This window comes from Zea mays, chromosome 10 (assembly GCF_902167145.1).
Source record: "Zea mays cultivar B73 chromosome 10, Zm-B73-REFERENCE-NAM-5.0, whole genome shotgun sequence".
NCBI classification, from domain to species: domain Eukaryota; kingdom Viridiplantae; phylum Streptophyta; class Magnoliopsida; order Poales; family Poaceae; genus Zea; species Zea mays.
In genome coordinates this window covers 15627373-15699047 of record NC_050105.1, presented here as the reverse complement: position 1 = coordinate 15699047, position 71675 = coordinate 15627373, and the positions used below count along the sequence as shown (strand labels likewise).

At 44.4% G+C, this 71675-nt stretch overlaps 3 protein-coding genes across 3 annotated transcripts; 1 reads left to right on the top strand and 2 right to left on the bottom strand.

Moving 5' to 3' along the window:
• Positions 1 to 45453: 45453 nt before the first annotated feature.
• Positions 45454 to 46498, bottom strand: LOC109943087 (DNA-directed RNA polymerase 3B, chloroplastic). The gene is made up of 3 exons (XM_020545909.1): positions 46373 to 46498; positions 45852 to 46268; positions 45454 to 45594 (listed from the first exon to the last, which is right to left on the bottom strand). Exons 1-3 carry the CDS (start codon positions 46460 to 46462, stop codon positions 45469 to 45471), a joined length of 633 nt encoding a protein of 210 aa, XP_020401498.1. The 5' UTR covers positions 46463 to 46498; the 3' UTR covers positions 45454 to 45468.
• A 4626-nt stretch (positions 46499 to 51124) lies between these two features.
• Positions 51125 to 54614, top strand: LOC100276170 (uncharacterized). Its single transcript, NM_001150020.2, has 8 exons — positions 51125 to 51311; positions 51960 to 52035; positions 52200 to 52273; positions 52396 to 52598; positions 53504 to 53714; positions 53823 to 53921; positions 54002 to 54155; positions 54255 to 54614. The coding sequence occupies exons 1-8, from the start codon at positions 51219 to 51221 to the stop codon at positions 54407 to 54409; spliced, it is 1065 nt and encodes a 354-aa protein (NP_001143492.1). The 5' UTR covers positions 51125 to 51218; the 3' UTR covers positions 54410 to 54614.
• A 699-nt stretch (positions 54615 to 55313) lies between these two features.
• On the bottom strand, positions 55314 to 58580 carry LOC100191513 (uncharacterized). Its single transcript, NM_001136945.1, has 9 exons — positions 58148 to 58580; positions 57147 to 57284; positions 56861 to 57043; positions 56571 to 56728; positions 56390 to 56489; positions 56195 to 56306; positions 55968 to 56107; positions 55689 to 55874; positions 55314 to 55601 (listed from the first exon to the last, which is right to left on the bottom strand). The coding sequence occupies exons 1-9, from the start codon at positions 58427 to 58429 to the stop codon at positions 55434 to 55436; spliced, it is 1467 nt and encodes a 488-aa protein (NP_001130417.1). The 5' UTR covers positions 58430 to 58580; the 3' UTR covers positions 55314 to 55433.
• Between the last annotated feature and the right edge of the window lie 13095 nt (positions 58581 to 71675).

Below are 71675 nucleotides of genomic sequence, written 5' to 3'. Positions count from 1 at the left end.
TTATTGTGACATTTATCTCTATACACTCTGTTATTATATATGTTGTCTTCTTTGGCGCATGTATGAGATGCACCCGGCTTTGTTCCTTAAAACCGGGTGTGACAGAAGTGGTATCAGAGGAAATGTTGACTGTAGGACGAAACCTAGATAGAAATGGACAAACCCTTACCTACTTATCTTACTCTGATTCTTTCTATACTGATCTTGTCTTGATCCTGTCTCACCTTTTGCTATCATACTCTGATTACTCTTATCTTTTCTGCTCTAAGACAAGATGGATTTCACACCTTGGAATCCTACATTTATGAACTTTTTTTTTGAGATAGGAAACTCAAGACAAAATTAAAACTATTTTCTCTATTAAAAAAATGTTGGTTGATTGTTCTGATGATCAATGCCTGATTTGCTTCTTTGATTGATTGAAATAGTATAGACGGGCATCTTAGCATGTACCATCATAAGGTAATGTATTAGCGTTAGTATGTGACACACTAATCTACTTAGCTAATAAATATCCCAAAGTAACATGCCTCGTAATTACATGCCTTGTCTATAATTCTTCCTTTCTTACCCTGTGTTTCTAACCCAAATGGGCTACCCCTATAGTGTTAGAAGAGAACACTATAGACGTGATCCTTGGTATGTCATGGTTAAGAAAGGTAAAGGTAGTATATACACTGTGCTAAGGGAACCGTAGAACTCACCAGTTCCAAAGAAGAAAGATTTGAAGTTGAAATTGCAATAACTACCACCACCACAATAGCAGCATTCTTAGTAGATGGGAAGTTTGTTGGCGACAGCATCCATGTGGTTAAAGATTTTTCCGGATGTCTTTCCACAAGAGTTACCAGGGATGCCACCAGATAAGGAAGTTCAGTTTGTCATTGATCTCTTACCTGGGACTGCTCCTATTTCTAAACGGCCATACATGATGTACGTAGAAGAACTAAAGGAACTTAAGAAGCAATTAACAGAATTACAAGAGGCTGAGTACATTCGTCCAAGTTCTTCACCTTGGGGGAGCGCCAATTCTATCTATACAGAAGAAAGATGGATCGCAAGGGATGTGCGTGGATTATAAGTCCCTTAACGATGTCACTGTGGAGAACAAGTATCTGTTACCCCGCATTGAGGATTTATTTGATCAGATGAGAGGTGTCAGGGTGTTCTCTAAGATTTTCTCTAAGATCGACCTCCAATCGGGTTACCATCAAATGAAGATTAGGCCATCGGATATTCCCAAGACGGATTTCTCGACCCGATATGGTTTATATGAGTTCACTGTTATGTCATTTGGACTAACTTATGCACCAGCCTATTTCATGGATCTGAAGAATAAGGTGTTCATGGTCAGGACAGATTCGTCGTGGTTCTCATCGACGATATTTTTATTCCAAGAGTGATAGTGATCATGAGAAACATCTAAGATTGGTGCTATAGAAGTGAAAGTCGCCTAGAGGGGGGGTGAATAGGGCGAAACTGAAATTCACAAAATTAATCACAACTACAAGTCGGGTTAGCATTAGAAATAGAAACGAGTCCGAGAGAGAGGGTGCAAAAGAAATCACAAGCGAATGAAGAGTGTGACACGCGGATTTGTTTTACCGAGGTTCGGTTCTTGCAAACCTACTCCCCGTTGAGGTGGTCACAAAGACCGGGTCTCTTTCAACCCTTTCCCTCTCTCAAACGGTCCCTCGGACCGAGTGAGCTTTTCTTCTCAATCACTTGGAACACGAAGTTCCCACAAGGATCACCACACGATTGGTGTCTCTTGCCTCAATTACAAGTGAGTTTGATCTCAAGAAAGAATGAGAAAGAAAGCAATCCAAGCGCAAGAGCTCAAAAGAACACAACAAATCACTCTCACTTAACACTAATGCTTTTGTGGAATTGGGAGAGGATTTGATCACTTGGGTGTGTCTTGTATTGAATGCCTAGCTCTTGTAAGTGGTTGGAAGTTGGAAAACTTGGATGACTTGAATGTGGGGTGGTTGGGGGTATTTATAACCCCAACCACCAAACTAGCCGTTTGGTGGAGGCTGCTGTCGCATGGCGCACCGGACAGTCCGGTGCGCCACCGAACACTGTCCGGTGCGCCAGCCACGTCACCAGGCCGTTGGGTTCTGACCGTTGGAGATCTGACTTGTGGGCCCGCCTGGCTGTCCGGTGGTGCACCGGACAAGTCCTGTAAACTGTCCGGTGTGCCACCCGCGCGTGCTCTGCTCCTCTGCGCGCGCTGGCGCGCATTTAATGCGTTGCAGTCGACCGTTGGCGCGAAGTAGTCGTTGCTCCGCTGGCTCACCGGACAGTCCGGTGTGCACCGGACATGTCCGGTGAATTATAGCGGAGCGGAAATCCGAAGCTGGCGAGTTCAGAGTCGCTCTCCTCTGGAGCACCGGACACTGTCCGGTGTGCACCAGACATGTCCGGTGAATTATAGCGAAGCGCCTCCAAAAATTCCCGAAGGTGCAAAGTTTGGCTTGAAGTCCCCTGGTGCACCGGACACTGTCCGGTGGTGCATCGGACACTGTCCGGTGGCACACCGGACAGTCCGGTGCGCCAGACCAGGGCTGCCTTCGGTTATCCCTTGCTCTCTTTGTTGAACCCATTTCTTGGTCTTTTTATTGGCCAAGTGTGAGCATTTGGCACCTGTATAACTTATACACTAGAGCAAACTAGTTAGTCCAATTATTTGTGTTGAACAATTCAACCACCAAAATCATTTAGGAAATAGGTGTAAGCCTAATTCCCTTTCAATCTCCCCCTTTTTGGTGATTGATGCCAACACAAACCAAAGCAAATGTGGAAGAGCATAATTGAACTAATTTGCATAATGTAAGTGCAAAGGTTACTTAGAATTGAGCCAATATAAATACTTATAAGATTTGCATGGATTGTTTCTTTGATTTTTGTCATTTTGGACCACGCTTGCACCACCTGTTTTGTTTTTGCAAATTCTTTTGTAAATCCTTTTCAAAGTCTTTTTGCAAATAGCCAAAGGTAAATGAATAATACTTTGCGAAGCATTTTCAAGATTTGAAAATTTTCTCCCCCTGTTTCAAATGCTTTTCCATTGACTAAACAAAACTTCCCCTCAATAAATTCCTCCTCTTAGTGTTCAAGAGGGTTTTGATGTTTAATTTTGAAGAGGGTATACTAGTTTGAAATTATATCACAAATAAGATACCAATTTGAAAATCCTTCTTTAAAAACAATTGAAAGACTAAAATTTTTGAAATTGGTGGTGGTGCGGTCCTTTTTCTTTGGGCTCATGCTCTCTCCCCCTTTGGCATAAATCGCCAAAAACGGAATCATTAGAGCCCTTGTTACTACTTTCTCCCCTTTGGCAAATAAAATACGAGTGAAGATTATACCAACGTTGGAGAAATGGCTTGGAGCGACGGCGAAGGATGAGTTATGGAGCGGAGTGGAAGCCTTTGTCTTCGCCGAAGACTCCAATTCCCTTTCAATACACCGATGACTTGTTTTGAAATTCACTTGAAAACACATTAGTCATAGTACATGAAAGAGATATGATCAAAGGTATAGTTATGAGCTATGTATGCAAAACATCAAAAGAAATTCCTAGAATCAAGAATATTTAGCTCATGCCTAAGTTTGTTAAAAATTTGTTCATCAAGTGGCTTGGTAAAGATATCGGCTAATTGATCTTTAGTGTTAATATAAGCAATCTCGATATCTCCCTTTTGTTGGTGATCCCTTAGAAAGTGATACCGAATGACTATGTGTTTAGTGCGGCTATGCTCAACGGGATTGTCCGCCATGCGGATTGCACTCTCATTATCACATAGAAGAGGAACTTTGGTTAATTTGTAACTGTAGTCCCTAAGGGTTTGCCTCATCCAAAGTAGTTGCGCGCAACAATGGCCTACAGCAATATACTCGGCTTCGGCGGTAGAAAGAGCTACGGAATTTTGCTTCTTTGAAGCCCAAGACACCAAGGATCTTCCCAAGAACTGGCAAGTCCCCGATGTGCTCTTTCTATTAATTTTACACCCCGCCCAATCGGCATCCGAATAACCAATAAAATCAAAAGTAGATCCCCTAGGATACCAAAGCCCAAACTTAGGAGTATAAACTAAATATCTCAAGATTCGTTTTATGGCCGTAAGGTGAGCTTCTTAGGGTCGGCTTGGAATCTTGCACACATGCATACGGAAAGCATAATATCCGGTCGAGATGCACATAAATAGAGTAAAGACCCAATCATCGACCGGTATACCTTTTGATCCACGGACTTACCTTCCGTGTCGAGGTCGAGATGCCCATTGGTTCCCATGGGTGTCTTGATGGGTTTGGCATCCTTCATCCCAAACTTGCTTAGAATGTCTTGAGTATACTTTGTTTGGCTTAGGAAGGTGCCCTCTTGGAGTTGCTTCACTTGAAATCCTAAGAAATACTTCAACTCCCCCATCATAGACATCTCGAATTTTTGTGTCATGATCCTACTAAATTCTTCACATGTAGACTCGTTAGTAGACCCAAATATAATATCATCAACATAAATTTGGCATACAAACAAGTCATTTCAAGAGTTTTAGTGAATAAAGTAGGATCAGCCTTTCCGACTTTGAAGCCATTATCTATAAGGAAATCTCTAAGGCATTCATACCATGCTCTTGGGGCTTGCTTGAGCCCATAAAGCACCTTAGAGAGTTTATAAACATGGTTAGGGTACTCACTATCTTCAAAGCCGGGAGGTTGCTCAACATAGACCTCTTCCTTGATCGGTCCATTGAGGAAGGCGCTCTTCACGTCCATTTGATAAAGCTTGAAGCCATGGTAAGTAGCATAGGCTAATAATATACGAATTGACTCAATCCTAGCTACGGGTGCATAGGTTTCACCAAAATCCAAACCTTCGACTTGGGAGTATCCTTTGGCCACAAGTTGGGCTTTGTTCCTTGTCACCACACCATGCTCGTCTTGCTTGTTGCGGAAGACCCATTTGGTTCCTACAACATTTTGATTAGGACGTGGAACTAAATGCCATACCTCATTCCTAGTGAAGTTGTTGAGCTCCTCTTGCATCGCCACCACCCAATCCGAATCTTGAAGTGCTTCCTCTACCCTGTGTGGCTCAATAAAGGAAACAAAAGAGTAATGCTCACAAAAATGTGCAACACGAGATCTAGTGGTTACCCCCTTATGAATGTCGCCGAGGATGGTGTCGACGGGGTGATCTCGTTGGATTGCTTGCTGGACTCTTGGGTGTCGCGGCCTTGGTTCTTCATCCTCCTTGTCTTGATCATTTGCATCTCCCCCTTGATCATTGCCGTCATCTTGAGGTGGCTCATTTGCTTGATCTTCTCCTTCATCAACTTGAGCCTCATCCTCATTTTGAGTTGGTGGAGATACTTGCATGGAGGAGGATGGTTGATCTTGTGCACTTGGAGGCTCTTCGGATTCCTTAGGACACACATCCCCAATGGACATGTTCCTTAGCGCGATGCACGGACCCTCTTCATCACCTATCTCATCAAGATCAACTTGCTCCACTTGAGAGCCGTTAGTCTCATCAAACACAACGTCACAAGAAACTTCAACTTGTCCAGAGGACTTCTTAAAGACTCTATATGCCCTTGTGTTTGAATCATATCCTAGTAAAAAGCCTTCTACAGTCTTAGGAGCAAATTTAGATTTTCTACCTCTTTTAACAAGTATAAAGCATTTGCTACCAAAGACTCTAAAATATGAAATATTGGGCTTTTTACCGGTTAGGAGTTTGTATGATGTCTTCTTGAGGATTCGGTGTAGATATAACCGGTTGATGGCGTAGCAGGCGGTGTTGACCGCCTCGGCCCAAAACCGATCCGAAGTCTTGTACTCATCAAGCATGGTTCTTGCCATGTCCAATAGAGTTCTATTCTTCCTCTCCACTACACCATTTTGTTGTGGGTGTAGGGAGAAGAGAACTCATGCTTGATGCCCTCCTCCTCAAGGAAGCCTTCAATTTGAGAGTTCTTGAACTCCGTCCCGTTGTTGCTTCTTATTTTCTTGATCCTTAAGCCGAACTCGTTTTGAGCCCATCTCAAGAATCCCTTTAAGGTTTCTTGGGTATGAGATTTTTCCTGCAAAAAGAATACCCAAGTGAAGCGAGAATAATCATCCACAATAACTAGACAGTACTTACTCTCGCTGATGCTTATATAAGCTATCGGGCCGAATAGATCCATGTGTAGGAGCTCCAGTGGCCTGTCAGTCGTCATGATGTTCTTATGTGGATGATGGGCACCAACTTGCTTTCCTGCTTGACATGCGCTACAAATCCTGTCTTTCTCAAAATGAACATTTGTTAGTCCTAAAATGTGCTCTCCCTTTATAAGCTTATGAAGATTCTTCATCCCAACATGTGCTAGTCGGCGATGCCAGAGCCAGCCCATGTTAGTCTTAGCAATTAAGCAAGTGTCGAGTTCAGCTCTATCAAAATTTACTAAGTATAGCTGACCCTCTAACGCTCCCTTAAATGCTATTGAATCATCACTTCTTCTAAAGACAATGACACCTACATCAGTAAATAGACAGTTGTAGCCCATTTTGCATAATTGAGAAACGGAAAGCAAATTGTAATCTAATGAATCTACAAGAAAAACATTGGAAATAAAATGGTCAGGTGATATAGCAATTTTACCCAATCCTTTGACCAAACCTTGATTTCCATCCCCGAATGTGATAGCTCGTTGGGGATCTTGGTTTTTCTCGTAGGAGGAGAACATCTTTTTCTCCCCTGTCATGTGGTTTGTGCACCCGCTGTCGATTACCCAACTTGAGCCCCCGGATGCATAAACCTACAAAACAAGTTTAGTTCTTCACTTTAGGTACCCAAATGGTTTTGGGTCCTTTGGCATTAGAAACAAGAACTTTGGGTACCCAAACACAAGTCTTTGATCCCTTGTGTTTGCCCCCAACATACTTGGCAACAACTTTGCCGGATTTGTTAGTTAACACATAAGAAGCATCAAAAGTTTTAAATGAAATGCTATGGTCATTTGATGCACTAGGAGTTTTCTTCTTAGGCAACTTAGCACGGGTTGGTTGCCTAGAGCTAGATGTCTCACCCTTATACATAAATGCATGGTTAGGGCCAGAGTGAGACTTCCTAGAATGAATTCTCCTAATTTTGCTCTCAGGATAACCGGCAGGGTACAAAATGTTACCCTCGTTATCCTAAGGCATGAGAGCCTTGCCCTTAACAAAATTAGACAATTTCTTAGGAGGGGCATTAAGTTTGACATTGTCCCCCTTTTGGAAGCCAATGCCATCCTTAATGCCAGGGCGTCTCCCACTATAAAGCATACTACGAGCAAATTTAAATTTTTCATTTTCAAGTTCATGCTCGGCAATTTTACATCTAATTTTGCTATATGATCATTTTGTTGTTTAATTAGAGCCATGTGATCATGTATAGCATTAATATCAACATCTCTACATCTAGTGCAAATAGAAGTATGTTCAACGGTAGATGTAGAGGATTTGCAAGATTTTAATTCTACAACCTTAGCATGCAATATATCATTTTTACTTCTAAGGTCGAAAATGGAAGCATTGCAAATATCTAATTCTTTGGCCTTAGCAAGCATTTTTTCATTTTCATTCCTAAGGCTAGCAAGAGTAATGTTTAATTCTTCAATCTCAGCAAGCAAATTATCATTATCATTTCTAAGATTGGAAATTGAAACATCACAAACATTTGAATCAACCTTAGCTAACAAATTAGCATTCTCATTTCTAAGGTTGTCTATAGTCTCATGGCAAGTGCTTAGCTCACTAGATAGTTTTTCACATTTTTCTACTTCTAGAGCGTAACCATTTTTAACTTTAACATGCTTCTTGTTTTCTTTAATAAGGAAGTCCTCTTGGGAGTCCAAGAGATCATCCTTCTCATGGATAGCACTAATCAATTCATTTAATTTTTCTTTTTGTTGCATGTTTAAGTTGGCAAAAAGAGTACGCAAATTATCTTCCTCATCACTAGTATTATCATCGCTAGAGGACTCATATCTAGTGGAGGATTTGGATTTAACCTTCTTCTTTTTGCCGTCCTTTGCCATGAGGCACTTGTGGCCGACGTTGGGGAAGAGAAGGCCTTTGTTGATGGCGATGTTGGCGGCGTCCTCGTCGGAGGAGGAGTTGGAGGAGCTCTCGTCCGAGTCCCACTCGCGGCATATGTGGGCGTCGCCACCCTTCTTCTTGTAGTATTTCTTTTTCTCCTTTCTTCTCCCCTTCTTGTCGTCGCCCCTGTCACTGTCACTAGAAATAGGACATTTTGCTATAAAGTGACCGGGCTTACCACACTTGTAGCAAACCTTCTTGGAGCGGGGCTTGTAATCTTTCCCTCTCCTTTGCTTGAGGATTTGGCGGAAGCTCTTGATGACGAGCGCCATTTCCTCGTTGTCGAGCTTTGAGGCGTCGATTGGTTGTCTACTCGGTGTAGACTCCTCCTTCTTCTCCTCCATTGCCTTAAATGCGACCGGTTGTGCTTCGGATGTGGAGGGATCATCTAGCTCATTGATTTTCTTTGAGCCCTTGATCATGTACTCAAAGCTCACAAAATTCCCGATTACTTCCTCGGGAGTCATTAGTGTATATCTAGGATTACCACGAATTAATTGAACTTGAGTAGGGTTAAGGAAAATAAGTGATCTAAGAATAACCTTAACCATTTCGTGGTCATCCCACTTTTTGCTCCCGAGGTTGCGCACTTGGTTCACCAAGGTTTTGAGCCGGTTGTACATGTCTTGTGGCTCTTCCCCTTTGCGAAGCCAGAAGCGACCGAGCTCCCCCTCGATCGTCTCCCGCTTGGTGATCTTGGTTAGCTCATCTCCCTCGTGCGCGGTTTTGAGCACGTCCCAAACTTCCTTGGCGCTCTTTAATCCTTGCACCTTGTTGTACTCCTTTCTACTTAAAGAGGCGAGGAGTATTGTTGTGGCTTGGGAGTTGAAGTGCTCAATTTGGGCCACCTCGTCCTCATCATAACCTTCATCCCCTACGGATGGTACCTGTACACCAAACTCAACGACATCCCATATACTTTTGTGGAGTGAGGTTAGATGAAATCGCATTAAATCACTCCACCTAGCATAGTCTTCACCATCAAATGTTGGTGGTTTGCCTAATGGGACGGAAAGTAAAGGCGTATGTTTAGTAATGCGAGGATAGCGTAGGGGGATCTTACTAAACTTCTTACGCTCATGGCGCTTAGAAGTGATGGATGGCGCGTCGGAGCCAGGTGTGGAAGGGGACGAAGTATCGGTCTCGTAGTAGACCACCTTCCTCATCTTCTTTTTCTTGTCGCCACTCCGATGCGACTTGTGGGAAGATGATTTCTTTTCCTTCCCTTAATTTTTGTTGCGGGACTCTTCCGATGAAGCCTTCCCGTGACTTGTAGTGGGCTTGTCGCCGATGGGCTTGTCGCCGGTCTCCATCTCCCTCTTGGCGTGTTCTCCCGACATCACTTCGAGCGATTAAGCTCTAATGAAGCACCGGGCTTTGATACCAATTGAAAGTCACCTAGAGGGGGGTGAATAGGGTGAAACTGAAATTCACAAAATTAATCACAACTACAAGCCGGGTTAGCGTTAGAAATAGAAACGAGTCCGAGAGAGAGGGTGCAAAACAAATCACAAGCGAATGAAGAGTGTGACACGTGAATTTGTTTTACCGAGGTTCGGTTCTTGCAAACCTACTCCCCATTGAGGTGGTCACAAAGACCGGGTCTCTTTCAACCCTTTCCCTCTCTCAAACGGTCCCTCGGACCGAGTGAGCTTTTCTTCTCAATCACTTGGAACACGAAGTTCCCACAAGGATCACCACACGATTGGTGTCTCTTGCCTCAATTACAAGTGAGTTTGATCTCAAGAAAGAATGAGAAAGAAAGCAATCCAAGCGCAAGAGCTCAAAAGAACACAACAAATCACTCTCACTTAACACTAATGCTTTTGTGGAATTGGGAGAGGATTTGATCACTTGGGTGTGTCTTGTATTGAATGCCTAGCTCTTGTAAGTGGTTGGAAGTTGGAAAACTTGGATGACTTGAATGTGGGGTGGTTGGGGGTATTTATAACCCCAACCACCAAACTAGCCGTTTGGTGGAGGCTGCTGTCGCATGGCGCACCGGATAGTCCGGTGCGCCAGCCACGTCACCAGGCCGTTGGGTTCCGACCGTTCGAGATCTGACTTGTGGGCCCGCCTGGCTTTCCAGTGGTGCACCGGACAAGTCCTGTAGACTGTCCGGTGTGCCACCCGCGCGTGCTCTGCTCCTCTGCGCGCGCTGGCGCGCATTTAATGCGTTGCAGTCGACCGTTGGCGCGAAGTAGTCGTTGCTCCGCTGGCTCACCGGACAGTCCGGTGTGCACCGGACATGTCCGGTGAATTATAGCGGAGCGGAAATCCAAAGCTGGCGAGTTCAGAGTCGCTCTCCTCTGGAGCACCGGACACTATCCGGTGAATTATAGCGAAGCGCCTCCGAAAATTCCCGAAGGTGCGAAGTTTGGCTTGAAGTCCCCTGGTGCATCGGACACTGTCCGATGGCACACCGGACAGTCCGGTGTGCCAGACCAGGGCTGCCTTCGGTTATCCCTTGCTCTCTTTGTTGAACCCATTTCTTGGTCTTTTTATTGGCTAAGTGTGAGTCTTTGGCACCTGTATAACTTATACACTAGAGCAAACTAGTTAGTCCAATTATTTGTGTTGGGCAATTCAACCACCAAAATCATTTAGGAAATAGGTGTAAGCCTAATTCCCTTTCAAGAAGCTACGAGATAATCAACTCTACACCAAGTATAGCAATGCGAGTTTTGGATTGGTGAGGTACCATTCCTTGGACATGTCATTTCTAATGGAGGAATATCAGTGGATCCTGCTAAAGTCAAGGAGATAGTGGCGTGGAGCATACCCACTATAGTTACTGAGGTCCGGAGTTTCTTGGGACTTGCAGGATTGAAAGGGAAATGTGCCCTTGGGCCATTTCTAAGTATTTTGGTGATTTAGTGTCCAACACAAGTGCCCTAGTGTAAAAAGGTGGACAAAGTATAAATCAAGGATAAAGGTATGTTTCTCAGACTTAGTACATTGTTCTATGGACTAATGTATTGTGTCTAAGTGCTGGAAACAGAAAAAATCGAGTTGGAGAAGAGATGGCTCGAGCAGCCAAAGTCTGCTCAGTCTGGGTGCACCGGACTGTCCGGTGGTGCACCGGACAGTGTCCGGTGTGCCAGGCTAGCTCTGGCGAAAAGGCTGCTCTCGGGACTTCGACGGCGGTGTACGACTATAAATCACCGGACTGTCCGGTGGTTCACCGGACTGTCCGGTGTGCCGTTCACAGGCGAACTCGTCGCTCTCGGGAAACCATCAACGATGTACGGCTATAATTCACCGGACTGTCCGGTGTGCACCGGACTGTCCGGTGAGCCAACGGTCAGCAGGGCCAACGGTCGGCCGCGCGATCTGCACGGGACACGTGGCCGAGCCAACGGCTAGAAGGGGGCACCGGTCTGTCCGGTGTGCACCGGACATGTCCGGTGCGCCAACGGCTCTCAGGCTGCCAACGGTCGACTGCGCCATTTATGGAAGGAAATCGGGCACCGGACAGTGTCCGGTGTGCACCGGACTGTCCGGTGCGCCAGTCGACAGAAGGCAAGATCAGCCTTCCTAGATTGCTCTCAACGGCTCCTAGCTGCCTTGGGGCTATAAAAGGGACCCCTAGGCGCATGGAGGAGAACACCAAGCATTCCTACAACATTCCTAAGCACCAAGACATCAATTCCGCACCTTTGATTCTTTGCGATAGCAATTAGAGCTCTAGTTGAGTAGTGAACTCATTGAGTTGTGTTGTGAGCTCTCATTGCGACTTGTGTGCGTGGTGTTGCTGTGATTTCTTGTCTTGAGTGTGTTACTAATCCCTCCCTTGCTCCGTGTTTCTTTGTGAATTTCAAGTGTAAGGGCGAGAGGCTCCAAGTTGTGGAGATTCCTCGCAAACGGGATTGAGAAAAAGCAAGCAAAACACCATGGTATTCAAGTGGGTCTTTGGACCGCTTGAGAGGGGTTGATTGCAACCCTCGTCCGTTGGAACGCCACAACGTGGAGTAGGCAAGCGTTGGTCTTGGCCGAACCACGGGATAACCACCGTGCCATCTCTGTGATTGATCTTGTTGGTTATTATGTTTTGTTGAAGATTCCTCTCTAGCCACTTGGCAGTTATTGTGCTAACACTTAACCAAGTTTTTTGTGGCCTAAGTTTTAAGTGTTACAGGATCACCTATTCACCCCCCCTCTAGGTGCTCTCAATTGGTATCAGAGTCGTTCTCTTCACAAAGGGACTAACCGCCCGAAGAGATGAATCCTAAGGGGAAGGGAATCGTGATTAACGACAAAGAGAAGGAATCCTTCGTCAACGAGCCGAAGGATGACAAGCCCACAGACTCCGGCTCGGGCCATAGACGGAAAGACGGGAAGAAGAATAAGACAAGGCGCATCAAGGAAATTGTCTACTACGACGACAGCGATGAGTCTACTTCTTCCCAAAAGGACGACGACCACAACGACTACGAGAGAAGGAAACCGGTCAATTCGAACTTTTCTTTTGATTACTCTCGTATTCCTCAAAGTACAAATGCTCATTTATTATCCATTCCTCTCGGCAAGCCTCCACACTTTGATGGGGAGGACTACGGATTTTGGAGCCACAAAATGCGTAGTCACCTTTTCTCTCTCCATCCTAGTATATGGGAAATTGTAGAGAGTGGAATGCACTTCGATAGTACGGATAGTCCCATGTTCATTAATGAGCAAATTCATAGGAATGCACAAGCTACTACTGTTCTTCTAGCTTCATTGTGCAGGGATGAATACCACAAAGTGAGTGGCTTGGATAACGCCAAGCAAATATGGGACACCCTCAAGATTTCTCATGAGGGGAACGACGTCACCTTGCTCACCAAGATGGAATTGGTGGAGGGCGAGCTTGGTCGATTCGTGATGATAAGGGGCGAGGAGCCAACCCAAACATACAACCGGCTCAAGACCCTTATCAACAAAATAAGGAGCTACGGAAGCACGCGATGGACGGACCACGACGTCGTCCGATTGATGCTAAGGTTCTTTATCGTTCTTGATCCTCATTTGGTGAATAATATTCGTGAGAATCCCAGGTACACCAAAATGTCGCCCGAAGAAGTCCTTGGGAAATTTGTAAGCGGGCGAATGATGATCAAGGAGGCGAGGTACGTGGACGACGCATTGAATGGTCCAATCAACGAGCCTCAACCCCTTGCTCTCAAGGCAACAAGAAGCAAGGAGGCGCTACCTAGCAAGGTGGCACAAATTGAGGCGGCCAGACTTAATGATGAAGAGATGGCCCTCATCATCAAGAGATTCAAGACGGCGCTAAAGGGTCGCAAGGGGCAGCCAAGCAAGACCAAGACAAAGGGGAAGCACTCATGCTTCAAATGTGGTAAGCTTGGTCATTTTATTGCTAACTGTCCCGACAATGATAGTGACCAGGATCAAGGGAACAAGAGGGAGAAGAAGAAGAACTATAAGAAGGCAAAGGGCGAGGCACATCTTGGCAAGGAGTGGGATTCGGATTGCTCCTCGTCCGACTCCGACAATGAAGGACTCGCCGCCACCGCCTTCAACAAGTCGTCCCTCTTCCCCAACGAGCGTCACACATGCCTTATGGCAAGGGAGAAGAAGGTATGTACTCGAGACTCTACCTATGCTTCTTCAAGTGAGGACGAATCTAGTGATGAGGATGAAATAGATTATTCATGTTTATTTAAGGGCCTAGATAGAACCAAGGTAGATAAAATCAATGAATTGATTGATGCATTAAATGATAAGAATAGGCTTTTAGAAAAACAAGAAGATTTGTTGTATGAAGAACATGACAAATTTATAGAAGCACAAAAATCTCATGCTTTAGAAGTTAAAAGAAATGAAATGCTTTCTTGTGAATTATCTTCTTGCCATGAGACGATTACTAGTTTAAAGAGCATTAATGACGATTTGAATGCTAAATTAGAAATAGCTAGTAAATCAACAACTTGTGTAGAAAATGCCGTTATTTGCAATAGATGTAAAGATTTTGATATTGATGCTTGTAGTGAACACATAGCTTCTATTGCAAAGTTAAATGATGAAATGGCTAGTCTTAATGCCCAACTTAAGGCTAGCAAAAGTGATTTTGATAAACTAAAATTTGCTAGGGATGCCTACACGATTGGTAGACACCCCTCAATTAAGGATGGGCTTGGCTTCAAGAGAGAAGCCAAGAACTTAACAAGTCATAAGGCTCCCATCTCCGCCAAGGAGAAAGGGAAGGCCCCTATGGCAAATAGTACTAAAAGGAACCATGCTTTTATGTACAATGATAAAAGACAGTCTCATAGGAGTTGCAATGCTTTTGATTCACATGCCTATGACTCTTATGCTATGTTTGCTCCTAGTTCTTCCTATATGCATGGTAGAGATATGCCTAGGAAAAATGTTCATCATATGCCTAGGAAGAGTATTGTTCATGTTCCTAGAAAAGTTATGAATGGTCCCTCTACAATTTATCATGCTTTAAATACTTCCTTTGCTATTGGTAGAAAGGATAGGAAGATAGTTGCTAGGAAATTAGGGGCAAAATGCAAGGGTGATAAAACTTGCATTTGGGTCCCTAAGGAAATTGTGACTAACCTTGTAGGACCCAACAAGAGTTGGGTACCTAAGACCCAAGCCTAAATTTGCCTTGCAGGTTTATGCATCCGGGGGTTCAAGCTAGATTATCGACAGCGGATGCACAAACCATATGACGGGGGAGAAGAAGATGTTCACCTCCTACGTCAAGAATAAGGATTCCCAAGATTCAATCATATTCGGTGATGGGAACCAAGGCAAGGTGAAAGGTTTAGGCAAGATTGCATTATCTAATGAGCACTCTATCTCTAATGTGTTTTTAGTTGAGTCTCTTGGATATAATTTACTATCTGTCAGTCAATTATGTAATATGGGATATAATTGTCTATTTACAAATGTAGATGTGTTTGTCTTTAGAAGATGTGATGGTTCACTAGCTTTTAAGGGTGTACTAGACGGCAAACTTTATTTAGTTGATTTTGCAAAAGAAGAGGTCGGTCTAGATGCATGCTTAATGGCTAAGACTTGCATGGGCTGGTTGTGGCATCGCCGCTTAGCACATGTGGGGATGAAGAACCTCCACAAGCTTCTAAAGGGAGAACACATGATAGGTCTAACCAATGTACATTTCGAAAAAGATAGACCTTGTGCAGCTTGTCAAGCAGGTAAACAAGTGGGAGGAGCACATCACAGCAAGAATGTGATGACCACTTCAAGACCTCTGGAGCTGCTGCATATGGACCTCTTCGGACCCGTCGCCTATCTGAGCATAGGAGGAAGTAAGTATGGTCTAGTTAATGTTGATGACTTTTCTCGCTTCACTTGGGTGTTCTTTTTGCAGGATAAGTCTGAAACCCAAGGGACCCTCAAGCGCTTCCTCAGGAGAGCTCAAAGTGAGTTTGAGCTCAAGGTGAAGAAGATAAGAAGCGACAACGGGTCCGAATTCAAGAATCTTCAAGTGGAGGAGTTCCTTGAGCAGGAGGGGATCAAGCACGAGTTCTCCGCTCCCTACACACCTCAGCAAAATGGTGTGGTAGAGAGGAAGAACAGGACGCTCATAGATATGGCGAGGACTATGCTTGGAGAGTTCAAGACCCCCGAGCGCTTTTGGTCGGAAGCCGTGAACACGGCTTGCCACGCCATCAACAGGGTCTACCTTCACCGCCTCCTCAAGAAGACTTCATACGAGCTGCTGACTGGTAACAAACCCAATGTATCTTATTTTCGTGTATTTGGGAGCAAGTGTTATATTCTTGTGAAGAAAGGTAGAACCTCTAAATTTGCTCCCAAAGCTGTAGAAGGCTTTTTATTAGGTTATGATTCAAATACAAAGGCGTATAGGGTCTTCAACAAATCATCGGGTTTGGTTGAAGTCTCTAGCGACGTTGTATTTGATGAGACTAATGGCTCTCCAAGAGAGCAAGTTGTTGATCTTGATGATATAGATGAAGAAGACGTTCCAACGGCCGCGATACGCACCATGACGATTGGAGATGTATGGCCTCAGGAACATTTGGGGCAAGATCAACCGTCTTCCTCAACTATGGTGCATCCCCCATCCCAAGATGACGAACAGGTACCTCAAGTGGAGGCGCATGATCAAGGGGGAGCACAGGATGTTCAAGTTGAAGAGGAAGAAGCATCTCAGGCACCTCCAACCCAAGTTCGAGCGACGATTCAAAGGGATCATCCCGTCGACCAGATATTGGGTGATATTAGCAAGGGAGTAACTACTCGCTCGAGATTAGTTAATTTTTGTGAGCATTACTCCTTTGTCTCTTCTATTGAGCCTTTCAGGGTAGAAGAGGCCTTGCTAGATCCGGACTGGGTGTTGGCCATGCAAGAGGAACTCAACAATTTCAAGCGCAATGAAGTTTGGACACTGGTGCCTCGTCCCAAGCAAAATGTTGTGGGAACCAAGTGGGTGTTCCGCAACAAACAGGACGAGCACGGGGTAGTGACGAGGAACAAGGCTCGACTTGTGGCAAAAGGTTATGCCCAAGTCGCAAGTTTGGACTTTGAGGAGACTTTTGCTCCTGTGGCTAGGCTAGAATCAATTCGTATCTTGCTAGCATATGCCGCTCACCATTCTTTCAGGTTGTACCAAATGGATGTGAAGAGCGCTTTCCTCAACGGGCCGATCAAGGAGGAGGTGTACGTAGAGCAACCCCCTGGCTTCGAGGATGAACGGTACCCCGACCACGTGTGTAAGCTCTCTAAGGCGCTCTATGGACTTAAGCAAGCCCCAAGAGCATGGTATGAATGCCTTAGAGACTTTTTAATTGCTAATGCTTTCAAGGTTGGGAAAGCCGATCCAACTCTTTTTACTAAGACTTGCGATGGTGATCTTTTTGTGTGCCAAATTTATGTCGATGACATAATATTTGGTTCTACTAATCAAAAGTCTTGTGAAGAGTTTAGCAGGGTTATGACACAGAAATTCGAGATGTCTATGATGGGCGAGTTGAAATACTTCCTTGGGTTCCAAGTGAAGCAACTCAAGGACGGCACTTTCATCTCCCAAACGAAGTACACACAAGATTTGCTAAAGAGGTTTGAGATGAAGGACGCCAAGCCCGCGAAGACGCCAATGGGAACTGACGGACACACTGACCTCAACAAAGGAGGTAAGTCCGTTGATCAAAAAGCATACCGGTATATGATAGGGTCCTTACTTTATTTGTGTGCTAGTAGACCGGATATTATGCTTAGCGTATGCATGTGTGCTAGATTTCAATCCGATCCAAAGGAGTGTCACTTAGTGGCTGTGAAGCGAATTTTGAGATATTTAGTCGCTACGCCTTGCTTCGGGATCTGGTATCCAAAGGGGTCTAACTTTGACTTGATTGGATATTCAGACTCTGACTATGCTGGATGTAAGGTCGATAGGAAGAGTACATCGGGGACGTGCCAATTCTTAGGAAGGTCCCTGGTGTCGTGGAACTCTAAGAAACAAACTTCCGTTGCCCTATCCACCGCTGAGGCCGAGTACGTTGCCGCAGGACAGTGTTGTGCGCAACTGCTTTGGATGAGGCAAACCCTCCGGGACTTTGGCTACAATCTGAGCAAAGTCCCACTCCTATGTGATAATGAGAGTGCTATCCGAATAGCGGAAAATCCTGTTGAGCACAGCCGCACAAAGCACATTGACATCCGGCATCACTTTTTGAGAGACCACTAGCAAAAGGGAGATATCGAAGTGTTTCATGTTAGCACCGAGAACCAGCTAGCGATATCTTTACCAAGCCTCTAGATGAGAAGACCTTTTGCAGGCTGCGTAGTGAGCTCAATATCTTAGATTCGCGGAACTTGGATTGAAATGTAGCATACATGTGTTTATGCCTTTGATCATGTTCATTCTGCATTTTGTTGCTTATTGTGGTGCTCAGGTTGTACACACACTCCCTGGACCTCACAAGTCCTTTTTGCAAGTGATGCACATATTTAGGGGGAGCTATGCTACAACTTGACCCTTTGAGACTAACCATGTTCTTGAGTTTGGTTGTTTTAGTCTCAAAGGAGGATTGAAAGGGAAAAGGTGGACTTGGACCATGCAAGACTTCCACTGCACTCCGATGAAAAGAGTAACTTTTCCAAGTTCATCTTTATACTCTTATTGCCTTTGTACTCTTATTTGAATGTTTTGGTGAGGCAATGGGGTTAAAGAGCCAAGATTTATCCCGTTTTGGTGCTTGATGCCAAAGGGGGAGAAAATAAAGGCCAAAGCGATAAATGGATCAGCTACCACTTGAGAGTTTTTGAAAATAGTAGAATAGAGCTTTTGGTTTGTCAAAACTCTTTTATTGTCTCTCTTGTCAAAAGTTGGTTTCTAGTGGGGAGAAGTGTTGATTATGGGAAAAAGGGGAGTTTTTGAAATCTTGAATCAATTTCTCTTGGAATGACTCTCTTTATGTCTTAACACGTGTGTTTGACTTAGAGATAGAAATTTGAGTTTGATTTGCAAAAACAAACCAAGTGGTGGCAAAGAGTGATCCATATATGTCAAATTTGAATCAAAACAATTTGAGTTCTTATTTGAATTGATTTTGTATTTGTTCTACTTGCTTTATGTTGTGTTGGCATAAATCACCAAAAAGGGGGAGATTGAAAGGGAAATGTGCCCTTGGGCCATTTCTAAGTATTTTGGTGATTTAGTGTCCAACACAAGTGCCCTAGTGTAAAAAGGTGGACAAAGTATAAATCAAGGATAAAGGTATGTTTCTCAGACTTAGTACATTGTTCTATGGACTAATGTATTGTGTCTAAGTGCTGGAAACAGAAAAAATTGAGTTGGAGAAGAGATGGCTCGAGCAGCCAAAGTCTGCTCAGTCTGGGTGCACCGGACTGTCCGGTGGTGCACCGGACAGTGTCCGGTGTGCCAGGCTGGCTCTGGCGAAAAGGCTGCTCTCGGGACTTCGACGGTGGTGTACGACTATAAATCACCGGACTGTCCGGTGGTTCACCGGACTGTCCGGTGTGCCGTTCACAGGCGAACTCGTCGCTCTCGGGAAACCATTAACGACGTATGGCTATAATTCACCGGACTGTCCGGTGTGCACCGGACTGTCCAGTGAGCCAACGGTCGGCAGGGCCAACGGTCGGCCGCGCGATCTGCGCGGGACACGTGGCCGAGCCAACGGCTAGAAGGGGGCACCGGTCTATCCGGTGTGCACCGGACATGTCCGGTGCGCCAACGGCTCTCAGGCTGCCAATGGTCGACTGCGCCATTTATGGAAGGAAATCGGGCACCGGACAGTGTCCGGTGTGCACCGGACTGTCCGGTGCGCCAGTCGACAGAAGGCAAGATCAGCCTTCCTAGATTGCTCTCAACGGCTCCTAGTTGCCTTGGGGCTATAAAAGGGACCCCTAGGCGCATGGAGGAGCACACCAAGCATTCCTACAACATTCCTAAGCACCAAGACATCAATTCCGCACCTTTGATTCTTTGCGATAGCAATTAGAGCTCTAGTTGAGTAGTGAACTCATTGAGTTGTGTTGTGAGCTCTCATTGCGACTTGTGTGCGTGGTGTTGCTGTGATTTCTTGTCTTGAGTGTGTTACTAATCCCTCCCTTGCTCCGTGTTTCTTTGTGAATTTCAAGTGTAAGGGCGAGAGGCTCCAAGTTGTGGAGATTCCTCGCAAACGGGATTGAGAAAAAGCAAGCAAAACACCGTGGTATTCAAGTGGGTCTTTGGACCGCTTGAGAGGGGTTGATTGCAACCCTCGTCCGTTGGAATGCCACAACGTGGAGTAGGCAAGCGTTGGTCTTGGCCGAACCACGGGATAACCACTGTGCCATCTCTGTGATTGATCTTGTTGGTTATTGTGTTTTTTGAAGATTCCTCTCTAGCCACTTGGCAGTTATTGTGCTAACACTTAACCAAGTTTTTTGTGGCCTAAGTTTTAAGTGTTACAGGATCACCTATTCACCCCCCCCCTCTAGGTGCTCTCAAGGATATTATCGGAGATTTATTGAAGGACTTTCTAAGATTGCTAATCCTATGACCTCACTTTTGGAGAAGGGAAGAGAGTTTAAGTTGGACGAGAAGTGCCAAGATAGCTTTGATCAATTAAAGAAGAGATTGATGTCACCACCAGTATTGGTTATGCCAGATCTACAGAAAGGATTTGACATTTATTGTGACGCATGTGGCCAAGGCTTGGGGTGTGTGCTCATGCAAGAAGGACATGTGATTGCTTACGCGTCTCGTCAGTGACGGAAACAAGAATTTAACTACCCCACTCATGACTTAGAATTAGCAGCTGTTGTGCACACACTTAAGATATGGAGACATTATATTATGGGAACCAAGTGCCAAGTGTACAAGGATCATAAGAGTTTGAAGTACATATTCACTCAGAAGGATCTCAACCTTAGGCAGCGCCGTTGGTTGGAGCTCATTAAGGATTATGATTTGGAGATTCACTATCACCCGAGCAAGGCAAATTTGGTTGCAGATGCCTTGAGTCGAAAGGAGCATGTTCATTTAGCTGTTGTTGCCCAGCTACCAAATGAGATTGTTGAGGATTTCAGGAGACTTAACCTGGGGATAGTTGCTCACACTGAAGGAGTTACTATTGATGTGGAACCTACTTTGGAGCAAGAAATCTGCAAAGGACAAATTGGTGATGCTAAAATACAAGAGATTAAGGATATGATTACTGAAGGTCGAGTTCCAGAATTCACAGAAGATGAGCAAGGCACTGTATGGTTCAAGGACAGGATATGTGTTCCTGATATTGAAAGCCTTTGTGAGACTATTTTAAAGGAGGCCCATGACTCGGATTATTCTATTCATCCTGGTAGTACCAAGATGTATCAGGATTTGAAGCGGAAGTTTTGGTGGTATGGATTGAAGAGAGATGTAGCTGCACATGTGGCTATGTGCGAGGTGTGTCAAAGAGTTAAGGCCGAACACCAAAGACAAGTTGGACTATTATACCCATTAAAGATACCCGAATGGAAGTGGGAAGAGATTGGTATGGACTTCATTACTGGATTGCCTTGCACCCCGAAAGAATATGATTCTATATGGGTTATTGTGGATAGACTGACCAAAGTAGCTCATTTCATAGAAGTCAAGACTACTTATAAGGGATCTCAATTGGCAGAGTATATATGGCTCGGATTGTGTCTCTACACGGTGTACCGAAGAAGATCATTTTGGATAGAGGATCACAGTTTACCTCCCCAGATTTTGGAAAAGTTTTCTTGAGAATATGGATACGAAGTTGAAATTTAGTTCGACCTACCATCCTCGGACTGATGGACAGACTGAAAGGACTAATCAAGTATTGGAGGACGTGTTGAGAACTTGTGCCCTTCAGCATGGTAGTAGATGGGACAAGAGTCTACCTTATGCTGAGTTCTCATATAATAATAGTTACCAGGCCAGTCTAAAAGATGTCACCGTTCGAGACTCTATATGGCAGGAAGTGCAGGATTCCTCTATATTGGATCAGACTAGAGGAAGCCAGTTCTTTGGACCTGAACTTATTCAAGAGGCAGAAGAACAAGTCCGTATAATTCGAGAGAATTTGAGGGTAGCTCAGACCAGGCAAAAGATCTACGCTGATAATAGAAGAAGACCACCGGAGTTTGAGGAAGGTGATCATGTGTACCTCAAGGTGTCACCACTTCGTGGAATGAAGAGATTTAAAGTCAAGGGCAAATTGTCCCATCACTTTATTGGACTATCGAAAGTTTTTAGGCGAGTTGGGGAGATGGCATACCAACTCGAGCTACCTGCTAGTCTATCTGATGTGCATAATGTATTCCATGTGTCTCAACTTAAGAAGTGTCTCCGTGTCCTTGAGGAACGGTTACCAATGGAAGAGCTCAGTGTTCGGGGGGACTTGACTTATACGGAATACCCTATTAAGATTATTGACACTTTGACTCGAGTTACAAGAATAAAGTGATAAAAATGTGCAAAGTGCAATCGAGTCACCATGGAGAATATGAAGCTACATGGAAAGAGAGGAAGAGCTTCGCATAGATTTTCCCCATCTTTTCCATAGTCCTTCCTAAATCTCGAGGATGAGATTCTTGTTAAGGGGGGTAGGATTTGTAATACCTGCTTTGTAAAAAAATCTAAAAGGAGAAATTAAATTCCTTTATATGCATGTGTGCCATCTCTATTTATCATCCCATGTGAACACCTTATTTAAAAACGAAGGATTGATAAAAGTCATTAAATTGTGCATCATGCCGAGGCTTTATTTTGTGTGCATTTTGTGATGATATAAAAATAGAGTAAAAATGTATTAATATCTAAATGGGAATTTAAGGTTTAAAAGGAAATTCTAGAAATGTGCAGAAAAGATAAAGGAGATGAATAGGTAAATAATATACATAAATAAATAACTCTAGAGTTAATACCCTAATTTCACAAATATAATTTGTAAGGAAGAACCACAAAAAGTTTGAATTAAATTTGAATTTAAAGTGAAGATGAAAATGAAGAAAGGAAGGTGGGAAAATAAAAAGAAAAGGTCCAAAACGCTATTTGGGCCAGCTCCTAACCATTTCGGCCCACTCTCACCCTCGCTCGGCCCAGCCAACCGGCCTCCGCGGGCGGGCCTGTCATCATTCCCACTTCTGTGTGGACCCCGCTTGCCTGTTTCTCCGCTAGGTGGGTCCCTGTGGCCGGGTCTTCGTCTCCTCCGCGTGACTCGCTCTGTCGCTCGCACGCTCACCGGTCGTCGGGGAATTCGGGGACCGTTAGGCCGGTTGATTACCTCCGCCCACCTCAGCATAAGGGACCTAGCCGCGACCTCCCCACTCCTCGCATCCTCTTGACCATCACCAGCAGCGAGCGCCATAGCCGAACACAGCCATGAGAGAGAAATGCCATTGCCGCCCCGTGGGATTATGCGAGTACCGTCGCCGGAGACTCGGATGAAGCTTGAGAAGATTCGTCGTGATCCGAGGACTGTGTTCGCGGGTCTGTGGAGCCATTGGTGCAAGCAAGGACCGAGGGATTGCTCACTGTTGATCGGCGCCGCCACGGGAGTGTCGTCTACGCCGTCGTGATTCCTAGGCCCCATCGGTGTATGGGGCGCGAAATCATGCTCATGGTGCTCGCCGGTTAGTGTGGGAGCCTAGCGTGAAGTCGGTTAACCGGTTGCGTCCATGGACGGGCGTCAATTGCTTACCGGAGATGGGCGTGTGGGCAGATCCGCACCACGTCGTGGCCAGACATCGTCGCGCCATCATCGCCGGTGAGTCCTCGTCCATCATGCTTGCTTTGTTCGTCTCTGCGGGAAACGCTAGCCGCATCGTGTTTGGGCTCAGGGCACTCGCCGGTTCGTGGGGTCGCCGGTGCTTCCATCGTGGGGGTGTGGCGGCGCCACCTGTGCTGACCGGAAAGGAAGAAGGGTCCCTCACCCTCGATCCAGGGATGGACGGATATTGTTGATCCTGGGCATACCGTTTCTAGACCGTTGATCCAGCGATAAACGCTTACGATTAGATCCTGAGTATCCCTTGCTTGAGTCGATCTGGTTCATTGATATCAGGATGAGCGGATGCTGTTAGATCGCGCGTTAATAAAACCCCGACCGTGGATCTCGGATCCTACGGTGGACAGAACATACCGATTCGTGTTATAGTCGATCTAATTTGGGCCCTTGGTTCTTGATCAAGCGGCTCGAGATCGCCCGTACCCCTTCGCCACGTCCGAGTTATAAAATAACCCCTGGGATCTCCACGAATTAACCCGTAGTCCCAAGCAGTTGAAAGAACCTTACACTGAGGCCCTGGAATTTTTAGATAGCACCCTGCAGTTCTTTGTATTATTGCGCGCAGTCCAGATAACAAATAAAATCATAGAAATTCATTCTAAATTCTTTTTTAATACAAAAATAATGGTAGAAACTTGTATAAATCATAGAAAATTTATATTAAATCTTTTTTAGTCCATTCTAGTTCCTATAATTTTGTAATATTATTGTTCATCATCTAGTACCACTATTTTGACATGAAAACCATATTAAAATGTATCTCTTAATCAATCTTGTATTAAATACATAAAACCTTTAGAAATTCATAACTTAAAATCCATTACTCCAAATTGATTCATTCCAGTGGAATTAATTTTGTTTAAGTATTGTTTATCACCTAGTACCTTTATCTAACCGTGAAACTTGATTTAAAATTATTCACATGAATTACTCTATTCTAGGTACTTAATAACTACATAAAATCATAACTCGGTGACCGTAACTCTGATTTTAGTGGTTCTCGTTGCCATGATCTCGTAGCAACATATAGATTATTATTATTTAGTTTGTACTCATGTTTGTTGTGATATTAATTTTGTATATACCATGTTTGTTTGTATTGCTACGACTAGCAGTGCGGTCACGAGGATCTGAAGAATCACCCTGGTAACTAGAATCTCAAGTGCCAGGCAAGTTGTGCCCTTGATTCACTTTTGTTACCCAATAATGTTCTTTATAATCACTTACCAGGCATAGGTTTAATTTTGATGGGACCCAATAGGTCACCCTAGTCTGTTTATCCTGATTACCTTGTTTACCCCTGAATCACATGGGTAGTTTTGCTATTGCTTTACATGGTTTTGGGATAATATTTTGTTATATCCATGTTCCAGTTATCTTGTATTTTATGTATGTTCATGTCAAGATCATTAAATGTTAATTGGAACATGGAGCTTAACTTGAGAAACACGTGCCACCACAAGGGTTTAATGGGACGCTCTTGGCCAACTAACTAGGAAAGCTAGTGGAAGACTACCTTACCCGAAAGGGGCAAGGGCAGTAGGGGATTGCATGCAAGGAGGTTCTTTGGTTGATTTTGCTGCGATGGCGGTCAGACAAGGGATTCTTGCAAGTGCTCTTCCCATAAACTGTAGCGGGTTTTCGGAAGCTAGTGGAACTTTGTAAAGGCCTCGTGGTGGATCCCTAGCCATTCACCTCGGTAGTGTCTAAGGGTCTAGCTAACCCTGGTGACATGGGATACACGACTTGTGGGTAAAGGGTACAACCTCTGCAGAGTGTAAAACTGGTATACTAGCCGAGCTCACGGTCACGAGCAGCTCAGGACTCTCTGATGATTAATTTATGGAACCTAAACTCAATTTTGTCATTTGCATTTGCATTGGGATTTTTTATTAATTTTGTTCTATTATTTATTATGGTTTGGTATTTACTTACATCTAGTAATTGCTAATAAAATTTTGACCAACTTATTAAAAGCAATGCTCAGCATTAACCCCTATTGTTGATTAGCCTTACACATCACATGAACTCCCACCTTTGGTGAGTTCATGCCACATTATTCCCCACAACTTGTTGAGCGATGAACATGTGTGATCTCACCCTTGCTGTCTCACACCCCCCTCAGGTGAAGATCAGGTGGTTCAAGAGGAGCCTCAAAGCGAGGAGTTCGATCTAATCTAGGTGGCGTTTCTCAGTTGACTTTCTGGCGCCAAGGATGGAATTTAGATCCTGTTATATTTATCTTTTATTTTTGTAAGTCTTCCGCTATGTAATAAGTACTCTGATTATTGTGACATTTATCTCTATACACTCTGTTATTATATATGTTGTCTTCTTTGGCGCATGTATGAGGTGCACCCGGCTTTGTTCCTTAAAACCGGGTGTGACAGTCATCTTGCTTGTTGAGGAAAACCCACTTGTTCCTACAACATTTTTATTAGAACGTGGAACTAAATGTCATACCTCATTCCTCGTGAAGTTGTTGAGCTCCTCTTGCATTGCCAACACCAAATACGAATCTCTTAGTGCATCCTCTACCCTGTATGGCTCAATAGAGGAAACAAAAGAGTAATGTTCACAAAAATGAGTGACTCGAGATCGAGTTGTTACCCCCTTATGAATATCACCGAGGATGGAGTTCACAGGGTGATCTCTTTGAATCGCTAGGTGGACTCTTGGGTGTGGCGGTCTTGGACCCTGATCATCTTCCTTGTCTTGATCATTGGCATCTCCCCTTGATCATTGTCCTCCTCTTGAGGTGGCTCTTCTTGATCTTCATTTTCATAATCTTGAACTTGATCCTCATCTTGAGTTGGTGGAGATGCTTGCATGGAAGATGACGATTGATCTTGTGCTTGTGTGGGCTCTTCGGATTCCTTAGGACACACATCCCCAATGGACATGTTCCTTAGCGCGACGCATGGAGCCTCTTCATCATCTAGCTCATCAAGATCAACTTGCTCTACTTGAGAGCCATTAGTTTCATCAAACACAATGTCACAAGAAACTTCAACTAGTCTAGTGGACTTGTTAAAGATTCTATATGCCCTTGTGTTTGAGTCATAACCAAGTAAAAAGCCTTCTACAGCCTTAGGAGCAAATTTAGATTTTCTACCTCTTTTTACAAGAATAAAACATTTGCTTCCAAAGACTCTAAAATATGAAACATTGGGCTTTTTACCGGTGAGGAGTTCATAGGATGTCTTCTTAAGGATTCAGTGAAGGTAGAGTCGGTTGATGGCGTAGCAAGCGGTGTTGATTGCTTCCGCCCAAAACTGGTTCGAAGTCTTGTACTCATCAAGCATGGTCCTCGCCATGTCAAGTAGAGTTCTATTCTTCCTCTCCACTACACCATTTTTTTGAGGTGTGTAGGGAGAAGAGAACTCATGCTTGATGCCTTCCTCCTCAAGAAAGCCTTCTATTTGAGGGTTCTTGAACTCCGTCCCATTGTCGCTTCTAATCTTTTTTATCCTTAAGTCGAACTCATTTTGAGCTCGTCTCAAGAATCCCTTTAAGGTTTCTTGGGTTTGTGATTTTTCCTGCAAAAAGAACACCCAAGTGAAGCGAGAATAATCATCCACAATTACAAGACAATACTTACTCCCGCCGATGCTTATGTAAGCGATCGGGTCGAATAGATCCATGTGGAGTAGCTCAAGCGGCCTGTCGGTCGTCATGATGTTCTTGTGTGGATGATGAACACCAACTTGCTTTCCTGCTTGGCATGCTACAAACCCTGTCTTTCTCAAAATGAACATTTGTTAGTCCTAAAATATGCTCTCCCTTTAGAAGCTTTTGAAGATTCTTCATCCCAACGTGGGCTAGTCGACGATGCTAGAGCCAACCCATATTAGTCTTAGCAATTAAGCAAGTATCGAGTTCAGCTCTATTGAAATCAACTAAGTATAGCTGACCCTCTAATACTCCCTTAAATGCTACTGAATCATCACTTCTTCTAAAGACAGTAACACCTATATCCGTAAAAAGACAGTTGTAACCCATCTTGCATAATTGAGAAACAGAAAGCAAATTGTAATCTAAAGAATCTACAAAAAAACATTGGAAATAGAATGGTCAGTTGATATAGCAATTTTACCAAGTCCTTTGACAAACCTTGATTTCCATCCCCGAATGTGATAGCTCTTTGGGGATCTTCGTTTTTCTCGTAGGAGGAGAACATCCTTTTCTCCCCAGTCATGTGGTTTGTGCACCCGCTATCAATTATCCAACTTGAGCCCCCGGATGCATAAACCTACAAAAGAAGTTTAGGCCTTGTTCTTAGGTACCCAAACGGTCTTGGGTCCTTTGACATTAGAAACAAGCACCTTGGGTACCCAAACACAAGTCTTGGAGCCCTTGTGTTTGCCCCCAACATATTTGGCAACTACTTTGCCTGATTTGTTAGTTAAAACATATGAAGCATCAAAAGTCTTAAATGAAACAATAGGCTCATGTGATGTAGTAGGGGTTTTCTTTTTAGGCAATTTAACATGAGTGGATTGCCTAGAACTAGATGCCTCACCCTTATACATAAAAAGATGAGAGCCAGAGTGAGACTTCCTACAATGAATTCTCCTAATCTTATGTTCGGAATAACCAGTAGGATATAAAATATAGCCCTCGTTATCCTGGACCATGGGACCTTTGCCCTTAACAAAGTTAGACAATTTCTTAGGGGCATTAATTTTAACATTGCCTCCCTGTTGGAAGCCAATGCCATCCTTAATGCCAGGGCGTCTCCCACTATAGAGCATGCTTCTAGCAAATTTAAATTTTTCATTTTCTATCTCATGCTCATTAATTTTAGCACTAAGTTGAGCTATGTGATCATTTTGTTGTTTAATTAAAGCTTGGTGATCATGGATAGCATCAACATTAATGTCTCTACATCTAGTACAAATGGAAACATGATCAACAGTAGACATAGAGGGTTTGCATGCATTTAATTCATCAATCTTAGCATGTAACATGGCATTTTCATTTCTAAGATTGGAAATAGAAACATTACAAACATTTAAATCTTTAGCCTTAGACATTAATTTATCATTCTTAATCTTAAGGCTAGAAAGTGATTCATTCAACTTGTCAATCTTAGCAATCAAACTAGCATTATCATTTTTAAGTTTGACAAGAGAATCATCACAAATATTTAATTTCTCAACCTTAGCAATTAATTTGGCATTGTCAATTTTAAGGTTAGAGATTGTGTCATGGCAAATGCTAAGCTCACTAGTTAATTTTTCACATTTTTCTACTTCCTGAGCATAAGCATTTTTTACCTTAACATGCTTTTTATTTTCCTTAATAAGGAAGTCCTCTTGGCTATCCAATAGTTCATCCTTCTCATGAATAGCACCTATCAATTCATTTAATTTTTCCTTTTGTTGCATGTTTAGGTTGGCAAAAAGAGCAAGCAAACTATCTTCATCATCACTAGAGTTATCCTCATCACTAGACGTCGCATATTTAGTGGAGGCTCTAGATTTTACCTTCTTTTTGCCGTCCTTTGCCATGAGGCACTTGTGGCCGACGTTGGGGAAGAGGAGACCTTTGTTGATGGCGATGTTGGCGGCGTCCTCGTCGGAGGAGGAGTCGGTGGAGCTCTCATCGGAGTCCCATTCCCGACACACGTGGGTTTCGCCGCCCTTCTTCTTGTAGTACATCTTCTTTTCTTTCCTTCTTCCCTTCTTGTCGTCGCCCCTGTCACTATCACTTGACATAGGACATTTTGCAATAAAATGACCGGGCTTACCACACTTGTAGCAAAATTTCTTGGAGCGGGGCTTGTAATCTTTCCCCCTCCTTTGCTTGAGGATTTGGCGGAAGCTCTTGATGATGAGTGTCATTTCCTCGTTGTCAAGCTTGGAGGCGTCGATGGGGAGCCTACTTGACGTAGACTCTTCTTTCTTCTCCTCAGTCGCTTTGAATGCAACGGGTTGCACCTCGGGTGTGGAGGTGGTGCCTCGCTCGACGATTTGTTTGGAGCCTTTGATCATCAATTCAAAGCTCACAAACTTTCCTATAACCTCCTCGGGAGACATTAGCTTATATCTAGGATCACCACGAATTAATTGAACTTGTGTAGGGTTAAGAAAAACAAGTGATCTTAGAATAACCTTGACAATTTCATGGTCATCCCATTTTGTGCTCCCGAGGTTGCGCACTTGGTTCACCAAGGTCTTGAGCTGGTTGTACATGGCTTGTGGCTCCTCTCCTTGGTTGAGCATGAATCGACCGAGCTCCCCCTCGATCGTTTCCCGCTTGGTGATCTTGGTCACCTCATCTCCTTCGTGCGCGGTCTTGAGCACATCCCAAATCTCTTTGGCACTCTTTAACCCTTGCACCTTATTATACTCCTCTCGACTTAGAAAGATGAGGAGTATAGTAGTGGCTTGGGAGTTGAAGTGCCGAATTTGGTCGACCTCCTCCGAATCGTAGTCTTTGCCCCCTACCTTCGGTACCTGCGCTCCATACTCAACAATATCCCATATGCTTTTGTGGAGTGAGGGTAGGTTATGCCTCATTTTATCACTCCACATAGAATAATCTTCAACGTAAAAATCCGGTGGTTTGCCTAATGGGACGGAAAGTAATGGAGTACGTTTGGAAATGTGAGGATAGCGGAGGGGCATCTTGCTATACTTCTTTCGCTCATGGCGCTTAGAAGTGACAGACGCCGATTCAGAGCCGGATGTGGAGGGTGACGAAGAGTCGGTATCGTAGTAGACCACTTTCTTCATCTTCTTTTTCTTGTCACCTCTCTGTTGTGACTTGATGGAGGAAGAGGATTTCTACTTGTGCTTGTGGCCGGACTCCCTCGAGTGGGTTCTCCTCGAGCTTGCGGACTTGTCGCCGCTGGTCCCAATCTCCCTCTTGGCGGATGCTCCCGACATCACTTCGAGTGGTTAGACTCCTAATGAAGTACTGGCTTTAATACCAATTGAAAGTCGCCTAGAGGGGGGTGAATAGGCAAATCTGAAATTTACGAACTTTAAGCACAACTACAAGCTGGGATTAGCGTTAGAAATAAAGTCGAGTCCGAAAGAGAGGGTGCAAACAAATCAACCAAAGAAATAGAGCGGATGACACGGTGATTTGTTTTACCAAGGTTCGGTTCTTGCAAACCTACTCGTCGTTGAGGTGGTCACAAAGACCGGGTCTCTTTCAACCCTTTCCCTCTCTCAAACGGTCACCTAGACCGAGTGAGCTTTTCTCCTCAATCAATTGGGTCACTTAGACCCCACAAGGACCACCACAACTTGGTGTCTCTTGCTTTGATTACAAAGGTGTTGAGAACAAGAATGGAAAGAAGAAAAGCGATCCAAGCGACAAGAACTCAAATGAACACAAATATCTCTCTCTCACTAGTCACTAATTGTTTGGAGTGATCTTGGACTTGGGAGAGGATTTGATCTCTTGTTTGTGTATTGGAGTGAAGTCTAGAGCTCTTGTATTGAATGCAATGGCTGAAAACTTGGATGCCTTGAAGTGGTGGTGGTTGGGGTATTTATAGCCCCAACCACCAAACCAACCGTTGGGGTTGGGCTGCTGTCGATGGGCGCACCGGACAGTCCGGTGCGCCACCGGACACTGTCCGGTGCACCAGCCATGTCACCCAACCGTTAGGGTTCGACCGTTGGAGCTCTGACAGCCTGGGCCACCGGACAGTCCGGTGGTGCACCGGACAGCTATTGTTCACTGTCCGGTGCGCCTTCTGGCGCTGCTCTGACTTCTGCGCAAACTGTCCGCGCACTGTAGCGCTTTTCATGTTTACGTTGGAGTCGACCGTTGCGCTGTAGTCGTTGCTCCGCTGGCACACCGGACAGTCCGGTGAATTATAGCGGAGTGGCTTTTTCAGAAACCCGAAGGTGAGGAGTTGGAGTTGATCCATCCTGGTGCACCAGACAGTCTGGTGCGCCAGACCAGGGCAGCCTTCGGTTTCTTTTGCTCCTTTCTTTTTGAACCCTAACTTGGACCTTTTTATTGGTTTGTGTTGAACCTTTAGCACCTGTAGAATTTATAATCTAGAGCAAACTAGTTAGTCCAATTATTTATGTTGGGAAATTCAACCACCAAAATCATTTAGGAAAAGGTTTGACTCTATTTCCCTTTCAATATATCTAACAAGCTCATTATCCTTCATAGCAAAAGAATTATACTCATTTAAAACTAGGCAATGTTTTTGCTCTCGGACATTGGATGTGCCGCCATGGAGCTCATGCAATTTTAGGCAAATCTCATTAGTAGTTTTTAAAGTAAAAACTTGATTAAAAATATCCATGCTAAGAGATTCATACAAGCAATTTTTAGCTCTAGCATTTAAATGAATTTCTTTTTCCTCACTCGTGGTGGGTTTCTCGGGATTCTTGGGTGGTTTCATCCCTTCACGGATGACTTTCCAAACACCTAGATAAACGACCTCTAGGTAACAAGTCATTCTATCACTATAATATGGGAAGTTAGTGCCGACGAAGTGTGGTGGCCTATGGGTATCCATCCCCTTTCTCTAAAAGGCGTCAGCTCTTTTAGCAGTGAAGCTAAAGCGTTTCAAATGAGCCGAACCTAGCTATGATACCAATTGAAGGAAACAGTGACGCCTAAGAGGGGGGTTGAATTATGACTTCTCAAACTTTCTCTAAAATAGGCCACAAATAAATCCCTAGAGCAAAACCAATGCAAATAATTAATCTAGAATGTGCAAAACTAGGTTTTGTCTAAGTGTTGCTATCTCTACCGCAATGGCTAAGTTTCAATCCTAAACAATCTAATTGGACTTGGTTAGGTCAAGTGAGAGTTAATGTTTGTTACTCTTCGTTACTAGCACCACCTAGATGGCTTGGTATCGATCGGGAGTTTGGTGATCAAACCGAAGAGCTTGTGGATGACCCAACTCAAAAGGTATACACGGTTGTGAGAAGTTCACTGCACAGGAGAGGCAAAGAACTAGCACATAGAGAGTACTTGGTTCTTGCGTGGATCAAGGGGAGTGCACCCTTCCACATGTGCTTCAACAAAAGACTTACAGGGAGTGTCAACTCTCTGATAACTTGGGAAAACATTGAGGTGTTCCTAATCCTTACTTCATTTTGAGCATTTATATTTGAGTAATTACATTCAAGTATTTACATTACCAAAATTGCTATAGTATAGAGTTGAAACTTATGGCCTATTTGGGACAACTCCACCAACTCTAGAATCACCAAAAATAGTTGCACTTTATGAAAAATTAGTAAAACAGTCTAGATCCATGGAATTCATTTAGTAAGAGAGTGAATCTGAAGGTCGGATTTACCATTTTGGCGGAGCTCCTCAAGGGATGCTCCACCAACTCAAGTTTAGTAGACTTTAATTTATGAAAAATTTATACAAGTCAGATTACCTCATCTTAAATATATTTTTATGATGTAAATAGTATCTATACTTTTTAATGAACCGATCACCTGATGGTCACCTAGTCATTTAGATATTTTTCCCGGATATTGGATATTTGATACTTTTTTTATTTGGATACATTATAATTGTAATATTGTTAGTTAGAATATGCAACAAAAAAGGAAGAGAGAGAATAACTGAACAAGTGATCATTTTTGGACAACGAGAATAACTTGCAAATTCTTCTTAACATGGTTGTTCAAAGAAAAGCAACCCAATCATTTTGTGGTTGCAAAATTGCTCCTCCCTCGTACTTGGTAAATGTAGGCAGTGGAATCAGAGCAAGAAACACGGGGGATAATTGCTCATTTAAGCTTAGCTTCTCATAAATGAAAAAAGACTCTCCAGCCTTCACTCTCCATAAAGAGAAATGACGAGGCCATCTTATTAGGGATGTTTGGCTAGTAGAGCTCTGCTCCATGATTCTCTAGTTCTGAGAGATGATTCTTCAGTAGAGTGATTCTGAGTGATTCTCTAGTAGAAGTGAATCTATCTAACGAAAATCTGTTGGCAAACAATATGTGAAGTGATTCCTAGGGTAGAGAGTGGAGAGTGGGTTGGTAGATAAGAGTAAGGGCCACATGAATGTCGCCTAGAGGGGGTGAATAGGCAAAACCTAAATTTTATCTCTTAAGTCACAAACTTCAACCCCGGTTAGGCGTTAGAACAAAAATAGGAACAATTGGAGTGAGGGAGAGATGTTCTTCTTGATAGAGTTGCTCTATTGTATGCAGAATTACTTTGGGAACAACTCAATTGATATGATATCAAGCATAAGCCAGAGAACAAGAGAGAGGGGGCGAGGAAGAAACAAATCAACACAAGAATACAGGTGTCATGGTTTCATAAACCAGAGGGACAATATAATTTGTGTTTGGGAGGGGAGGCTAGCGTGAACTCACTCCAAATGGTGAATCTAAGCATTTAGATAAGGGATTCAAGCAGAAGATCTAGATAGAGAGTTTATACTGGTTTAGGCTTTCGCCCTAGTCCATTATAGTGATGATTGTTGTATTGCTCAGGTGGACGTGTTACAGCTGGTGCATGTGTATCGAACGAAGGAGGAGGTCCTGCCCTTTTATAGCTCAAGGGTAGGACCTTATAGAGAGGACTTTGAGTTTCCTATTGGCAAGGGTGTGATCTGTTGCCTTCGGTAGCCCTTCTAACGTAATCTTCCTGAAGCCACCTTTGGGGTCTTGCGTTGTCGTTCACCTGGTAGGGGGGTGTAGTACTCCATCTTATCCACTCTATATATGGGTCCCTGTAACAAGCCTGATGCTGGGGTCCCTATAGTGGCGCTTGGTGGGTCCCACGGGACAGAGTCAAGGCACGTCTTGGGGCCGAGCCTAGTGTGGCCCCGCCTTTCGTCACGGACCCCGCATCATCCTCCGGCGTGCGTAAGCATACACTCGATATGGTGTAGTGCTTCGTCCTCCTGGTATGCGGGTTACTATGGAGACTCCGATGCTTAGGTCTCCCATGACCGGGGTTGGCTAGTCCCACATGGTAGAGATGGGTAACATAGACCTTACGCGGTGGTGTACCGTCGCGTCGATGGAGACTTCCCGGCACCCCCTTGGGTGTGTCGTGCCATTGATTTGGATAGATTTTGGTGACGATAGGGCCTTTCGTGGCTAACATGGATCAACGACACTCTCCTCATTTTCACCCTAGGCGGGCACAAGCATATGTGAATAATTATTCGGAGACTGATAGGCGGGCCCATGGGCACATGTCGAATCACAACCTGGTCGGAGTCTTCACCTCGCCGAGTTGCTCCAAAGAGACTTGGTTGAGACCTTCGCCTCATTAAGTTGCTCAGCATAGACTTGGCCAACACCTCCGCCTCGTTGAGTTTCTCGGCAGAGACCTAGTCGAAACATCTACCTCACCGAGTTCTTGACAGAGACCTGGTCGAAACCTCTGCCTTGCTAAGTTGCTCGACAAAGACTTGGTCGGCCCCTCTGCCTCGCTAAGTTGCTTGACAGAGACCTGATCGGAACCTCTGCCTCGCTGAGTTGCTCGATAGAGACCTGGTCGGCACCTCTGCCTCGCTGAGTTGCTTAGCAGGGACTTGGTCGTTAGGTGGGCCATCAGGACTCGTGGGCCTACTTTTGGGTACCTAGTTTATAGATACCCATCAACAGGCAATTTGTTTCCCGAGGAGGTGTTGAGGAGTCCACTAAGAATGAGTCTCTTTCAACCCTTTCCCTCTCACGATCACTTAGACCGGTTGAGTGTTCTTCTCAACCTTGAAAGTCACTTAGTCCCCACAAGGATCATCATACAATTTGATGTCTCTTGCTAGCCTTACAAATGTGATAATGAGGAGTGAGAATGAAACTCAAGAACAAGAGTACAAAAACTTGCAACAACTCAATGGCACAAGACACTAAGTCCTCTCTAATTCAAATCGATCGAATGAGGCGCTTGTGTGGCTTTGAATGCTTGAGAGGTGTTGCAATCAATGCATGGATGTTTTGTGTAGCTCTTGTGTCTTTAATGTGCTGGTTGAGGGTGTATTTATAGCCCCAACCACCCAGTGGCGGATCCAGGATTGATCCAAGAGGGGGGCTACTGAGTATCCATACTACCTCGGGGAGCAACGATGGACATTCGAAGTTGCTGTCAATGTACTTAACCAAATCCAAGCTCTCTCCTTTCACCTGGTTGTCGTGCTCTAGAGAAGGCACCTATGGGGAAACAAAACAAAGGGTGAATCATACATGCAAAGAAAAATGTAAGACAAAGTATCCATGAACCTTGGAAAATCTGAACATGAGGGGGGATAGCAGATTAGTCAGACACACCTTGTTTTCTGGATAAACCTTCTCCTTGTACCACGCTGGCCTGCAGACCCTGGACAGACGGCGACGAATAGAAAAGGTTTCAGTTTTCATTTCCCGGAAGACACCACAAAGGAGAACCGCTTCAACAAATCAGAGAACGGTGGTGATGGTGATGGTACCACCTTGTAGTTTCTAGCAATCCAAGCGCGCTGCACGAACGAGCAAAGATAGGCCACGTACAAGTCTCACGGCTGCTCGGGCAGAAGGGCTCACGGCTGCTCGGCTGTCTGCTGCTCTAGGCCTCTGGGTTCCGCACCTTCGCAGCTCTGCTCGTTCGATGACCGGCTGTCCGGCTCGGCCTCGGCGGGCGGCGGCTCCAGCCTCTAGGCGCTCCAGGCGACTAGGCGAGGTGCGGGCGTGCGGCAGCCGTCGGTGGTGCTCCGGGGCTCTGGCCTCCGAGAGTTGGGCGTGGGGCCGTGGGCGCCTAGGCAGTGGCGTGGACGCGCGGTGCCGGCATGCCGCGGTGGCCGGTGGGTGCCTTAATGTGACCGTGTCTGGGTCTGGGACTCTGGGTGGCTCCTCGACGGACGGTGACGGCTGGTTAGGGTAGGCACTAGGCTGGTGGCTGGGGCACTGGGCGATGGGCCTATTCCTCTCGTTATTGGGCCATGACCGGGGCTGCAGCCCAGGCAGCCCCGGTCGGAAATCCACCCCTGCAACCACCCACATAGATGTTGGATTTGAGTCAAGAAATCTGCACATTTCTGTGTCACACCGAACCTCTAACATTACTGGTTTGGTGATGCATCGGACCTCTTTCAAACTACTTTAGCAGGTAGTTGTTCTGATGTGTTGTTGGCACAGTGACTGGTTCAGTCGGGCACCGGACCCCACCACATCAGCACCACGTCGAAGATAGCCGTTGGAGTCTAAAACTACCATTAGAACAGTGCTTGGTCCATTGCACAACAGACCGGTCCGGGTAGCCATCTTCCAAAGTGACAATTTTACATCATCTCTGCATAGATGGACCGGTGCTCACCGAACCAGTCTGACGCGCCAGCTAGTAGAATCCAAGTCTCGGCCTTCTTTGTGTACATGGTCCAGTGCACCACCAGACCGGTCCGATGCGCCAGACAGTAGCCTAGTTTTTGCAATATTATCCAATTCTTCTTTAAATGCATTTGACTGGTCTTGAAGATGTTCCTATGAATTAGACAAACATATATAGTGGCAAGTCATAGAACTTTTACATTTTAATTTTACTAACTCATATCCTTGTTTCGGCTCAAACTAGCTCTGAAAGAGTGAATTGTTGAAATTGAACTGCCCAACCCTCGTAGATATATCAAATATGTTACTAGGAGTATTTAGAACTTATCCAAAGTATAGAACTATTGTTGGTTCATATATTCCAGGTTTTACCCCTTTTAGGCTGGGTTTGAGCTATTTCTTATGTTGAGGGCCTTCCTCTTCCGATGATCCTCAAAAATGTGACTGACCATATGTTTTCAGTATGACATGGACTATTACAGGAGGCTTTGGCTTCGGAATGAAGGTCTTCTCTCGTGACAAGGGTAAAGGTGTAACCCGAAGGTGATGAAAATGGACGACGAAGCTATAGCCAAAAGAGCTTCGGCTTGAAGTGATGATGAAGACCCAGTATGATGATGATCGAAAAGGGACAAAGACTATTTGATCCTTAATAATTCGTGTTATGATTATATATGAATGTAAAGGGCATAAATGTACTTTCACTCGGGTTGTGTCCCGTGCCTATAAATAGATGAACAGTAGCATCGTGTTGTTCACGCTGGATTGTAATCACTTTCTAGCATCCACGCCTTCGAGCAAGCCGAAGGTATCAATGTAATATCAATACTGTTGAATATTCAGTTATGCATGTTTCATGGAATATGAATGTAAATGAATTGACAAGATCCAGTCTTCATTTTATTCTTTCGTATTCCTATTGACGTATTAAATAATGAAAGCATGTCTTTAATGACCTTCGTCTGATGAGCATTATCCTCACATGGGGATAACGCTTTGGAAGATGAAGATCCCTTATTCTTAATGATTGTGATGCCTTGTTCTTGATTCATAGCATTTGAGAACAAGTGATGAACATTGGCTCCACCTCCGGTGAACCTGAACGACCACCTTCAGCAAGCATCCACCTCTGTCATGTCGCCGAAGAAGACAATAGTGCCAGGGGCTGCTCTGCAGCCACTGGACACAAATCAGGACACACTCTCCCTGCGAGAAGCTAGGAGCTAGAGAGAAAGGCTACTAGCCCAACACTTCATGAGGAGGAACTAGATCAGGAGATCAGGGACTTAGAAGCGATTCACCAGCAAGTACAGAGGAAGAAGGAAAAAAAATGCTTCGGCTGGCTGACCATCAGAGGAAGATTGACAAAGCAGCTGAGGAGATGTGTCATCTCACTCAGGATGACCAAGACAGAAGGCCCCAACACAGAAAGCCCAATCAACGAAGATGAATGGTACGACGATTTTCACCATGGTAACTTTCCTTTCGATGATGCTTATCCTTTGGTAGCAGAATTGCAGGCTACCCCGTGGCCACCATCCTACAAGCCACCTCAGTTACCCATGTATGATGGGCATTCAGATCCAAAGCAGTTTCTGATCAGCTACGAGGCAATAATATCCTCATATGGGGGCAACACTGCCGTCATGGAGAAGTCCTTCGTCATGGCAGTTAGAAGTGTGGCTCAGACATGGTATTCCTCTCTTCGACCAGGGACAATTACGTCATGGTAGAAGTTGAAGGACAAGCTAGTCACCAGCTTCCAGGGCTTCCAAACGAAGCCAGTCACTGCTCAGGCTCTGTTCCAATGCACGCAGGACCATGATGAGTACCTGTAGGCGTACGTCCGAAGGTTCTTACGTTTGAGAGCTCAAGCGCCTACAATGCCCAATGAGATTATCGTTGAGGCCATGATCAAGGGGCTTTGACCAGGACCCACAGCTCAATATTTTGTAAGGAAGCCACCACAGACCATGGAGAAACTTCTCCAGAAGATGGATTAGTATATCCGAGCTGATAATGATTTCCGCCAAAGAAGGGAGGAAGCATATAGGTATTCTGAGATGACTAGGGGCTTCGGAGGAAGACTCCATCCTAGGCATGTCAGGACAATCCACAATCCCAATGGCAACGATGACAGGGCTAATAATACTTAGAGTAGTCAGCACAGCTCACAGTCTTTGGGCATGCAGCAAACTTCTTATAGACCACCACCCCGAGAAGCAAAGGGGGGAGAAGCTTTGGCGGAGGAAGGTACGGTAATCAGCTTAGGAAATTGTTCTACCTGTTCTATGGCGAGGACAAGGGACACACAACGAGGACGTGTCAAGTCACGATCCAAAAGCAGAAGGAAATTGCGGAAGCCGAAGCACGGCAGAATCAGCCGAAGCAGGTCATGCATACTGCTTCATGCTACTCTCCGTATATCCCAGAATACATAGGCAATTAACAGCCTACGACTTCTGTTGCTTCAACAAGTCACTCTCAAGCTTCCTGGGCTCAGTTACCACCACCCCACCACTAGCGCCTGCCCCAAGTCATGATCAGCAGCTAGAAGCGCATCTTTGGCATCAGCAACAACTTTACCTTCGGGAGCAGTCCGAAGCTCGCACAGTTAATAGTACTGTGCCCGAGTCAAGGCATATCTACTGAAGATGGCACAACGTTTTGGCCAAAAGAGAGCTCTGACTTGTTATATTTTTACTCTTTTTGCTTTTATATTTCCTTCTAAAAGGACAATACAGGAAGGTTTAACCTTCAACTTGATATAATAAACCTATGGTTACACCATCGAGTGTGACAAGACTAAGTTCTGAAGCTCCAAAGTCGTTCCTAAGGGAGTAGAGTAAGTTCTGAAGCTCAAAAGTCATTCCTAAGGGAGCGCAGAGTAGGTTCTAAAGCTCAAAAGTTGTTCCTAAGGGGATGCCGAGCTAAGATACCACCTAAATAAAAGGTGAAGAAGCTCCAAAGTTGTTCCTAAGGGGATGCAGAGCTAAGATACCACCTAAATCAAAGGTGAAGAAGCTTCAAAGTCGTTCCTAAGGGGATGTAGAGCTTAGCTCCAAAGTCGTTCCTAAGGGGATGCGGAGCTGAAATACCACCTAAGTAAAAGGTGAAGAGACTCCAAAGTCGTTACCAAGGGGATGAAGAGTCTGAGTGTGTATCCGTGTGGTTTTTTACCTTCGGCACAAATGACATTCTGCATCATATCGTATTGCATATCATCGCATCATACGTCATTTTGCATCACTAAAAAGATGTGGAGAAACAAAGGAAAGTTGCTCTCTCGAAAAAGTCGACCGGGTTATGAAAGAGAATACTATAGCACAAGACATGCCTTTGGTAGATATATTTTCCTACATGAAGCTAATCTTCGTCAGCAGTCACAAGGAGAATCTTTTTCTTTGCGAAGCATGAAAAGAAGGGAAGGTGTTTTTTCGCCAACAGCTCAAAATGGTACGTACGAAGGTTTCATGCATCACAAAGAAATTTATTACATTAATATACATACAAAAACTTGATGTTTGGTTCTTACAAAAGACTAAAGCCATATACAAGCATTATACTATCAAGAATACAAAGATTTAGTCTTCCTTTAGCACTTTTTCAGCAGCTTCATTAGCGATTCTTATCATATCTAATGCTTCCTTCATAGTCGGGTCAGCTTCGGGGTTATATGGCTCCGGTGAAGGTGAAAGTTCAGCTACATCATAAAAAATGTTTGTTAGTACCGAAACTGAAAACAAACTTCGAAGCTAAACCTCAGTAAAGGTACCATAAGCCTTGCGCGCTCGGCAGCTTCTTCAACTCGCTTGGCTTCTTCTTGAGCGTCATGAGATTCTTTTTCATTTTTCTTAATCGCTTAATCAGCCATCTCACGACCGCCCTTCATCCACACATCGGAGTAGAATCTCCCGCCCAGCGTAGAAGCTTCAACCGAATGGGTCTTTGGTGTCATCCGCCGAGAAAACAAATCACGGCTGAGTTGCAGCCTTAACATGTTCACAACTGGCTTTCTCTAAGATCGCTGCGGACCCCTCATGCGCTAGCGAATGCGCAGGAGTCTCCCCGGTCACCTAAAATTTTCTCAAAGGCTTCGACTTCTCCGCTGATCCACTGGACGAGTCCATCGGGGTCACCGCGGATGAACCTCTGCTCGGAAGAGTATGCTCCCACCTTTGCAAAACTGTTCTTTCGATTCTTGGCGCACTGCAAGGATATTTCGTAGCATCTCTCTTTGGAGTCGCGAAGCTCTTTGGCATTCTTTTGTGCCCTTGATTTTTCAATTTCGCTTATCTTGTGCTTCACCATTGCAACTTCAAATTTTTCGCTCATTTCTGCAAGCTTCTTCTTTAAATCTTCAACTTCGACTTTGTGAGCTTCGGCTTGTACACTAAGTTTGGCTTCGCTAGTTTTCAGCCTGTCCACTAAGAAAAGCAATATCTTATCTTTTTTGAGAGCTTCGTTCCTTAGTGTAATGACTTCTGACCGAAGATTCCCAAGAGCTATTTGACAGCTCTCATCTTCTGCTTCCTTTTGGGCCTTTAAAGCCTTACTTAGAATCATGCCCTAATAAAAAAGAATATATGAGAACATAACGATAGCAAGAAAAGCTACAAATATAATTTATTTTACAAGAAAAAATATATGCACCTTCAGGCTATTATAAGCAAGTCTATCTGCAAGATCATCCTTCGACATTGCAGATAGGCCGAGTTCAAGCTTCGGGTACCCCATATTTTTCATCATTTCTCGGCAAACATAGATCTCTTTACTGTCTAGCAGACAATAAAGGAAATCATCCTCGTCATTGCCACTATACACCAAGGATCCTAGGGGGTACTTCAGATCTTTGGCATATCGTTTTGCTTCGACAATCTGCTCCTCTGATAACTGCTTCCCTGAAGCATGTCGCACAATGAATTCCAACTCTTTAGCAGGTGCTTCAGGAGCAGGATATTTGGGTTTTTCAGAAGCCCCTTCTTTTTCCAGGATTATCGGTGCGCTTTCCGAAGGTTTAGCTTCGGCGGAAACTTCCGAGGGTCCAGTTTCAGAAATAGTTTGCACCATGGCGGCCTCGTCAGATTTCTTTGAAGATTTACCCTCTGTGTTAGGCGCTTCAGCAGAAGCAGGAGTTGATGTCTTCACAGATTCCATAACAACATCCAGCACGCTGGCCATTTTTCTTTTCCTTGGAGTTGTTGCAGGGATGCTTGTTAGCTTCGGCAGTCCTGTTGTGCATGGTGGACTCAGTGCTTTTAATTGCTCTACCACCTTCTCCAGTTTTGGCTCTTCTACCGGTTCTATCCTAGCTTCGGCTGGCATAGAGCGACTTGGCTCTGTAGTAGGAGCGCCCCCTCAATTAGCTTTGGCACGTCCACCGTTTCAATGCGCCTGGGCCGACGTGTCAAAACTTTAACCTTTTTTGACTTCAACGCGCTAGAAGTCACCAAGGTAGCAGCCTTTCTCTTCTTTCCTTGCTTTCGAGAAGGATAACAGTAGTCTGGATATACAAATCCGATGACATCGAATACCCTGTTCAGCCTCTTTTTGCCCCGAGCTCCGAAGGCAGTTGTCATGGCATCATCTTCGGCCTTCGAATATGCTCCAAGCAATTCGTCACTAATCGCTTCTATGACATCTAGCCAGTCATCATTCGGTTCATCAAATTGGCTCTTGTATCTAGAGGTATACTTCAGGTAGACTAAACCACCTTGGATAGAACCAGCAGTAGCCTCCTTCGGCATTTCCCACCCATTTGCAAGTGGCCACACTCTATAAGCAATGTGCTCTTGAACCAAGTCTCTTGAGCCAATGTAGGTGCACACTGTGTTGAAAGCTGCGTGGCATGCTTGCACATCATTCCCAAGTGTAGGGGCTAGCCTTCTAATCCCGAAGCGAGACCATATAGGGCGTTGAATAATCCCTATCACATCCTCCCTCTAACTTAGGTCATTCTTTACGTAAAACCATTCCTGCATCCAGGAGCTCGGCCACCTCTTTCAAAACATAGGCACTGGGTAGCTTGCCTCAGATCGAGGCACGAAGCTGTAACAATCAAAGTTGTTGTGATACTGCTCCTTTCCGGTAGCCTTCGTCTCATAAGACAACTCATGAATGTTACAGAAGCATCTTGCATCTGGTTCCAGTCCCTGGCTCCTCATGGCCCATATAAAGATCCCCACTTTAATGATAGCTTCGGGAGTGAGTTGATGAAGGTAAATTTTAAAGGTTTTCAGAACTTCGACCAATAATTTGTCCAGGGGGAACCGAAGCAGCTTTCATGAAGCTTCTGAAAACCACCACTTCATCAGCTTTGGGAAGAGGAACATTGTTCTCTCCTCTGGCCCTCACGATTGAGATATCACGAATGTATCTCCCTTTCATTGTTTCGATCTGCCCTTGCTTAATAGTCGATTTTCCAAAGACAACATGGCTTGGTCTCCAGGGCCGATCTTCGGCATCTTCATTACCACTTTCTACATCAAAGCTCTCACTATCGCTGTAGTTTTCAGATATTTTAGCCAACATTTCATTTGCAATCTTCTCTGCGTTGGTTTTCTCCATAGCTTCGTAAAATCCAGACAGCGCCGGATCAACAACCTTCTTCTTGTCAGCCATTTAGTCGATGGTTGCTAAAATGCCGAAGCTCAAAAACCAGTTAAACTCGACAAAGCAAGAAAGGTTAAATTGACAAACGCAATGTAAGCAACTGAAATAGCACAAAAAATACTCACAATGCAGGCTCCTATTTATATGTTCAGAGCCCCACAGTTTGGTGGGTCCCGCAGGTCAGTGTAATTTGCTATTCTAGCGAAGGGAAGGTGTTTTTCGGACATTCGACTAAAGGCATTCGTTCACGTCGCAGTCTAAATTTGTTACAAAGAAACAAATCAATACTGCGAGGGGCTACTGTTGGGGGCCTTCCTCTTTCGAAGGTCCTAAAAAATGTGACTGACCATATGTTTTCAGTATGACGTGGATTATTACAGGAGGCTTTGGCTTCGGAATGAAGGTCTTCTCCCGTGACAAGGGTAAAGGTGTAACCCGAAGGTGATGAAAATGGACGACGAAGCTATAACCAAAAGAGCTTCGGCTTGAAGTGATGACGAAGACCCAGTATGATCATGATCGAAAAGGGACAAAGACTATTTGATCCTTAATAATTCGTGTTATGATTATAGATGAATGTAAAGGGCATAAATGTACTTTCACTCGGGCTGTGTCCCGTGCCTATAAATAGATGAATAGTAGCATCGTACTATTCACGCTAGATTGTAATCACTTTCTCGCATCCACGCCTTCGAGCAAGCCGAAGGTATCAATGTAATATCAATACTGTTGAATATTCAGTTATTCATGTTTCATGGAATATGAATGTAAATGAATTGACAAGATCCATTCTTCATCTTTATTCTTTCGTATTCCTATTCACGTATTAAATAACTAGGTGTGTGCCCGTGCGTTGCAACGGGAACGTATAATAATATGGTAATTTATGTATATCTAGACAGTGTTAGGTAATACATGAAAAAACAATATATAAATATAAATAAAACAAATGGTAATTTATGTACATCTAGGCCAATTCTACCATTCTTAATTGAAAGGCATAGCTTCTGCCATCACATTAAAAAAACAAAAACGTTCTGTAAGGTGTACATATTCAAAGTAGATCAATAACCAATAAACACGCAAAATTAACAAGCAGTCACCCTGGGCTGTAGTGCTTACAAGAGATGTGAGTTGTGACATGAGCAACAAGGGAACCAGCAGGAAGAAACTCACCTAGAAGCTATTTCTGAGTAGATATCTGTAGGTTTCTCTCCGGGAACAAGGTTGACAGCAACCGTGCCCATCTATACTAGAGCATATATTAGTGTAAGAAACAAATTATCCGTAGTGTATATCTGGGTAATTGCACTTTACGTGTTGTTTGGTTCCTCAAATTATAACACAAATGGGGAAATCATATATATTGTTGTAACACCAAAAGCTGTAATTCCTTTGTGTTACGAAACCTACCACCAACAGCACCTTAGATTTTAGAATTTCATGAAATCACGAGAAAATGAGACCTTTGTAAGCTGAGGTTTCAAAAGGTACAATCCAGATAATACTGGGGAAATGGATTGACAAATTTCAAGGCTGACTCTAGCACATTGAATAGCATCATCATTATATCAACCATGCACATATGAAGATTTTAAGGCAATCAATATGCTTATCAATTCTTAAACTAACAGGATGACAACAAACTTAATGCTCTCACTTGAAAATTTCTTGCAGAAACCAGTTCACTTACTGCTTTCAAGAATTCTTAAAGGAAAACAGAAGATCCAATGCCAACTATTTATAACTAAGAAAAATAAAGATAAATTAATAGTGAAACTAAAAATTAAGTCCTTTTTACTCCTGTGATTTTCAGGATGCTGTTGCCTGTTGGGGAAATCAGACTGTATGACAATAGATAAGCACAAGTGCTAATTCTTCTCAAACCACATCATGAGTTTTTTCTCGAACACATAAGAGAGCTAGGTAATCTTTATATTAGGGCTATCTCTAGCAGTTTACTCATCCTCATCTCCTATTTCAAACTTCACTCTATAAACAATGCAGTCTATAGTGCAAAACTGTATTTTACACGACCATATACAAGATCGGCTAGCCATAGACTTAGAAAATGGGGGCAGAGCCCCGTACAAAAAAAACTATCCTCCACAAAGAAGGTAGGATAGAAAAATCTAAAACCAAGACCCAAAAAGAAACCAAACTTATAAGGAAGAGAAAAACTACGACCCGACCAAACCCTAAACCACATCATGAGGTGCATAATAATAAAAGGATGAAAGGCTGAACAGAATTCTAAAGTTGAACACACTTACATAGTCCCTTCCAAGAGCGGCATAATGTTGTAAACCATTGCATGAACCATCCTGACAACAAAAACAATGATAACCAACAAATTAGCAGTGAAATGAAATGTAGGCTATGCAGATTTGCTCAGAGCATCAATAAATGCACTTTCTAGGCATATGACATTAACTCTAAAATGGACTACAATATCCTTCAACTTATCCACACCAGATGTGATTAATTAATACTAAAATTCTAGATTGTATGTCTCATTTTTTGAAGCCAAGAAAAATAATATTGTGAAAGGCCAGTCCTAGGACATGCAAAAAATCAATACCTGATGAATAGGCAGGTGAGAGACAGCATGGTAAGGTGATGGACTTCTTAAGGCATCAGAAAGGTCCATGCATGCAGCTAAACACTGAAAGGGATCCTCGGCATTCGTCCACCAGCAGTTCCCATCAACAGGATTTGCTGCTGAATCAAATATATCAAACAGTTGGTTCTCCACAAAAGCTAGCTTGCCCTCGTGAGAAAGCTTTTCAATGCCACCACCATATTTGTTAGCCAAGTGTATCTTCAACCAGCACAACCCATACTTTCCTAGTGGCCGCCCTTCAGCATACTCTAGAACACCCCGACAAAGATATGAACCTAGGTGACACAAATGAGGATGCATAGGGCATGCACGCCCACGGAAATCTAAATTGTGAGGGTAATAAAATCCATCCTCCTCTCTCATTTTACGAGCAACCTGTTTACAGAAAAGGAACAAGTATAATTCCAGCAATGCAATAGCATATAAACTGCACCACAGTATCTCAACAAGAATGAACAGTAATTATTTATGCTGCATACCGAGAGTTTGAGCTCAGTGTCACATCTCTCAGCATGCAGCTCACGATTAGTTTTCTTTGCCTTCTTTAAACTCCACTTCCATTTATGCATTTCATAAGGGTCCTCTTATTCAGGTCGTTCAGGCAAAGGAATCTATAAAAAATAAGAATAAATAGACAGTATGTTAAAAAAGGTAAGCGAGGGGAATGAACAGAATGGGAAAGAAAATAGAGTACAAATATCAAGGTCCAAAAATATTAATCATACGCAGGAACTCACATTTGCCTCGTCCACCAGCCCTGCAATGTCTCCACCTTGACTCCAGATAGTCTCAACAACATCATGAACTCTTCTATTCACCCTCCATTTAGTACTCCCAAGGATATCTAATGCCTGACAACATGCTAATACTTAAGCAAGCATGAAAAAATAATGGTCAAAGGGATATGATCATGTTAAACATCATGTGAACTTGTGAAGCATGGAGTGCATCCATAGTCCTGATGGTTTTATCTTTTGAACAAAATGAAAAAGAATTTGGTAAAGATAACGATGGTTAGATAAGTTCACATGATGTTTAACTGCATTGAGAAGGATCTTCTTGAACTGAGAAAAGGCAAACTGGACAACAACCTCGTCTTATAGTTGCGCCACTGCGATCAGAATTGACAGATGCAAGCAGTCGAATAGGGTCGACCACATGCTTACAACGTGTAGTGCTCGAAACCCATCTCCATAAGCCACAGAAGAATCTGTTTCGATTTGGTGCTTGAAGAACTCGCCAAGTCTTTTTTCGAATTCCGTCTTTGCACCCTTTTTCATTGAGGAAGATGTAGAAGATGACGACGACGCATCTGAGGTTGTTGCCATGCTACCAGAACCTAATGTGATTTCCGACAGATGAGCTAGAACCTGACAGTTACCTTCTTCAACCTCTGGACTCAGGATTCAGTATCCTACCCCAAAAAAGACATTAAGATAGTAAATATTGTTGTACTGCAAACATATAATGGTATCGAAGAATGAAGTGGAAGTTGCAGACGAAGATAAACAAGCACAACCAGAATACCTGTAAGTCGGAGGTAAGCATGCACCATCTCATGAGCTAGAATCGAGCCAGTTAGCAGCCTACATGCAATTATATAAATGAAAATTAAAACGTGCAAGCATTCTGACGGATTGGTAGTAGAATCAGTTGTAATTAGTGTGTTAAATAATAAGAAAGAAATCACCTTGGTAGCCCGTACAATATAAGAATTGCAGTCACTTCACACCGTCGAATGAGTTTGTATGGCCCTGTGATCATATCTATGGTTCTGTTGCCTGGTCCAATTATTGGTCTTTTTAATATCTAGACCAATTAAGCAAAACAAGGAAACATTTTAAATTCATATAATTCTGACAATCTGCTCCTTAGATAAGCAGAGGCATCTCCACCAAATCCCAGTAACCGAGAACCAAGGATACTGATTGTCCATCTCAAGCTATCTAATGCAAAGTAAAAAAGAAACATCATATAGAATCCAACAAGGTCGCAAGTAAACATGTGCACCAGTTCAATCACAAACCAGATTGGCTCTATGTACAGAAGAAAGGAAACTTTCAACAGGACTATCATCAATGAGTTAAACTGCATCTAGAAATTCAGCACTATCATCTACAATCAGCTTAGTTCTTGTAAAATTGAGACCATCCCGATAATATCAACAAGCAATGTTTTAGGTAAAGGGGTACACCAACGAACCAAGTTAAACAACTGATACTTGTGTAATGAGAACTATGTGTGTGTCGAAGGAAATCAATTACCTCACATTTTTCTGCTCTAAGTTTAGTACATGAAAAACATAATGTTTTCGTGAAGATATACTTGAAAACTTATTTGATGATTATGACAACCTTGTGCTCCTAGCTACGACCAAAAGATACTTTTCCACTTCACCTTAGCAAAAAGACAACAAACAACATAGATCATGATAGCTGTTTAGATCAAATGAGGCAATGAGGCTATGGGGCTACAAGACAGTAAAAACCATTACAAAGATAGGTTGGTTTGTTTTGTCAGAGTTCACTAAAGACGGGCACAAAAAATTCACTTGATCTCATGCAAAATCTCCTTGAAGCAACCCGTCCCATCAACGGAACAAAGTAATGTCGAGTTCTTTGCAACCATCCTATATCTTCACGAAATCCATGTAGTGTTGTCTAGAAACAATGTAAGATCATGTAATAAAAAGAATGAAATATCTCAATGGACATCGATGTGTCAGGCTTGGATGAAGGACAGTGGCTTGAGCGCCTAGCGAAGGAAGCACAAGGAGTAGTTGAAAGTGGAACATGTTCTCGTCGTCCTCGACATAGTTGTGGGCAAGCAATGAGTAGAGGTCGACGAGGAGCACATCGTCGCCAAGGTCAGAGCAGTTAGCAAACAATTACTCATATAATGTTACCAACAGAAGTTCTGAATAAATGAGTGACCGTTAGTATCAATTCAACTAATGCAGAAGATGCAACATTGACCTTTCGTTTCCCATTAATTTAGCAAACATTAAGAAACATTTCTTGCCATTCTAGAAATATTAATACATTGAGCATAAGTCTCCACTGGAAGCTAGAAACCATAGCAATAAAAACAATAGGCCAGAAACGCTGTAGTACCTGTCGTCCTCGGCGCTGAAGAAGCCTCAGAGACAGCGCACACGTAGATCAACGGGGTGGCTCCACGCTGTCAAGGAGGTCCATTTGGTGGTCCCAGAAGTCGGAGGAGGGTAGAAGATACAAGCTTTCGGTCGCTACTACGTCGATGCTAGAAGCGAAGGGTGAAGGGAGGTGGCGGCGGCTTGCTCGCGGGGCAGAGTAGGCGGGCCAGACCGCCAGACCCGACCGCGCACGAAACGATCCATGCTGTAACAGGAGAAGAGCACCCGACTGCCTTTCCTCCCCCGCCTGGCCGCCTGCAACCACGCGCCAGATCCCGATCTTGCTGCGATCCATGGCGTCATCTCCGCAGCCGCCGCCGTCGTTCGCCGCGCAAAACCCTACCGCGCAGGGCTCAAGCCAAGGGCTACCAGGCTCCGGGGTGGGGGCTCTCTCCGGGGCGTTCGCCAACCTCTAGATCTCCCGCGGCACGGCCCCACCACCCACCTTAGCCGCGTGTCCGGGCCCTCCACCGTCCGCTGCCCGTCCTGCCTTCCCTGGCAGCCCACCCACACCGCCGTTCGTGCGGGCGCCGACGCCGTCAACTTCCGCCTCGCCGCCCTTTGGCGGAGAGCCTGGGTAATGTCCCAGCCATCGCACCGTTCGGAGGGCCTCCAGGTGCGTCGTCTCAGCCGTTGCTGCCGTTCGGTGTCCCCCCAGGTGGTGTCCCAAGCCCCTTCCCCGTTTGGAGGCCCTTCTGCGACGGCATCGCAAGCGTCTTCGCCTTTTGTTGGTCACTCTGTTGCTGCGTCTCAGGGGGATGTGCCACGCGCAGAGGGGAGACGGAGGGTTTCGCGGCAGCGGGCGTGCGGGCTTGAGGGCGTGCGAGATGCGCGGTGGCGGATTTCGTGGCGTGCGGGCGTGTGGGCGGTGCGGTAGCGGAGGGTTTTGCGGCAGAGGGCATGCGGGCTTGAGGGCGTGCGAGATGCGCGGCGGCGGATTTCGCGGCGGTGGAGGCGGGCATGGGGGCGTTCGGTTGCGGCGGGCTTCGCGGGGGCTGGCAGACGTGCGGTAGCGGGGGCATTGGGTAGCGACGAGGGCAGTCTACAATACCTCCTTAATAGTTAGTACAGATTAAAGCATGTCTTTAATGACCTTCGTCTAATGAGCATTATCCTCACATGGGGATAACGCTTCGGAAGACGAAGATCCCTTATCCATAACGATTGTGTTGCCTTGTTCTTGATTCATAGCATTTGAGAACAAGTGATCAATATCTTACTTAGAAACTCTGAGGTTGATCTTATAAACCTGTGAATAAAAAACTAGACAAATTAGTTAGTTTATAGGGTTGTAATGGTCATCAAGCACCAAAAAAAATACAAAAATGGTTTGAGGTTATTTCCCTTTCACCACCCGACCGGACCCACTCGAAAAAACCGACCCAACCAACCCGATCTAGCCAATACAACGGGCGGGGTGCAGGCCATAGTTTTTAACAACAATAATCCACAAGCTGGGCACCTCGCGACACACCTAACAGGAAAGCCTAGGCCAACCCTATCTGATCCTAAGCATAGGTTGGATACAGACTGTGTCAATGACCTACGATCTAATCCGAATTCGATCTGACTCGATATTTGAACATGTCTATATGTTGAAAATGGTGGGAACCATTTTTTTGCTCTCGTCATATTGTATTTTTTACTGTTTAATAACTATGCGCGAGTGATTCTTAAATGGAGCTTTGAAACATCTGCATGAGGCTGACTGCAGCGGCAGCCGTGCCATGCCCCCTCCCCTTGCACTGTGTACGCGTAGAGGGCCTCTACGTGCGTAGCGGTTGCCTCCAAATGGCTTCTTACGCGTTGCAGCGGGCCGCGTCCGTCCCCCAGATCAAGGAGAGCATTGTATCGCCCCCTTGCACAGTACTCCTCTATTTAATAGTTGAAAAAATAGTAAAAAAGATGAATATGGTTAGATAATGATATTTTATAGTTATAGTGGGGTATAGGGGGAGAATATAGGGAGAACCGCTGCGGGGGATGAAAAAGTAGATAATAAAATGTTGATGATATGACGCAAAAAATGATATAGAAGGAAAAATTTAGAGACAGTCGCTGCGGATAGTTGTTCCATATTCGAAAAAGCAAAAATGATATGCACGTCACAATAGTTGTTCCCCAGATTTGTTTTGTCACGCGCCCCGCCCGACGCCCGCCACGGCGCCACCATGTCGCAGGCTACGGAGGTCGTCGGAAACCCGTACGCCGCCGAGCTCGCTGCAGCCAAGAAGGCCGTCGCCCTAGCGGCCCGCCTCTGCCAGGTTACGTGGTCTGATCCAGATCTCCCTTTCTGTTTGTCGCCTGTTCCTTCCGGCATCCTCTCCCTTCGGTAGTTTGTTCGTTGGTACATTTGCTCGGGCATACTAGACAAAGTTTGTGTTCAGAGTTTTGTCGGATGGATAAGATTTGTTTAGTTTGTAAATTCCCGATGAATCCGTGTGACTTACTGGGTAGAAGGCAGCCCAGTTCTTTCTGGGAAAGATGAATATATGCTTGGTAGGAGGAAATATACACGAAATGCATTATGCTTATTGATCGGCCAGATTGAAAACACAATCCCTAGCTGAAACTGAGCTCTGAAGCAGTTAGCTCAAGTTGCATCTTCTGATTTTTTTTTAACAAAGACATCTTTTGAATTGTCGGAGCAACCATTGGAGGAATCATGGCAAGCTTCTAGGGTTGAGTCCGTATATCTTGGGATAAAAAGATATTACAGAAATGGGGAGTCATTCATGACTTATACCTAGTAGGACACTGTTTTATGTGGTGATTCAGTTGGCATTTGATACCGAGATCGAGTTGCTGACAATCATTGCTCTAGTTTCTGTATTTTCTTGGACTTGATGATCCCAATTTCCCGTTGTATTTACTTGTTTCCTCTTCCCCTATGTTTCCCAATGTTTCTTCAGAGAGTGCAGCGGAGCATTTTGCACTCTGACATTCAATCGAAGGCAGACAAGACTCCTGTTACAGTTGCGGATTATGGTACATGAGCATACTGAAACTGTTGTAATTTATAAAGAATGTGGAGAGTATGTCTATGATATGTTCTCCATCAGTTGGAACCCTTTCGGAATGAAAACTAGACATGTGGCCTTCTGCATATTCTGAACTTTTGATTTAATTGCTACTCTTGGTTTCACGACCAGGATCACAGGTACTGGTATGTCTGGTCCTGAAGAAGGAATTGCCTTCTCACTCTTTCTCAATCATAGCTGAAGAGGTAACCAGCATATGCTTCATTTTGTCTTGTTATTGTACATATATCACATAAGCATTTTCCTGTGTTTTTTGCATGTAATTTTCCTGCAATTAATTGGTTAATGTAAATTTGTACTTTTACAGGATTCAAAAGACTTGAGAGAAGATGGTGCCCAAGAAATTATAGAACACATTACCACCCTCATTAATGAAACCATCGTAAATGATGGTTCATACAACATGTCGTTATCTAAGGAAGATGTGCTTTCTGCAATTGATGGTGGTAAATCTGAGGGAGGTCCATCTGGGCGACATTGGATATTAGACCCAATAGATGGCACTAAAGGGTGAGTTTGATAACTTACACCTACTAATTCCATGTTTTACCAACTAATATGTCTTATGTACTCAGGTTCTGCAAAACTAGGCCTGCCAAATTGTACTAGCATACTTAGGTGCCGTTTGGTTCACATATTTGTAACGTGATGGGTAACTGATAATGTTAGATTATATTTGCTTAGGTCCAACCGTAATCAGATACCACACTAGGAACTAATACCAGTCTATTCAAACTTGTTAACATTGGTACTCAAGTGTGAATCATTACCGTTGTCATTTACGTTACATTTCGTGAACCAAACAACACCTTAGTGTTATCCTTTACCATTGATGTACAATTTATCTCTGGTTTCCTCGTTGGAAGTCATTACACTCGCATGGAGTCATGGAAGAACTTTACATGGGAGAGCACAGTGATATCCTTTTTTCCCCGTAAACTAGATGCATCAGATGACTTGACTTTATATGATTTGGTCTATTTGTTTTGTATATACAAAATGCAACAGGTCACAGAGTTGAACTGTTTACTAGTACCTTGCATTGCTTCTCCATTCACATATCTAAGGGTGGTAATGGGCCCTAAATTTACACTATAAAATTGAAGGATCGGATCGGATTAGGATCAAACTCTATTTCTATTCATTTTTGAACTAAAATTAATTAAGGGCTCAAATAAATTGTGAAGAGACATTTGGATCGTGGTCCATTACCAGCCCTGCACATACCTGGTTAATTATGAATTGCATAAGATAAACAAAGTTGAATTTGATTTTTGGAGATGATCTTAAAGAGGTAATAAGAGTTATTTCAGTTGGTGTCGTTCCATCAAAAGCTATTGACAATGCAGGATCTTTGTTTAATATGCCATAATGTTATTTTATTTGAGATTCTTATACTGAAAAATTCGATGCAGTTTCATAAGGGGAGATCAGTATGCAGTTGCACTTGGACTACTTGATGAGGGCAAAGTTGTTCTGGGTGTGTTGGGATGTCCAAATCTTCCATTAAAATCAACAAACAAGAACAATAGCAGCTCTTTTGGGGATCGAATAGGTTCCCTCTTTTTTGCTACAATTGGTTGTGGAGCGCAAGTTGAGGCCTTAGAAGGATCTGAGCCACAAAAGGTAATGAATGCTTTTGGTTTGGGCCATGAATATAACTACTTCCAGTTTCAAGGATTTCAAGTTCATTTCTTCATTGAATATTCTTTCTTTTACTAACTTATATTTTAGATTAGTGTTTGCTCCACCAATAATCCAGTTGACGCCTCATTCTTTGAATCCTTTGAAGCATCACACTCCAAGCGTGATTTAACTAGCTCCATTGCAGAGGTTGGTCCTTAATTATCATTTTCTTATCCTAGATATCTCTATTAATTATATAAGTGAATCCTTTGTTCTTATGTAATTAGAAACTTGGTGTCCGAGCTCCTCCTGTTAGAATGGATAGCCAAGCAAAATATGGTGCCCTAGCACGTGGTGATGGTGCCATTTTTCTGCGCATCCCGCACAAAAGTTACATAGAAACAGTTTGGGATCATGCAGCTGGATCAATTATTGTCACAGGTATGGAATATAATTCTATTCCAGGAGGCAATTAAATCAACAACTTATAAAAGATCTCTTTACTAATGCCCCCCCCCCCTCCCTATCCGATGTTTGCAGAAGCTGGTGGCATGGTAAAAGATGCCGCAGGAAACGATTTGGATTTTTGCAAAGGTAGATATCTTGATCGTGACAGAGGAATTATTGCAACAAACAAGCATTTAATGCCACTAGTTCTAAAGGCGGTTCAAGAGGCTATGAAGGAGGAACAGTAGGCTGCTGTGTTCATGGAGCAGTTGCAATATTTGTTATGACATTTCCTGTTTGAATCTTAATATTAGTTTTGCACAATCTCGATGTGCGGAAAAGTTGTTGTACTTGTACCATATGCTAGTGTATCGTGTGAGTCATATGCCACTCACATACTCACATTTCCTTATCTCAACAAATGGATATGAATTTACCTGATTGGGTTTCCTATTTTCTATGTGCATTTTTCATCTTTCTAGAAAAATCTTTGTTGAAGTTGGTATTTGGAACTTCATACCTTTGGTTCAGAAAAATATTATAATGATCCCTACTCTATTCAACAGTAAAAATGATATATAAGTGATTATGATGTGACAATATAGGGGAAATATGTTTGATACAGATGTGAGGAACCATACAATATATGCTTGTTGCTGTAAGTTGTAATTACATCTGGGGCAAAAGCATAGGCATAGTATGAGATATTTTTGCGGTTCTATTTCCGATGCAGTTTGCAGAATATTAGTGCCTATTTAGTATTATTAGCATGGAAATTTTAGTTTTAGGTTAACAATTGTTGATATAGGTCCTTGACAGATGAATTTGAAATTGTTGGTCTGATGATTCAGGTCCATAGCATTTTGTACTGTTTCTCCATCTTGACCCTTGTGCTCTAGTATTTTATTTTTCACACTGTCAACATTAGAATCTTGTTGGCGGAGTTAACGCTTTATATACGAAATTATGACTGGAGGGCATTTAAGTTACTTAGAATAGGGAATCATTTGAAATGATCTCTGCCAGTCTGGTTACTATATTTTATATGCAGCTTCAGTAGCTATTATTATTATAAGGTACGCTGTGCAGGCAATGAAATATCTTAGCATGGCTCACGAGTGCCAGCAACAGGGCAATCTGCCAGGTTGAATTATTGTTTAAGAACGTGTTGAATCAGCAGTTCACTGGCTGAATCACTGTATTATTCAAAATGCTATGGACCTGACTCATCAATAATTACACAACGATACTGCTCATCTAAGGCCAAGAAAACTAAACGGGTACATCAGTTGGGTAGTCTGCAGGGTGCCTCATGATTGTATCCCGCAGCAATTGCTCTTGTTCATGCAGGTTGGAAGGGATCTTGTCGTAAACATCAGTGAAAAGCTCAGTAACTGGTGGTTTTGGCATTCTTTCTGCAACCTGGATGGCTTGGAGAAGCTGCACACAAGTTAACAGGCAGTTTCAGATGTCATGTATGACGATGTATCGAAGGTGTGCTGGGAATATGAATCTTTGGTGCAGTACCTCTTTTCTCACTCTGCTCCTGAGCTCAGATTCTTCAGCATCAGACCACCAGTCATTACCCTGAACCCATTTTCTGTATCTGGAAATCGGATCCCTCGCTGTTCGCCAATGCTCAATCTCATCAACTGGCCTGTACTTGGTCGAATCATCGGATGTCGAGTGATGGCCGACTCGGTAAGTCAGTGCCTGAAATCTCATTAGTCGATACTCAGATTAATTATATACTGAAGTTTTTTTTGTGCATTTCAGGTAATGAAACTCCATGGATCTACTGAGCACCTCAACTAAAATTGGTCTTCCTTCAGTTACAGCCATTTCTCGGGCAGCATGGATTGCGCTGTACACAGCAAGAGCATCATTGCCATCTACTCGGATGCCACGGATCCCATAAGCCTGGCCACGGATGACAACTCCATCACCTGCAACACGACTAGAATTTTAACACGACATTGCATTGTTTACTTGTAACTGCCATGGATCAGTATATGAAGACACGCTGTTGCTACTTCTGAATTGTTCAGTAGTCGGAGTGCTGATGGCCCAGCCATTGTTGCGGCAGAAGAAGATCACCGGTGCCTCCATAACAGCCGCGAAGTTGAGCGCTGCATGGAAGTCTCCCTGAGAAATGTTCATCTGTCAGGAAGGCTGGATATAATGGCACTGGCAAGCGACTGGTCAGTGGCTGGAGAGCTTTCATCTACCTCACTTGTCCCACCGTCCCCAAAGTATGTGATGGCACACGCGTCCTTCTTGTCCATCTTCAGAGAGTAGGCAGCTCCAACAGCATGAGGGAGCTGTGTTCTGGGAAAAATAAGGAAGAATGGAACATATGACCTTCACTCGCAAGACCTTTCCGACGCGGAAGAGATGCTTGAGACTTACGCGATAGGTGACGAGACTGTGAAATAGTTCAGACGGTTCGACCCATAGTGAATGGGCATCTGCCTCCCTTTACCATAGTCCAGCTTGTTCCCAAAGCACTGGTTTGCAAACTCCTGCAGAGTGAAGCCACGCCATAGAAGAACACCAGGTTCCCTGTACTACATTTTGGGCTCCGCATGTCGCAGCAAAGAAATGGGGGCAGTGTGTGAATCGATTGTTGGAAAAATAGACTATATCTTTCTGCTAGATTAAGATTCAGAGGAGTGGAATAGCTGATGCACATGTACTACCTGAGGCAGCACAATGTCATCCATACTGAGCGCAGCAGCAGAGGCTATGTTGATCGCTTCCTCGCCGTTGGAAGTGAGGTAGAACGAGATCCTGCCCTGCCTCTGAGCCTCGTAGAAGATGGTATCCATGATCTGGAGCGTCACCATCTCGCTGTACATCTTCAGAGCCAGCTCCCGACTGACCTGACAAGGATGAACAGCATTAATCTTCAGAACAAGTCTCCCTCGCAGCATCTAGTCTGAAGAGAGAACTTCTCAGAACGGTGCAGTGCAGCCATCAGCGTACCTCTTGGAATCTACTTCCTGATATCGTTCTGCCGTCGTCGTCAAGCACGCGGTAGCAGTTGATCCTTTCCCTCGTCGATTCTGGAAGGAAGTTCATTTCGGCCACAAAGGATACTTTCCCTCCTGGAAAGTCAACTGCCTACAAGATTTGACGGCACACGAATGCGTGCAAATTTAAATCAGCGTCGGTGGAAGAAAACAGTCTCGGGTGGTCAAATTTACCCGTCTTGGAGAGACAGTTGGTCTCATTGACCATGCCAAAGAGACAGCACTTTGTTTGGTTTGTATATAAAAGAGAAACAAAGTGCAGTAAAGACATGGAGATGTTCCTAATCATTGGGTGTCGTCACCCTTTGACACGGAAAGCAAACGTATTATACTAAGCTAATACTACCAGAGAAGATTGGCACTACCATTCCAGATGAAAGCACGTCACTATCTAATACAGTCATCAGGCAGTCAACCAACCACAGGGAAATCAGCAACCAAATCCATCCTCTCTTATTATCTGCCTTGTTTACTAATTGTTGTCAATTCTATCCACAATTGTCCTCCGCGACCTGTTACCTTCAGTTTCAAAATTCAGAAAAGAGTTGGTGTAACGGTGGCTATCGGAGTCGGTCGACAAGTTGATGACGTGACCGAATTTTGGATCGCAGAGGAAGAACGTGAAGAACACAGATGGAATGGGGAAAAAAACTACTGTGCTTCAGAAAGGATGGATGCATCATGCATGCACCGGGCTAGCGAGTACCGACAAGTTACACCAACCAGGCAACCAGGTCAGGGAGCATAGAGCAGATGGGCAAGAAGAGATGCCTTAAGCCTTGATATTATATTATCTGCAGCTCCTGGAATTTGTATCAGAGGATTGGTCCTTCCAGATCCCACAAAGGCAGAGAATTTGCTTATTTGAAATCAGGAAAGAGCTACATGGCCCGATCCAAAAGTTCATACTAGCAGTTCAGAATCTATCTAGCTGCTGCTCTGGTCGACGCATACCTGCTGATCGCCGGCTGCGAACCCGCTCTCCGGCTCCTCGTCGACGACAGCCGCCGCAGCAGCAGCAGCGCTGCTCTCCCCTGCGAAGCGCCGGACGGAGCAGAAGCCCCGGCGGCTTGTGTCCAGCGCTGGTGACCCAAGGGCCGCCTGCGGCACCGAGCCCAAGAACCACGAACTGGTGGGTTGGCCGGAGCCGTGGCGCGCAGGACGCGGAGGAGGCCTCCTGGCGGCGGCACGGCGCGCCAGCTGGGACGACGCTCTCGCTAGCCAGAGCGACGCCATGTCAGACACACACACACACAATCACACTGTGCGTGCTCTGCTCGGCCGAGCTCCAACAATCCTCTCGCCAATGGTCTGCCCTCTGCCTAGCTCTGCTCGGGGAGAGAGAGAGAGAGAGAGATGTATTTATAGGTAGCTGTGTTGGAATCGGATAGAGCTAGACGACACGAGGAAGCAAGCGAGCAATGGAAGATGTGCGTGTCGAGGAGAGGGACGGACACTGAGCTGGAAAGATAAGTGTGCGGGGAAGAGAGCGCAGCGAGGAGCATGGAGGGAGAGAGGAGGAGCAGACGGGCACGGCTCGCTGGGAGAGCGACGACGAAAAAAGCAGGGCTCCGCCGGCGCGTGGGACCGGTCTCTAGGGGAGTTGAGCATGGGCGGGAATGGTGACAGAGGTCGACGTCAGCAGGTTCATCCTGGTAGGTGAGGGAGGGGCCGGTGACAAAGCAGGATCATGTTTGTTTGTTAATGAAACACGTGGTCCTGGCGTCCTGCTGCTGCTAGGGATAGGATGGTGGATAGTGGGGTTGCTGAGAGCGGGAAAGCGGAGGAAGGTTCGAGAAAACTAATATTATCTTTTATGAGTTTATTTCTTAAATTTTTGAAACAACAACATTTTTCATACCAGCATTAAATATTAGGGCCCCTTTGGTAGGGCTTATTTTTTAGCTTCAGCTCTGGCTCATGCAAAAGTTGTGCCAAATACCTCTTTTTCAAATGGCTTCACCAGTGAAGTGCTTTTCCAAAATGAACTAGAGGGCATGAGCCAAAAAAGTGGCTCACCCGGCTTCAGCTCACGTCATTTTTGCACAATAGCCCTCCCACCAGTCCAAATTATTTTTTTTGTCCTGTCCTCAATCCCTAGCCACGTACAGGAGAGATCTATAAAAAGTAAACTATACAATGGTCTTTCTGAAAAACAACCTATAAGCCGTTTTGCCAAATGATTTTTCAGAATGGCTTTGGCTCATCTAAAAAAGTGGCTTCACCTCATGAGTCAGAGCCAAAGCCGTTTTTGGAGAAGCCAGAGCCCTGCCAAAGGGGCCCTTAGTTTATATAAAAAACATAAGGTAGTCACGAATCAACTTATTCTATTTGACAAACTAAATAAAAAACAAGAAAAATGGGATAACACCGGACTATATCATTCCACCAATCGAACACCTCTCTGCGCTCTTAATGTTTCCGCTTTCCTTTGGCTAGCAAAAAAATCCATTTATATTCTTTGTTATATATGGGTAAGGCTATTGAAAGCCCTAGTCTTCCAAAGATATGGTGCACGCCCTAGTCATATATGTACCATCTGACCAGACTAGTCCCATCCAACCAGACCTGGTCGCCTTCACCTCGCGCCCATCCCTGCATGCGCGCCTTCTTTTTTCTATTTGCATGCGCAATAAAATTAGAAGGATTAGCACAAATTTACGACCTGTTTGGATTGACAAATGAACTCATCCGGAATCATCCGAACCTAAATTCGAACCTGCATGTTCTGTTTGGTTTGTGTCACGAGGTAAATCCATCCGTCATCAAGCCATCCTTCGTAGCTTTCTCCATAGGCGGTCGAGCTGGTTCCTTGAAAAAGCAGCGGATGACCTCGTCCTTCTGATCTCTAACCCATGACGGATGATTTAACTCCGGGCTACATGATGCTGCAATCCAAACACGTCATTAGTAGATGGATTGATATGCATATAAACAAAAAATCTGATTTAAATACTTTATTCTGTCCATAAATATAGGATCTCTATAACAGTCATACAGTTAATCTCGTTAGAAACATTTTATGATATATACTGATACTAATTATGCTACACATTGTAGTTATTTATGCAATACTGTAAACCACATAAAAATTAGTTTTTCCTGCTGCATGTGCACAAAATTTAGGATGAAAAAAATGTGTGTTGAGAAGAAATGGATTGACATTTATGGAAACAAAAAATCTGATTTAAATGCTTTATTTCTCCCATAAATATAGGATCTCTACAAACAACCATGCAGCTAGGCATGCTAGAACCAGTTTATGATATATACTGATACTAATTATGTTACACGGTGTAGATATTTATGCAGTGTGGTATACCGCGTAAAAAATCAATTTTCTGCTGCATGCACACAAATTTAGGATGATAAAGAATGTGCGTTGAAAGGAAATAAATTGGTATGCATGGAAACCAAAAAATCTGATTTAAATGGTTAATTTCGTCCATAAAAATAGGATATCTGCAAGAGTTATGCAGTTAGGCTCGTTGTAACCAGATTATAACATATACTAATACTAATTATGTTATACGGTATAGATACTTATGTAGTGTGGTACACCGCATAAAAAATTTGTTTCCTGCTAAATGCACACAAATTTAGGATGGTAAGAATATGCGTTGAAAGAAAATGGATTGGCATGCATGGAAACAAAAAAACTGATTTAAATGTATTATTTCGTCCATAAAAATAGGATCTTTACAACAGTCATGCAGCTAGGCTCGTTACAAACATTATATGATATATATTGATACTAATTATGCTACACGATGAATGTATTTATGCATTATGGTACACTACTTAAAAATTGGCATGCGGGTCACTATTTGGACGCATCTCCATGTTCGATCGTAAAAATATTCAGTTTTGAGTGTAAAACCTCTCAGTTTGATCGTAAATATCGAGCTAACGTAAATGTTAGAAACCCTATATACACACTGGGTTAGGTAACGACACAATGCATAAACATTTGCGTAAAATGTGAATAGAAATATCATAAACATACAATAGAAGGAAGGGTATTCATTAACTGAAATATATGTCGTAAACACCTATTGATGTTGGCATAAATATGTATATAAAGCAGCATAAAAACACGTCGTCGCTCACACCCTAAGGGAGCCGTTGCCCGCTGCACGCGCCTCTAGGATCCGATGCTGCTCGCACCTAGGGAGGCCGCCGTCGCAGCTCGCCCCTAGGGAAGTCCACCGCTACCGATCCCATCTCAGCTACGTTGCCTGTGACGGCGCCGCGTCCGTCCGCCAACCGCGCACTCGTCGTCCGGCCGCCACGGACCCCTTTTGTCCACGTCGGAACCGTCCATCCGCGCTTCGACTAGATCCGCGCCCTGTCTGCGCCGGATCCCGCCAGACCAGTGCGCTCGCATGTCGGTGGGGAAACGCGAGATCGGGCATGCACGGATGGGACCAGTAGCGCCAGCAGTTTCCTGCATGGTCGCCACGCCGGCGACAGCCGCCACGCGCTTGACCAGCGACGCCTGCGCTAGATCCGCCAGCCCGCAAGGCCGTCGTCGTGCGTTTGTCCAGTGCCGCTCGCGCTAGATCCGCCCGCCCGCAACCGCTGCCGCGCTGAAACCCTAATTCGTGGTGGTCTTGGGTAGCTTTTATAGACGACTCAAGGCCTAGTCTGTTTGAGGTGGTGCGGCTAAACCGAAAGGTGGCGTTGGGTCAGAGCTTCCGGTCACTCTTTGGAAGCCCAAGTGATGAGGACATCCTCCACTCTTACCCGTTGGCAAAGACGCAATTGGCCCAATTGGCCCAATTGTAGTCGGACGGCGACAGTGTGAGCCTCAGAATTATCCCACCTCGCTTAACTTGGGAGGAGGAAGCCACTTTAAAAGGGAGAGCCACCCTTCCCCCATTGGACTAGTCTTTTTGGGGCGATTGGGCCTTTCCCTGAGTTGGGTGTGCTTAATGAACTGTTGGGCTCCAGGAAACCCTAATTTGTTGGGCCTCGGCCAACCCCACCTGGGCTAGGTGTATCATCTGGTATCAGAGCTAGGGCCCATTTTAAGAAGGTAGGAATGATGAGGACATCCTCCACTATTACCCGTTGGCAAAGACACAATTGGCCCAATTGGCCCAATGTAGTCGGACGACGACCGTGTGAGCCTCAGAATTATCCCACCTCGCTTAACTTGGGAGGAGGAAGCCACTTTAAAAGGGAGAGCCACCCTTCTCCCATTGGACTAGTCTTTTGGGGCGATTGGGCCTTTCCTTGAGTTGGGTGTGCTTAATGAACTGTTGGGCTCCGGGAAACCCTAATTTGTTGGGCCTCGGCCAACCCCACCTGGGCTGGGTGTATCATCTGGTATTAGAGCTAGGGCCCATTTTAAGAAGGTAGGAATGATGAGGACATCCTCCACTATTACCCGTTGGCAAAGACGCAATCGGCCCAGTTGGCCCAATTGTAGTCGGACGGCGACCGTGTGAGCCTCAGAATTATCCTACCTCGCTTAACTTGGGAGGAGGAAGCCACTTTAAAAGGGAGAGCCACCCTTCTCCCATTAGACTAGTCTTTTGGGGCTATTGGGCCTTTCCCTGAGTTGGGTGTGCTTAATGAACTGTTGGGCTCCGGGAAACCCTAATTTGTTGGGCCTCGGCCAACCCCACCTGGGCTGGGTGTAGTTTATATATTTGGAGCCCTAGACTTCCAATAACTAGAGGAAGCCCTGGCTCAACGGTGCCATCCGGTTCAGCCACACCAGGTACAGACGTCTATAAAAGACACTCAGGCTGTCAGGGATTAGGTTTTAGCGGGGGTGGCGGTTCCCTCGGGCAAGCGAGCGGCGACGACGGTTTGCTCAGGCGTGCGAGCGGCGGCGATCCCGGAGGCTAGCGGCGGTGGCGCGTCGAGGCGGGCGACCGGCAGCGACGCTCCTATGGCGGGCGAGCAAGCACTGACGGCGCTCCCAAACTGGATGAGCGGCGGGGGCGCACCCTAGGCTCGATGGTGACGGCGGTTGCGCGAGGCGCGGTAGGCTTTAACAGCAGCGGCGACAAATCTTGGAGGAGCGCACGCGGCGGTGGATCCCAAAGGCGCGCACACGATGTCGGCTCCTCGGAGGAGCGCGCCCTAGAGTGCGCCCGCTGGCGTCCCCCCTCCCGCGACGACGTCGACCTTCCCTAGGCACGAGCGACGACGACGGACTTCCCTAGGCGGCGAGCGATGGCGGATTGACAGCCCTATTTTATGCTATTTTGTATACATATTTATGCCAACGTCAATAGGTTTTTATGATACATTGTTAGTTCATGGCTCTCCTTTCATCTTTTGTATGTTTATGATATTTCTATTCACATTTTATGTAAACGTTTGTTGATTTTTACATAGTGTACCAAAATGCATAAATACCTTTGTCGGGTACCATAATTTGGGGTACCCCCCAACACTCCTAAACTCGGCTGGTAATCACCATCAGCGCAAACTACAGAGACTGATGGGCGCAATTCAGGTCAAGGCTTCGTCTGCTCAAGGGACGCGGTCTCGCCTCACCCGAGCCCAGCCTCGGGCGGGGACTGTAGTCCCAGGCGAATTCACGCCTCGCCTGAGGGCCTTCTCAGCAACGGGCGCACCCTCGACTCGCCCGAAGCCCAGCTCGGGCAGGCTTCGTAGTGAAGCAACCTTGGCCAAATCGCCTCATAAACCGACCGTATCGCAGGCGCATTCAATGCAAGGATCGCCTGGCGCCTTATCCTGACACGCGTGCCTCAGTCGGCAAGGTCGAAGTGACCGCATTCACTTCGCCCTCCCACTGACTGACCTGACAGGAAAACAGTGCCGCTCGCCCCTCTCCGACTGCTGTGCCACCCAACACGGCGAGGCTGACAGCAGCTGAGTCCAGCCTCAGGTGCCACAGGAAGCTCCGCCTCGCCCGACCTTGGGCCTCGGCCTCAGGAGAAGTCTCCGCCTCGCCCGACCCCAGGGCTCGGCCCCCGCCTCGGCCTCGGAGGGTGGTCTCCGCCTCGCCCGACCCTAGGGCTCGGCCTCGACCTCGACCTCGGAAGGTGGTCTCCGCCTCGCCCGACCCCAGGGCCCAGCCTCAACCTCGACCTCGGGCGGAATCGCGTCCTCTCCCGACCCCGGCCTCGGCCTCAGGAGGAGTCTCCGCCTCACTCGACCTTGCGCTCGAACCGACCATGCCGCAGGGGGTACATCATTACCCTACCCCTAGCTAGCTCAGGCTACGGGGGAACAAGACCGGCGTCCCATCCAGGCTCGCCCCGGTAACAAGTAATGATGGCTCCCCGCGTGCGTCCATGACGATGGTGGCTCTCAGCCCCTTACGGAAGCAAGGAAACGTCAGCAAGGTCCCAACAGCCCCGACAACTGTGCTTCTATAGGGCTCCAACGCTCCTCCGACGGCCACGACACCGCGTACACAGGGCTCTAGCACCTCTCCGACAGCCACGTTGGCATGTACATAGAGCTCTGGCTCCTCTCTGCCGGACACGTTAGCATATTGCTACATCCCCATTGTACACCTAGACCCTCTCCTTGCATCTATAAAAGGAAGGGCCAGGGCCCTCATACGGGAGAGTGGTCGCGCGGGACTCTCTCTCTCTCCCTCGCGAACGCTTGTAACCTCTACTGCAAGCGCACCCACTCTGGCGCAGGATAACACGAAGCCGCGGTTTTCCCCCTTTGTGTTCCGTCTCGCGCCAACCCATCTAGGCTGGGACACGCAGCGACAATTTACTCGTCGGTCCAGGGACCCCCCGGGGTCGAAACGCCGACAACCTTCGACATGTAGCATAATTAGTATCAGTATATATCATAAATTGATTCTAATGAGCCTAACTACATGGTTGTTGGAGAGATCCTATATTTATGGACGAAATAAAACATTGAAAATCATAGTTTTGTTTCCATGCATGCCAATTCATTTCTTTTTAACTCACATTCTTGTCATCCTAAATTTGTGCGCATGCAATAGTAAACAGATTTTGTACACAGTGTACCGCATTGCAGAAATACCTTCGATGTGTAAAATAATTAGTCTCAGCGTATATCATAGACTGGTTCTAACGAGCCTAAATGCATGACTATTGGAGAGATCCTATATTTATGGAGGAAATTAAGCATTTAAATCAGATTTTTTGTTTCCATGCATGCCAATCCATTTTCTTTTAACGCACATTCTTGTCATCCTAAATTTATGCACATACAACAGAAAACAGATTTTTTCGCGATGTACCACTGTGCATAAATATCTATACCGTGTAGCATAATTAGTGTCAGTATATGTCATAAACTGGTTCCAACGATCCTACCTGCATGGCTGTTGTCAAGATCCTAGTTTTATGGACGAAATAAAACATTTAAATCAGATTTTTTTTTGTTTCTATGTGTGCTAATCTATTTTATTTCAACCTACATTCTTATCATCCTAAAATTGTGCGCATGCAGCAGGAAACATATTTTATTACGTGGTGTACCACACTGCATAAATATCTACACAATGTAGCATAATTAGTATTAGTACATGTCATAAACTGGTTCCAACGAGACTAATTGCATTGCTGTTGTAGAGATCCTATTTTTATGGATAAAATAAAGCATTAAAATTAGATTTTTTGTTTCTATGCATGTCAATCCATTTTCCTCTCAACGCACATTATTGTCATCCTAAATTTATGCACATGCAGCAGGAAACTGATTTTTTACGCAGCATACCGTATGTTAGAAAAATAACAGGGCCTAAGATTAATTTGATAATACAACATAAAACGAAAAACTCAGATCTACCGGCAGATAATATCCATGATATTAGAACAGAACAGATCTGAACTAACTCAACAAGATTAACACATAAAATAAGAATCGACAACAGATCTAACCATAAGACCATCATTACAACAAACTAAAACTGTAGATTTACTCACAGTGATTTACACGAGTTTTGTAGAGGAACTCGAGCGGACGTCCGTGAAGCACTTCCTAGAAACCTGATTCGCCGGCACCCGTGCAGGTCGTCAAAACGATGACGGTGGTTCGAAGACACCACTCTCCCTTGATCTGCTGCACGGCAGACGAAGGGACGACAGGGCAGAGAAGCGATGGCGCAAATAATTGAGAAGAAGAGGACAAGTCAGTTGCTACTGGCATGTACCTCTGACTGAAGGACGTCTGTCCTTTATAGATGGGCTGTCGCAACCCCTTGATTCGATCTGCTAAATTCCAAGAACCGCCCCCCTGAAATATCTCTACATGCAACCGCCTGGAGATCTCACATGTAACGTGTGTGCCCGTTACTCCTGGTTGACGTGGCAGTCTAGGTGTGATATTTGATTACCAAATAAACAAAATGCAAAAATTAAACTGTCGTTTAGAACATGTCATGTCGCGATCGTGCATCGTCGCAAGTCACAAGTCACGCGATAAATAACACGAAAAACGCGAAACACGAGCGAGAGCGCGCGTGTGGCAGCCTCCATAGCCCTTTTATTTGTCTCATGTGGAGAGTAGGGAACACTCCCACATATAAGCTGGATCTCTCCTATCTAGATGGGCGATATGGGACTAAAGTCTCGTGCCATCTCTACACACCACCTTGGCTTCTTATTGAATTGAGCCACACACTAGTGGGCCTAATTCCAACAATCCCCACCAAAGCCAAGGTCTCCAATTTAGTCAATCTCTATGGTTTCATATACCAGCTTTACAGTGCAGACCCGATACGGGTTGAGCTACACCTTGCAGTACAGGATTCACCTCCTCACGACTTTGCAAATTGCTAGTCTTGTGTAAGATGGTTTCACCTATATGCATCACTGATACTAGGTCGCCTAAAGCCATGCCTCTGATTGGAGTGTTACGGTCATGCTCCCGTGTCTTTTAGTGAATTTATTAGAGATTACCCACATCTCATAGACTGCGACCTCACAGACAAACTCACATAGGTGTATTCTTACAAGTGTACCCTGTAGGGTACTACCTTGCCTGTTAGAGGCCTTAGAATACATTAAGACAAAAGTCAACCTCCCTTGCAGTACTAAGAGTACGCATCTTCTAGCGGGAAACAAGTAAAATAATGTACTCTCTTGTTATACAAAATAATTTGTTCTTCCGAATTACTAATTCACGGGATCTCCGATCACATGGATTGGGTTATCACTGTATGATAACATCACGTGGGCTTCAATCCCATCTCCCTTGATGCTCTATCAATCACAACACGTGCTAATCCCTTTGTAAAAGGGTCTGCCAAATTTCGAGCAGTATTAACATACTCTACGGTGATCTCTCCAGTATTTCTCAAATGCCTTACTGATTTGATACGTCGTTTCACATGTCTTGAGAACTTTGCATGTTACTTTGCATTGCCTACAATTGTGATCACGCTTTGATTATCACAATGCAACAGAATGGCTGGTACCGGTTTATCAACCATTGACAAGTCCATCAAGAGCTCTTGCAACCACTCTGCCTCAGTAGTGGCTAACTCAAGTGCTACAACTTCTGCCTCCATAGTAGACTTCGTTAAGATAGTCTGCTTACGAGACCTCCAAGAAACTGCAGCCCCACCAATTGTGAATATGTATCCACTTGTGGCCTTGATCTCAGCTGCATCTGAGATCCATTTGGAATCACTATACCCTTCAAGTACAGCAGGGTACCCAGTATAGTGAAGTCCATACATAGAAGTACCTCTCAAGTATCTCATTACACGTTCTAGTGCACACTAGTGATCGCTTCCTAGATTAGAAGTGAATTTGCTCAATTTGTTTACAACAAACGAGATATCAGGTCTGGTTGCACCAGCAAGGTACATGAGGGAACCAATAATTTGGGAGTATCTCAACTGATTAATTCCTTGTCCTCTGTTCTTGCGAAGCTTTAGACTAGGATGAAAAGGTGTTGGAGAATCTTTGGAGTCAGAATACCCAAAGCAGTTTAGAATGTTCTCCACATAATGAGATTGTTTCAGAATAATCCCATTCTCACCCTTAATCAGTTTTATGTTTAATATAACATCTTCCTCTCCCAAATCCTTCATATCAAAATTTTGAGATAAAAAATATTTCACATCATTTATCACATCAATACTAGTCCAAAAGATTAGTATGTCATCCACATACAAGCACAATATTACTCCCTTACCACCAACAAACCGATAGTACACACAAGTGTCAGCTTTGTTTACCACAAATCCTGCTGACGTCAGAGTTCTATCGAACTTCTCATGCCATTGCTTTGGCGCCTGCTTGAGGCCATATAAGAATTTTCTTAGTCTACACACCATGTTCTCATGTCCATGCGTCACAAATCCCTCTAGCTGCTTCATATAGATCTCCTCGTCAAGCTCACCATTAAGGAAAGCTGTCTTCACATCCATTTGATGGAAGAGTAGATCATGACTCGCAGTAAGTGCTATTAGCACACAAATTGTGATCAATCTGGCAACTGTGAATAGGTATCAAAATAATCCTCACCTTTCTTTTGGGTAAATCCCTTGGCCACAAGCCTAGCCTTGTATTTATCGACAGTACCATCTGGTTTCAGTTTTTTCTTAAATATTCATTTACATCCCATAGGTTTACACCCAACTGGCAAGTCACAAATTTCCCAAGTCCCATTTGTTAGAATGGACTCCATTTCATTGTGGACTGCCTCCTTCCCGTGCTCTACATCTGGTGATGCATATGCCTCTGCAAGGGATTTTGGTGTATCATCCACAAGATAAACAATAAAATCATCACTAAAGGATTTTTCAGTCCTTTGTCTCTTGCTCCTACGAGGAGCTACCATACTGTTATCCTTAACGTGTTGTTCTGAATAAGAAGGAGGTAAAGAAACTAGATTAGGTTCAGGAGTATAACTAGTAGATGTCTCGCTACGTGCTGCAACTCTATCCTTCATAGGGAATATATCTTCAAAAAAGGAGGCATCACGAGATTCAGTCACGGTGTTAACATGCACATCTGGAAAATCAGATTTAATCACCAGAAATCTATAGGTTGCACTATTATGCGCATATCCTAAAAATACACAATCAACGGTTTTTGGTCTCAATTTACGTTTATTGCACGCATGCACATTAACTTTGGCTAAACAACCCCATGCACGCAGAAATCCAAGAGCATGCTTTCTACCTTTCCATCCTTCATAGGGTGTTTTATCACCCTTAGCTGATGGAACTCGATTTAGAACAAAGCATGCGGCTAAAATAGCTTCGCCCCACCATGACTTAGGTAAACCAGAACTATCCAACATGGCATTAACCAAGTCTGTCAAAGTTCGGTTTTTCCATTCAGCCACCCTATTTGATTGAGGCGAGTAGGGAGCTGTTGTCTCATCGATGATTCCATGTTCCGCACAGTATTCACCAAATTCATTAGAAAGATACTCCCCTCCTCTATCAGACCTAACCCGTTTAATTTTCTTTTCTAGTTGGTTTTCTACCTCTGCCTTATAGATCTTAAAACAATTAAGTGCCTCATCTTTCGTCTTAACAAGATAGAGCTGGCAATATCTAGTAGTATTATAAAAAATGTGATAAAATATTTCTGAGCTGCTCTCGTCAAAATTCCATTCATTTCACACAGATCTGAGTGAATGAGATCTAAAGGTGCCAGATTTTTATCTCCCACGCTCTTAAAAGGTTTACGTGGTTGCTTAGCTTGCACACAAGCATGACACTTAGATCTCCTAACAACAGGAATTTTCGGAATCAAATTAAGCCTAGACAATTGGATAATGCGATCAAAACTAATATGACAAAGTCGAGAGTGCCAAACAGCAGCCTCGCCTACATTTAATTTAAAATATGAAACTGAGTTTGCCACATTATTACAATCATCAGCCACTGAAAGGCGGAACAAACCACCACTGTCATAACATTTGCCAATAAACAAACCAAATTTCGAGACAATAAACTTGTTCGACTCAAACACTAACTTAAAGCCATCACGACATAAAAGAGAACCACTAATAAGGTTCCTATTTATTCCAGGAACATGTTGCACATTTTTCAAAGAGAGAGTCTTTCCAGAGGTCAACTTCAGATCAACTCTTCCTATTCCATGTACAGCAGCCCTTGATCCATTGCCCATCAAGATGGCGCTACTGTCGGTAGCCTGATAAGAAGAAAATAAGTTTAGATCAGAACAAACAAGTACATTGGCTCCAGTGTCTAACTACCAATCAGTGGATTGACATGCTAAAAGAATTCGAGGGACATACCTAGAATTCCCAGCATTAGCAATAGCCACATTTGCAATTTTCTGACCATCACCTTTCTTGCCCTTTCTATTACGACATTTTCTAGCTATATGTGTGATACCCGGTTTGCAAAGAGGAGAAGTGGAGGTTATTCTTTTTGTTCTTTTTCCTCATTCGAGTGATGCGCTTTGGGAATTTGGAATTTGTGGAAAACATTCACCTGTAAGACAGTAGAATTTCTTTGGTTAGTTGTTTGCGACGGGATCGGGAGCTGTCACATGGGCGAGTTGGGCCTTGAACCTTGATCCGGCCCATTAGTCTACCCTAACCCTAGCCGCCCCCCTTTCCCCTTGGGATTTTTGCAGCCGCCCCCTTCCCCTCCCCTTTCTCTTGGACGCCACCCCTCCCCCCCTCTCCTATCTTCTTCCTCCTCAAACCTTTGCAGCCCTCACCACTAAAAACCCTAGCCCCCCCATTTCTCTTCCCCCCCGCCAAGGTGCAGCCCTCCCGCGTGGTTCTCCGTCGTGTGGCTGCGATCTCAATTGGAGTTTGGAGGGAGGACGAAGGAAGGAGGAAGGGAAGAACCCAAGGTAAATTCATGTTTAACTTTTGTTGTTTTTGTGCTGCAATCAATTGGATTATGCGTTTATCTTTGTGAATCGGTAGAGGTGCTGTCCAGGAATTTTATGAGTGGGTGGACAGCAGTAGTTCTAGGGATTTCTGGGAATTTTTGTGGGTTATTTAGTGGGAATCAGTGGGATAATCATGTAGAGCTTTGTCATACCTTTCCAACGAGTACTTATGCGCTTGATTCGGAGTTATAATTTAGGAGATACCGTTGTTTGAATCCGGGTATGTTGCTGTCCAAAAAACAGATTTTTCAAGTGGGTGAACAGCAGTAGTATTAGCAGTTTCTAGGAATTTTTCGTGGGTAATTAGTGATAACCAGTATGATAATAATGTAGGGCTTTGTCTTATCTTTCCAATGAGTACTTATGCGGTTGATTTGGAATTATATTGTAAAAGATATCACTGTTTGAATCCGGGTATGTCGCTGTCCAAAAGAGAAAAAAACAGATTACAGGGTTTATATGGTGGACTGTTTTGGGCTAATTAGATGTTGGAATTTAATTATAAATTGTATACAAAACTTGTGGGGAATTTTATATAGATGCCTCTGGAGTTTTTGTTTGTTACCACTGCTATCATAATTTTAAAGTTATGAAATTATTAAGCAGCGCCGCTGCAGTTTGGTGGGTGTGGGGAGAGATGTTACCCGCGGCGGAGTTTGAGATTG

Bases quoted from the DNA above. Each gene is read 5' to 3' on its own strand.
- LOC100191513 (NM_001136945.1), bottom strand. From the start codon at position 58,429: ATGGCGTCGCTCTGGCTAGCGAGAGCGTCGTCCCAGCTGGCGCGCCGT. The intron at 56,307-56,389 runs GTAGATGAAAGC...AACATTTCTCAG, and splicing joins GGGACGGTGGGACAAGTGAG to GGAGACTTCCATGCAGCGCT. The intron at 55,602-55,688 runs GTACTGCACCAA...ACTTGTGTGCAG, and splicing joins GGAGCAGAGTGAGAAAAGAG to CTTCTCCAAGCCATCCAGGT.
- LOC109943087 (XM_020545909.1), bottom strand. From the start codon at position 46,462: ATGCATAAATGGAAGTGGAGTTTAAAGAAGGCAAAGAAAACTAATCGT. The intron at 46,269-46,372 runs GTATGCAGCATA...TTCTGTAAACAG, and splicing joins ACACTGAGCTCAAACTCTCG to GTTGCTCGTAAAATGAGAGA. The intron at 45,595-45,851 runs GTATTGATTTTT...TTTTGTTGTCAG, and splicing joins CTCACCTGCCTATTCATCAG to GATGGTTCATGCAATGGTTT.
- LOC100276170 (NM_001150020.2), top strand. From the start codon at position 51,219: ATGTCGCAGGCTACGGAGGTCGTCGGAAACCCGTACGCCGCCGAGCTC. The intron at 52,599-53,503 runs GTGAGTTTGATA...AATTCGATGCAG, and splicing joins CCAATAGATGGCACTAAAGG to TTTCATAAGGGGAGATCAGT. The intron at 53,715-53,822 runs GTAATGAATGCT...CTTATATTTTAG, and splicing joins AAGGATCTGAGCCACAAAAG to ATTAGTGTTTGCTCCACCAA.